Genomic DNA, 70,482 nt, shown 5'->3' on the forward strand with positions numbered 1-70,482 from the left:
TTGGTACCCTCGATGTTTGAGGTGTTTTATGATAATTCACTGGAGGAAACTTCAAAAAGTGCATTCTGGGTAGACTGTTGTGTGTGTCCAGAGACCCTACATTATCCAGACCTTCAAGTATTTTTAAAAATTTACTCTCTTTCCAGACTGAGAACCATGGCCTCTGACTGGGTGGTGATAATTATCACCCCTGCTGCTTCACCCTCAGCTGTAAATCACACCAGTGTGAGCTGGAGGTCATCACTAGAGAAAGCCAACAAAACTACATCATTAGCACAATGCAGAGACGAGATCATGAGACCAGTGGACCAGACCATCCTTCAGCTGTGGAGTGGAGTCAGGTACACCACCAGATGACTCAGCTGGTGCATCTGCAGCTGCAGATACCCCATACTCCCAAAAGAACCCCCAGTGGATACCCCGGGGGACATGACCAAATGCCTTCTCTCTGAGTTCTCAAAACACTGTCTGCTTAGTCAAACTCCAATGCAAAGTCAAATATCTGTGAGAGGAGGATAAAAACGTCATTGTACCTTTTAAATCTGAAGTTGGACTAATGCATGGACTCTGGTGTAGATGTTCCTGGGAAGGCAGAGGACAAACCCTCCAGTACCACTTCTTAAAAAGAGGAACCACCAGCCAAGTTTGCCAACCGAAGGGCGCCCAACGCTTCAGGCCACTTTGCAGAGGCTAAACCCAAGTGCAAAAATGACTGTTAGAAAATCATTTAGACACAAAATGAATGAGGGCAAGAAGATGATCCTGGTATCAAATGTAGTACAGAGGAGTCCTTTCAAATTAAAGATCTCTGAGTTTTAACTGGATGAAATATAATTTCTAAATGTGAAAACATATAATCTAACATGTCAGTACTGTTTTACTGATATCTCACATTAACAGTTGGACATGTCAAAATGGCGTTTCCCTGACTGAAAGCTAAATTGCTGCTTGTCAGCCACGCTGATTAAGACTTAAAGGGACATATTACCACTGCAGGTTTATGACTTAAAGTCTTATTATGAAAAACAGGGGCATCTCTCAAAGGATTTTTTTATTTATTTATTCGCAGCGAGGCACGGATTTAATAGTTCGAACCTCTGTGAGTAGGGATGGGTATCGAAAACCGGTTCTTGTTGAGAACCGGTTCCCACTGTTTCAATTCCTTGGAATTGTTTGCCATTTTTGCAAACGATTCCCTTATCGATTCCAGTCGCCCCGAATGACGTCACCACGTTGCGGAGCGTCATTTACCTGGCAGGAAACATGGCGCCTAAGCGGGTCAAACGCTCAAAAGTTTGGTCATACTTTACGAGAACGGATGACAACAGGGCAACTTGCAATACTTGCAAAGTACAGGGCTCGCAAAATCGCTAGCCTGACGTCCCGGAGCTAGCAGATCGCGCTAATATAATATGCACTGTTAGTTGATTAGTTACCTGCCGCATTAACGGGAGAGGACGTGCAAACGTTACCGCTGCTGCTGGGTTGAGATTCACGAGTCCGGAGCGGAGTTAAAAACAAGACATTCATTTAAGGTTATCGCGTTTTTTGTGAGCAAATGCTTTTGCATATTCGTAGTGTTTCCTTCATTTAAGGGAGGAAACACTACGAATATGCAAAAGCATATTATGTTAGCGTGATCTGCCTGCCATTACTGTGCGCTGCATTTAGGTGACCATGATGAGAGCGACAGAGTCTGGCTGGCTCAGATGCTGGCAGTTCTCGCTGCAGTCTACCGTTAGCGTCTCCTTTCAGGCCAGGATAGACGAATGTCACCGAGCAGTGACTAAGTTTGTGGTAAAAGGCTTGCACCCATTTGCCACAGCAGATGCCCCCGATTTTCGGTAAGTGAATGTGTTTAATTGTAGGCAGGGACATTACTGGATATTCTTGTGTAATTGCTACAGAATAATTTATGTTATACTTTGTTATTGCTACAGAAGAATATTTATTTTATTATTTTACATTCACAATTTTTTTTCCCGGGGACCCTGTGACACCCCATTGAAGAGCCGTAGGCTGTGGATCTCTTAAGATCTCACTGTTGGGTTTGTAAGGCCATGTTACTCCTAAATTTCTATCTTGTTCAAAGAGAAGATATAAAACAAAGTTCTAAGCTAATCGATCTTAGTGTTCTCCTTTTTTAAAAAGAATCGAATCGTTAAACAGAATCGAAAATGGAATCGGAATCGTGAAAATCTTATCAATACCCATCCCTATCTGTGAGTATTTTGTTTAGCAGAGAAGTCTTTGTTTCTGAGTCACTCTGAAAGGATGAAGAAGTGAAAAGGTGCAAGCACAAAAGAAGTAGGAAGAAATAAGGAAATGTGTCAGTAATAGTGCGACAGTCCATAGTTTTTCTTGGCATTTGTTATGTGGATTAAGTTGATTATGTAATCTTATTTTTCCCCACATGATTTGCTATTTAATTTCCCTCATGTGTTCCTTCTCTTTGTCTCACAGTTTACGTCCTGATTTGTTTTTAATTCCTCGTTATTTTCTATATTTTTCCCGCCTTGATTAGTGTTTGTTTGAGTTCACCTGATGTGAATGAATCCCTCTGCAGGCTGTCATGTGTTTTTGTTGTTTCATTGTGTGGTTCTTTCTGTTATCCAGATTATTTAAAGCTGTTTGTTTTAACAGAGGTAAAACAGAGCCTAGAAAGTCACAGCCAGAATATATTTTAAAAAGTTTATTTTATGTTTATAGATTTGCTTAAAATTTGGACATAACAGCCGAATTATAGTTCTGACTCAGCTTCCTATGAACAAAGAGATTTGGAGTCACTTCTAGTTCTATTGAATCTTTATTTTGAACATGTTAATAAAGTACAACAACAGAGAAATAAAAAGAGACAAACAAACAAAGCAAAACAAAATAAAAACAAAGCAACTACAACTACAAATAACTTACATGTTCAAAAAGGAGCAGGAAGAAGCATAAGCTTATTGAACCCCACCCCTTTTCCACTACCTAGTAATCAATAGTCTACAATTTTTCTTCCTGTTTATGCCGTCCATCAGAAATACCTCATTACAATTACATTACATGTTACCCTATATTTTACATACATACACATATATACTTATATTTGATAACTCCAGTAACACGTCAAGGATACACAACCTACAGATATATATACCCATATAAACATGCCCATGCACCTGCACGCACATATACACACACATCACCATTATGAAAATATTAGACGAGAACACCCAATCAGAGCCCTACCTCCTCCCTGTACCCTTGAACTGCTTTTTAAACTGACTCATTGCTTCATTTCTTTACTTAGTCTATTCGACAGCTTCACTCCACGCACAGAGATGCAAAAACGTTTTAGTGTTGTACAGATACAGGGATGTTTTAAATGTAATTCCCCCCTCAAATTGTATTCCTGTTCCCTTTTAGAGAACAATTTAAGAATATTGTCAGGAAGTAGGTTGTTTTTTGCTTTATACATAAGTATTTTTCTAAGATTGCGTCCAATATTTAATCATAAACCTCGTATTTGATTTGACATTGTAAATTCAGTTCTTAACCCACCCACTGTCGATCCCCATACCATAGCAAATATAACATGCGAAAATCTTCTGAAATTCTTTGTTAACAAAATTGTAGACATCAGGTCCCATCCTACCTACTACTGACCCATCTATTCACTTTCCAACTTTTGCCGTTTTTGATCATTTCAAGCCAGTGTCCTTTTCATTACTTAATGAAATAGTTAATAACTTGAAACCTTCAAAATGTTCCCTGGATATTATTCCACCTAGATTGCTGAAAGATGTTTTTGACACTGTTTGCTTTCCATTGTAAATAGCAGTCTTCAGTCTGGGTCTGTTCCCCCTAACTTTAAACATACTTTGGTGGAAGCTATCCTTAAAAAGCAGAACCTGGACCCAACAGTTCTATCAAATTATAGACCAATCTCCAAATTGCCTTTTCTGTCAAAAGTTCTGGAGAAAGTTGTCCTCCTCCAGCTCCAGAACTTTTTAGATAATCACAGCATCGGTGAAGTATTCCAGTCTGGGTTTAAAACACATCATAGCACTGAAACTGCTCTTTTAAAAGTTTCCAATGACCTTTAAATTTTACCGACTTGGGAGATTCCACCATTTTAATATTACTAGATCTCAGTGCTGGTTTTAATACAGTGGATCATAGGATTCTTATCTCTTGGCTGGAACAATATGCTGATATTAAAGGGATTGCACTGGAATGGTTTAAATCTTACCTATCTAATCGATCCTTCTCTGTTAGATTCAGAGACACATTATTCCCAAGGACCTCGCTCTTTTGTGGGGTCCCACAGGGATCTATTCTTGGCCCGGTTCTCTTCTCAATTTACATGCTTCCTATGGGCTCTATTTAAAAAAAAAAAAAAAAGGTATCTCCTTTCACTGTTATGCAGATGATTCACAGATCTACCTCCCACTGAAACGCAAATCTATGAACCCTCTGAAGAGACTGTTCGATTGTCTTGGCTTTAAGTTTTCTCAATCTAAATAAACAGAACACGGAGATCATTGTCTTTGGCCCTAGTGACCATTACGACCTTGGTGCCTTAGAAAATTATTAAAAAATCATTTGCGAGAAATTTAGGTGTGATTTTTGAAAAATAATGTGATCAAGACCAGCTTCTTTCACCTCCGCCTACTTGCAAAGATGAAGCCATTTCTCTGTTTCAAAGACTTTGAGAAAGCAGTCCATGCCTTTATTTCATCTCGCCTCGACTTCTGCAACAGCCTCTACTCTGGTGTTACTTCGTCATCAATTGGTCGACTACAGCTGGTTCAAAATGCTGCGGCAAGGCTTGTGGCTGGCATGCGCAAGCAAGAGCACATATCCCCTATACTTGCCTCGCTACGCTGGCTGCCAGTTGGTATTCCAATTGATTTTAAGATCTTGACACTTGTTTTTTAAAAATTGCATGGACTAGCTCCTATATATCTCTCTGATCTTCTAAATTGGTATACTCCAGGGAAATCTTTGAGGTCTGCGGACCAAATGCTTCTGGTTGTCCCTAAGTCTAGATTAAAACACAGAGGAGATCGGGCTTTTGCTGTGGCTGCTCTGAAACTGTGGAATAAACTGCCTTTACATATCAGGACCTCTCCAACACTGGATACTTTTAAAACTCGTCTAAAGACCCATTTTTACTCCTTGGCTTTTAAGTCAGTATGAGTCTGTCATTATTTTATTCTTACTATTTTCTTATCCTTGATTTTACTTTCCTTTTAAATTTTATCTGATTATTCTATTGTACAGTACTTTGGTCAGCAGTTGTTATCTTTAAAAGTGCTATCTAAATAAAATTGATTTGATTTGATTTGATCATTTGTGCAGTGAGAAAATGAACCAGCTCTGTGAATTGTAGTATTTTTGATTTAAAGAATAGTGGATTTGTATGATCTCTGTAACCAGTTTTATGGATTATCCTTATGGCCCTTTTTTGCAATATGTGTCATGATTCGGCTGCGTAATGGAGGCAGGTGAGGACCCAAATGCAAACTCACGGAGACACGAGGAATAAACTCAAAAGCACTGCTTTATTGCAGGAGTACAGGGAAAACAGAGAACGAAACTAAACTGGGAAATGATTAACTGAAACGCGAGGAAACACAGCCATGAGGGAGGACGCGACACGGAATGGAGGGAGACGCGGACATAAATACACAGAAGGATAACGAGGGACATGGGAACACACGGGGAACACAGCTGACACAGATAATCATAACGAGACAGGGCAGGAGCAAACACAACATGATGCATACTGATGGGAGACTGTCAAAGTTAAACAGGAAGTACGCAGAGGCGCAGACAGGAGGGGAGGAGAGAACACGGGGAGAGGGCTGGGGAAAACATGGAATAAAACACAAGGAGGAGAAACGAGGCATGGGGACTCACAGATACGTGGAGGGGGACACGGGGTAAAATCGCAAGGGGAAATCTAATAAACTAAACTGAACAACCTAGGAATCATGGAATAAATAAAGAACAAAATACAAAAACACGAGAAAACTAAGAATGCTGGGTCAAAATGACCCAGGACCATGAAAATATGAAGCCCCAAACTTCTGCACATTAATGCAAATACAGTGGAATCAGTGAACAATAGAGAATGTGGAGTGATTTGTGGTCCAGAATGTGTTTTACTTTACTCAAAATTGAAATACTTCTTGAAATTTTGGTATGTATATGATTTATATGAGACTCCCAGCATATTTTATCATCTATTATCACACCAAATAACTTGTGTTCAAGAACTCTTTCAATTTCCACAACATCTATATGAATATGCACTTGTGCGTTTCTTTGGGAATTCCCAAATAAGACTATTTTAGTTTTACTTAGATTTAGCGATAGTTTGTTCCTGTCAACCCATTTTTTAATTTTGCACATTTCTGATGTAATTGTATCAAGCAGCTCCTTTAGATTCCCCCCAGAACAAAAAATATTTGTGTCGTCTGCAAATACTAATTTTAACATATCAGCCCTACAAATATCATTTAAATAAACAATAAACAATTTTGGACCCAGTACAGAGCCTTGTGGAGCACCACATGCAATGTCCAAGTATGATGAGGAAAAGTCACCCAGCTTTACAAATTGTTTCCTGTCACTTAAATAATTTTTCCCCCAGTGCAATACAACCCTACAGAGCCCCGCAAGGGACATGGGAGAAAAAGAAAATAAGATGAACTTTTGCGAGGTCTCGCAAAAGTTTTGCGAGATCTTGCAAAAGTAACTCGGGATCTTGCAAAAGTTTTGCGAGCGCTCGCAAAAGATCCCGCTACTTTTTGATAGCGGTTCTGTTGAAGGGTGCGGTACGGTACGGAGCAGACATGGAGGAGGATTTAGAACATTTCCTGCGGTCAAGAGAGGTTCCACAAGAGGACATCATACACATGCAACAAGACAAAGTACGTATAAAATTCAGTAAATGAAAGAACAAGATAGCATAAAACACCGGGGTTGAGAAGGCAAGCAACTTGTTGAAAAACAGAAGTTGTATATGCAAGCCTTTAATGTTAACTCTTGTAAATATGTTCAGGTTTATTAAACATAACTCGTGAAGTGCACGTATGTTTTAAAATTTCATATTGTTATCTGGCTGTGCCGTTACCATGGTAATGTGGACGCCATGGCACAAAATACTTGGTGGAACTTATCTTACTTATACCTTACTTCACGAAATAGTTTTTAGTAACGTGGTATATAATTATTTACTACTACTACTACTATACTAATACTACTACAGCAACAGTAAATTAATAAGACAGAAATTGACAAAGTAGCTTTGGACAGTGATCATGAACAGTGATTAAGAACTCTCTTTCTAATACAGTTAGTATTCCATTTGCAAACTGTTTAATTACCCATTGTTGGTGAGGCTTAAATAATACTAAATCTATAACCAAAATAACTAAAGATGCTTTGAATCTACCAACATAACACTGACCGAACCCTATCTTTTGCTGAAGCATTAGCATGAATTCCTTCCTGCTGCAGAGTACATATAAATCATATATTTATAAATGTGCGCTAGTGTGGCTTCCTAGAATAAAACTACAAACTCGATTTCATTAATAGCATTTCTCTAATGTTGTATGTCTGCAGGTGGATAAGGCAGTGCTGTCCGTCATGACTAATGGACAAATGGCAGAATACATAACTACTTATGGTGACAGAGTAGCTGTCAAGTCAACAAAATAAGTACAGCACGGATAAAATAAAATAAAATAAAATTGCAGCACGGAAAGTAAGATCAAAAACCAAAGGAGAGCTGTGTGGTCCATCAGGTGTGTTCCACAAGCAAGGTGAAGGGATGGCAAAACAAAGAAATACTGCAGGAGAGAAGACCTGCAGAAAAATAGAAATCGGATGGCTTCATTTAAGCAGTAACGAATACCATCAAGTGAGAACCAGAAATGGGGGAGGAACAAGACATGCAACTGTGGAAAAAACTACAACTGTAGCTCAGATTTTGGAAATGGGAAAGGACCTGTTTTTTCCAGATGGGAACTCGCTAAAAGGGAGAGTTGAAGACTTTATCATTGATGTCTGTGATTTTAAAAGAAATCATTTTCCTTTAGATGAGACTGTTGGCAAACTTCATGAACAAACCAAATTGAAGCTCCTGAGATTTTACATTTGCACGAAAGATCAGAATCAGAATCGTGTTTATTGGCCAAGTATATGTGCAGACAAATACAAGGAATTTGGTTCCGGTAGATGGTGGCTCTCAAGCACAGCAATGTAAATCACACACACACACACACACACACGTCTATATATACATACACATACATACACACACAAAGCTGTGTAAACTAACTATAAATAACTAATCTAAACTTATATACATAAAATACAGAAATGAAATGAGGTGGAATGAATACTACAGAATGTATATAAGGTGCAGTTGCAGTCTGGCAGTGGGAGCAGTGTGACAGGTCAACTATTTAGAAGGGAGATGGCGAGGGGAAAGAAACTGTTCCTGTGTCGGGTGGTCCTGGTCTGCAGGCTTCTGTACCGTCTGCCAGAGGGCAGCAGATCAAAAAGTCTGTGTCCAGGGTGTGAGGGGTCTGTGATGATTTTCCCTGCCCGTTTCCTGGTTCTTGAGAGGTACAGATCCTGGATGGAGAGCAGGGGGGCGCCGATGATCCTTTCTGCTGCCTGTACAGTCCGCTGCAGTCTGCTCCTGTCCTGTTTAGTGGCTGCACCATACCAGACTGTGATGGAGGAGCACAGGACAGACTCAATGACTGCAGTGTAGAACTGGATCAGCAGCTCCTGTGGAAGACTGTACTTCCCCAGTTGTCTCAGGAAGTACATCCTCTGCTGGGTCTTTTTGAGGATGGAGTTGATGTTGGTCTCCCACTTCAGGTCCTGGGAGATGGTGGTACCCAGGAACTTGAAGATCTTCACAGTCGACACAGGACTGTCTGATATGGTGAGGGGGAGCAGTGTTGAGGGATGTCTCCTGAAGTCCACTGTCATCTCTACAGTCTGGACAGTCTCCACAGTCCAGATTGTGCTGACTGCACCAGAGTACCAGCCGCTCAACTTCCTGCCTGTATGCAGACTCATCACCATCCTGGATGAGGCCAATGACAGTGGTGTCATCTGCAAACTTTAGGAGTTTAACAGCCGAGTTCTTGGAGGTGCAGTCGTTAGTGTAGAGGGAGAACAGTAGTGGTGAGAGGACACATCCTTGAGGGGCACCAATACTGAGGGACTGAGTTTCAGAGGTGATCTCCCCCAGCCTCACTTGTTGCTTTCTGTCTGTCAGGAAGCTGGTGATCCACTGACAGGTAGCTGGAGACACGCTGAGCTGGGAGAGTTTGGAAGAGAGAAGTTCAGGCACGATGGTGTTAAAAGCCGAACTAAAGTCCACAAACAGGATCCTGGCATAAGTTCCCGGGCGGTCGAGGTGTTGCAGGATGTAGTGCAGCCCCATATTCACTGCATCATCCACTGACCTGTTTGCCCGGTAGGCAAACTGCAGAGGGTCCAGCTGGTGGCCTGTAATGTCCTTCAGATGGGCTAACACCAGTCGTTCAAAGGATTTCATGACCACAGACGTCAAGGCGACAGATCTGTAGTCATTCAGTCCTGTGATGGTGGGTTTCTTGGGAACAGGGATGATGGTGGAGCGTTTGAAGCAGGATGGAACTTCACACAGCTCCAGGGATCTGTTGAAGATGCGAGTAAAGATGGGAGCCAGCTGTTCAGCACAGGTCTTGAGGCAGGAGGGTGAGACACCATCTGGTCCGGGGGCTTTCCTGGGCTTCTGTTTCTGAAATAGTCGGCTCACATCCTCAGTGTGTATTCTGAGATTCAGGGAGGAGGAAAGGGGGGTGGGAGGTGTGATGGAGGTCGTTGAGTCTGGATTGGAGAGGGTGGTGGTGGTCGTTGAGTCTGGATTGGGGAGGGTGGGGGTGGGGGTGGTCGTTGAGACTGGATTGGGGAGGGTGAGGGTGAAGGGGGGAGAGGTGGAAGGTGTGTTGGGGGTCAGTGTCTGAAGCAGTGTCTCTGGGGAGGGGAGGGTGAGGCGTGGGAGTCTGTCCGTCTCAAACCTGCAGTAGAAAGTGTTTAACTCGTTGGCCAGGTCTTTGTTTGCTTCAACAGTGGGTGGGGGGCGTCTGTAGCTGGTGATTTCCTGCAGGCCCCTCCACACTGATGCAGGGTCGTTGGCTGAGAGCCGTTCTTCCAGCTTCTGGGAGTAGATCCTTTTAGCTGCTTTGATCTCATTTCTCAGTGTGTTCCTGGCTTGCTTGTATAGGCCCCTGTCACCACCACTGTAGGCGTCCTCCTTGGCCTTACGAAGATGTTGAAGTTTAGGAGTGAACCATGATTTGTTGTTGTTGTATGTGCAAAAGGTCTTTGTTGGCACACACACGTTTTCACAAAAACTGATGTATGATGTCACAGTATCCGTGAGCTCATCCAGGTTATCAGATGCAGCTTCAAAAACAGTCCAATCAGTGCAGTCAAAACAGTCCTGCAGTTTTGACTGCAGGACAGATGAAACACCCTCCACAGTCAGTCCTCATCTGAAGAGGATTTTTCTGTCAGCATAACTGAAGAAGGTTCACAGGTGACATTACTTGGATCTGACAGTGAGACAGATGATTTTGTCCCAGATCTAGTTGACCATGGGGATTCATCTGACAGTGACACTGGCAGAGGGCGGCAACCCTCTGCAGGTAACAGAGAGATAGAAACACAAAACACATGTAGCCTTGCGGGGCCGGCTGGGCAGACATGGGGACGATGACAAAAGAGGTGTATCTTTTTTCAATTTCTTAAAATCTATTGACATGTTTTGTAGACTTTTTAAGAACATTCATGATTTTGAATAGGCCAAGGTAGAAGATTGAAGAAGAGTCTCATAAACTTGAAGGGTTAAGGTGTCTGCTGTCAGCTGATGCAGTACTTCCCCTTCAGAATGCCAACCTAAATGGATTACCTATGGATGGTTTCCTGCTCCCACTGTCTTCAGCTAATGGCTTGTCCACACCACATATGCAGTCCATACACGAGGAAGCACCCCAGATTGCACAGGTAAGATGGATCAATTCAGGCAAACATGAACACCTATCTTTACATACTGTAGAGATGCCAAATTGGCATGCCATTTTCTGAGGATATGGCAGTTTGTGGGTCCATTAAAAGGATGTTTTCAGTTGAGAGACAATTCCGGTGTTTAAAATTAAGATAATATTAAACAGGAAATTTAGTCTTGAAATCAAATTATTTACATAACACAGTAGTGACACATTATTTTGGTGTCACTATGTGTTCTCTACCTGTTTTGCACAGAAGTGAGTCTTCTCATACTCAGCATGTAAAGAACACTTGTATAATTTTCTATGAGGCGTAGGAGGAGCTCCATCAGGCCAAAATGGTAATGTTATATATAAATTGTCAGTGCAACCATGGTTTGGGAACGGAGAGACAACTAAAATTAGACAAATAAATTTCAGACATATTCAGAACATTGATATTTTGGAATCTATATAATTCATTTACATTTCTTATGGAATGTGCATGTTTTGTCTTGTACCCAGGATCGTGGACTGTATTTCATTGCACAAGGTTTGCCTTTTGATTCAAGCAACCAACTTTCCCCATCAAATTCAGGAAATCCACAGAGACCCCGACATGTGTCAATTTGCAGGGTAAAGGTTGTTGATGATCTTTTGACTGTATTTATGGACAGTAGCATAATGAATGTGACTTTAAAGATGAACTTTGTAAATGAAAATGCTGTTGATGATGCTGGGGTGTGGGAGGTTTATACTGCATTTTGGGAGCAATTTTTGGAACAGTGTGAAGGTGAAACTGAACTGAGGCCAGACTTTAGTGAGGCTGAATGGCAAGCAGTTGGACAGATATGGGTGAAAGGCTTACTAGACCATGGTGTCTTTCCAGTGAGGCTGTCAAAGGCTTTCATTTTAGCTTGCATCCGTGGAATGGACTCAGTTGATGTAGACATCCTGATTACATAGTTTCTCAACTATCTCCCTCCTGTTGAGAGATCAGCTGTAGAGAAGGCTCTCCAGGGCACACTGGATGAAAATTATGAAGAAGACCTGCTTGACCTTACATGGATGGGTTCCCACTTCCTACCACCTAAGAACAACATGCAGCCTGCCATTGAAACAATGGCTCATAAGGCCATTCTCCAAGAGCCAAAGTATATAATGGATTGCTTCTCCACACCCATGGCCCGTCTGCAGCTGAAACTGTCAGGCAAGGAAAGTTTGTTGTCTCTGTATGAGACAAAGAAGGCCACAGGCAAAAGACTAGTGCAGCTATTTGAAACAGCAAAATTGATGCTGTCTCAGGCAGAACAGACAACCTTTAACCATCTTCAGCGTTATGTCAAAAACAAAAGCTGAAAAAATCCTGCGCTTCTGCACTGGATCTTCTGTCATCTGTGTTGACAAAATTGTGGTGTGCTTTAATGCTGAAACTGGGCTCAACTTCAGATGCCTGTTGCTCATACCTGTGGAGCCACCCTTGAAGCGCCATGCACTTACAGTTCGACAATGTCGTTTCCAGCAATTACTTTGAAATGGACATCATCTGAAGTTGACATCATCTGAAGTTGATAGATGTAGTAATGTTTACAGCTGAAATTGTTATGTGTTATTATACTTAATTCTGTCTTTTTTTACTTGTCATTGAAGCATTTGATGCATTCAGCCGTATAGTGAGCAGTCGTCAATTTAATTTCCTGACGGCTTAGTTGTATGTTACCTCAGATTTCAAAAGGAATGTTTATTGTTTAAAATGCTTTGAAAATGACTGCATGTTTCACTTCTGTTGAAACCAGGTTTGAGGTTACTGTTAAAGGGACAGCTCACATCACAATCAGCTGTACACATTGTCATTGTTTCGCCTTAGCTTTTATTTTTACTCCTGCCATCTGCCCGAATAAAGGCTCGCTTTTGTTTAAAGTTCAGTATCCTTTCTCTCATTGTCTGCTTTTGGGTATGTCCTCTCAACACACCAGCGTACCCCACCGTGACACACATTTTCCCTTGGCCTGCTGTTTATCCATCAAGATTGTGTTGGTGTGAGTTGCCCAGTTTTGGGAGATATTAGCTGTAGAGATGTCTTCCTTCTCATAAGTATAATGAAACTGGATGGTGATTGCCTTGTGGTATAACATCTAAGGAACCCATGAAAAACAAGTCAGCTGATGGGGACACCAGTAATTTTATATCCAGTCACACTGTCATGCCCCTCACATCACATTTCCTTCTTCACCAGAGATGGGCAGTAACGCGTTACTTGTAACACGTTACTGTAATCTGATTACTTTTTTCAAGTAACAAGTAATGTAAGGGATTACTATTGCAAAAACGGTAATTAGATTACCGTTACTTTCACGTAGGAACGCTGCGTTACTGCGTTACTAAAACCATGATTTTTTGCGAAAATGTCTCATGACAGTGACGTAAGCGAGTGCGACGTTCGTGACAACAGCTGTCTGCTGATCAACAATGGATAATATATCGAGTGCGGGAGAGAGTATGACCGTGCAGCGTTTAAAGTGTGGAAGTACTGACCTTACTTTGAGTTTGATTCCATAAAAAGTGACAAAAACATTAGTGTCCGTTGTGTGTGGGAAGAAAACTTCTTTTTACAGCGAAAAAACCCCCTAAACTTCCAAGCAAGCACCGAGTGCGCTACGACGTAATGGGAAATTCACAGAGAAACTCGCGGATTCTTCAACTGACCGCCGCGGCACACCTGCACCAGGGTAAACCTCCGCCTAACCCACTCCTGCTTTATAGGTGAAAATAGAGCAACAGGACCGCTAGTCTTTGATTTTATTTATTTTCTGCTGTGTTTTACTCTCATCTATTTGAAAGAGTGAGTGTAAACACAAAAAAAATATTTTATTTTATGTGCTGGAATGTGCAGAAAATAGGTTTAAATGTTAAACAAATTTCTTCCAGTCACAGAATGTTGCATATAATTAAGTTTTTGCTTGATGCATAAAGTTAAAAGATTTAAAGTTTAAAGTTTTAAAAAGAGACGTTTCTATTTGATTACATTTTGTATGATGGATTATGCAGAAAAAGTAGAATTGGGCTGAAAGATCTATCGCTTTATCACCTATTCAGGTTGTAAATCGTGTTTTTCAAAAGTAACTAAGTAACTAAGTAATTAATTACTTTTGAAAATAAGTAATCAGTAACTTAACGGGATTACTTTTTGGGGGAAGTAATCAGTAATTAGTAACTGATTACTTTTTTCAAGCAACTTGACCAACACTGTTCTTCACAGTCCAAAAATACATAAAGACATTGCTACTAAGCATTAAGTTCAATTGGAATCAAGAGAAAGGTAGGCTTCTACAGTCAATCTCTAAAATTAGGCAACTTAAAACAATCTGGTTTAATGAATAGTACAACTGGCAAGAAGAAAAATGTGTAAATTTGATTTTAGGGTGAAAGGTCCATTAATGTTTGTAAAGAATGTCACTTTATGGTTGAGAAAACAGCGATTGAAAGTTAATGATAAGATCCTGTTTACCAATTCTATAAGCTGATGTGGCCTGTGTGGAACGTGGCCTATAAACATCATCTTGTAACAATAAGTCCTAGTCTGCTTGATTAGCTTCCAAAACATTTACTAGTTGTTTTGTTAAAAAGAATATTGCCATCACAAGTCTTTTTTAAAAGGACTTTGCCATAATCTGACATATAGCTTATCTACATCTGATCTGTTTAAACTTGTTATCAGATTTAAAATTTTCTTGAATAATCAAGATTGTAGCCCAGGATTTCACACTGGATTAAATAATAAATGTAGTTAATTAGAAAATATTGCTACATTTTCTTTTACAGATTATGCATTTCTACTGTCTACCCTTCTCTGTAATTAAAGTGCTTGGGAACACAGGCAGTCCATACACAGATATTGTCACTATGCTTTTCTGTCATTTTCAGTTTTGTTGTCTGTACTACATAGTCAGAAAAAAGAGAAATTGATAACATTTCACAGTTTGTCTTGTACTTCAAAAACGCATATCATTCTTACAGAAGTGGCGAGTGTTGCCAAAACAGCATTTGAATGAACTTGCTCTTCATCAGCAGGACAGGTGGGTACAGAGAATTTAACATCCAGCTGATAAAATCAGCTTCAGATAGATTAATTATCTGAAATAATAATATTTTTAGACTGAGAAACTTGAGTTTACAAAAAAGTGGCCTGGGCCCACTTCAGGTTCTGATGCCCCTTAGTGCAATTTTGTGTAGCCTGCCAGTGTGACAGTTCACGTTATAGTATATATAAAGCAACAAAGCAAAACAGAATTTCTCTTCAATTTTAACCTATATTTTAGCCAACATAGATAACTAAATATTTCAGTCATTAACAGCTGGTGTCAATAAATGCTAACTCAGTTTAAAAATATTGATTATTACAAAATACTCAATATAAACCACCATTATCTGAGTAAATACTGTACATTAAAACTCCTAATACATTAAATAAAATAATAATAATAAAAATTTCAACATCAGTTTTTCCTCTTAAAAATATAAGGCAGAAACATAAAAGGTTATTTAACCTGTCCTTCAAAACTAGCCTGTTCACATTTTCAGAGCTCAAGGCAGCTCTCTTTTTTGTTACTATGTGACATGTGATGTCTGCAGGACAGACAACTGTGGGTGGGTCCCTGCTCGATTGGACCACCACTGCAGCGGACAGTCTTTCTCGCTGATGGTGGATTCTGTTCTGTACAAACTCAGGGCCCTGTTACAGAGGGCTTCCTCGTCTGAATCAGAGTATGAAGACAATCAAGAGAGGAGGAGTTGAATTTTACTTGAAATAGTCTTTTGGCACAGCAGCTGGAAAGTTGGATCACCTGACGCTAACTGTAGCACATTTTCTAACCCCCATCTTCTACCACTGATAGTTGTCTACAGTCCAGAGCAATCCATTTGGCCAGAGAATTTGTGAGTTTGCCCGATGTTGATTTACTAATTTTGGTCCTAAAGTCAGTCGTGCCATCAAGATTGGGATGCTGACACCTTTTTTTGATACTCGAACTGTGACTGCTAGCACTAACAGCTCCCACAGTTTCTGTGCTCGCTGCAACATGTTTTGCATTTAGATGGTACCGTAAGGTTGAAGTGCTTCGGTGGTATGCAAACTCCTTTTTGTACAGTTTGCACAAAACCACGCTTTTATCAAGGCTTCTGTCAGGTAGTCTTTTGTAATGAAATTTGCCTCCAATCAAACCTAGCATCGTGCTTTCTTCTGATTCTTCCATTTTTGTAGCACTGATCTGTGCATCAGTGTGATCGCTGTATTGACAAAAGTTCCCCTTTGCTTGGAATGCAAAGAGTGATTAAATATGTTATTATTATTATTTTTGCGTTATTTTTTCCAGATTAATTAATCGCAATTAATGCGTGGGAGTGTCATACATATGAACAGTATTAAAAGAGAAAAAATATATAAAATGTACAAATATACAAACCAGTGTAAAAAAGTAAATATGTAATAAATAGTGTTATGTATGTACAGTTGGGTTATTGAACATAGAATTTGGTATTGCACAGTGGTGGTCCATAGAGAAAATGGGAAAAATTGGGTGGGTGGGGTGGGGGGGCTGTGTTATCGGTGCATGTGTGAGTTCAGGGTGGTTATGGCCTTTGGGAAGAAACTGTTTTTGAATCTGTGGGTTTTTGTGATGATGCACCTGTAGCGCTTCCCTGAGGGAAGCAGGCTGAACATGTTGAAACCAGGGTGGGAACTATTATTGATGATGTTTGCTGCTCTGATGAGGCAGCGGGAGGAATAAATGTTCATCAGGGAGGGGAGAGGGCAGCCGATGATCTTTTGTGGTGTCTTGACTATACTCTGAAGCCTCGCTCTATCCACCTTAGTGCAGCTGCCATGCTATACCGTGATGCAGTATGTCAGCAGGCTCTCAATGGACGAGTGGTAGAAGGTCAGCAGCAGGTTGGAGTTCAGCTTGTACTTCTTGATGACTCTCAGGAAGTGCAGCCGCTGTTGGGCCTTCTTTACGACCGCTGAGATGTTGTCTGTCCAGGAGATGTCAGCAGAGATGAGGACACCAAGGAACCAGAAGGAGAGAAGTCATCTGTCCCACTTTAGATGGAACAGCTGTCATAGAAATCTGGCCAAATTCAGTAAAGCACCCAAAATGTGACTATCCAGAGTTGAGATCAGGAGGCAGAGTTGCTGCCTTAAACGCCTATCTGCATCTTCTCTCCTCTCTCCATCACCCCAAAACCTCACCCGCTTAGTGATGGTGTCTGCTCCCAGAGCATCAAAAACCAAGCTAAAATGAGGCTTCCACTTTGGTGGTTCCAGAATTTCATCTCAGCTTTTTGCAGATGATGTAATTCTGTTGGCTTCATCAGGTGGTGGCCTCCAGCTCACACTGGAGTAGTGAACAGCTGAATGTGAAGCAGCACCTATGAGAATTACCACTGAAGCTAAGCTTATATATATATATTTAAATGTGTTTTGTTTTTATTTGTTTTGGGAGGGGTTCATTTTTTTTTTTTCTCCATTTCTCTCTTCAGACCTTCAACAGCTTGTCTGGGGGAAAGAGGAGGCTCTGACAGACCAGCAGGCCTGTAAACAGGAGAGGAGCTCCAGTGTGGACCAGGAGGACCCAGAACCTCCACAGATGAAACAGGAACAAGAGGAACTCTGTAGCAGTCGGGATGGAGAGCAGCTGGAACTGAAGCCGGAGGCTGATGCCATCAGAATTGATGAAGAGCGGCTCAGACTGCTGGCGACCATCTGGAAACCCGAGATAAAGCTGCACAGAATAGGTCTGCAAAACTGTTTTGATTCATAGGAAGAAATAAAGGTCCAACTTCAATAAGCGGCATGAATGCATCTCTTTTCTGTTAAATTTAACACTGAGCCTACATTGTCTAAGTCAAAGAAGACACTGAAGTCTGAAAACTAATTAAGCTGTGAGCTCAGTGATTTTTTGTGTTAAACTGTTGTTGCTCGTTTTCCAACTGATATTAAGTTGATGTCTGTGAAGGTTCTCAAACATCCAGGTTATTGTGGTCTAAGGAGCTTGGAAAGAAAAGCAGAATTGGAATTCTTTAAGTTGCTTGAAGACGTTTCATTAGAGAAGCATCTTCAGTTCTAAGAGCAATTGGTGGAGAGTCACAGATTTAAGCCCTATGGGAGTGTCCCCCAAGAGGGTCATGGACCCCCTAATGATCCTTTACATAATCACACGAGCCAAGGTGTGAAAACAGGTGTAGGTCACAATCAGCCAAGGTTTTGAGCTCATTGTGAAACCTAGGCCTACCCTATCACCCCTCACCGTCATTTGTTCCTGAATTTCTTTTGAGGATCTTTTGGTCTACTCTGCTTTGTCAGGCAGGTCCTGTTCAAGAGATTTCTTGATTGAGAACAGGCGTGGCAGTAATCAGGCCTGGGTGTATCAGTGTGCCCGTGCCACTGATACATTGATACACAGGTTAAAAAATACAGGTTGTGCACACCAAACAAGCCAGACAGGAAGTGATGCTATAATTATTCCTAACTTGTGTTTCTGAATATGAACATTTCTGAACAAACAGTTATTTCATTGCACTGCTAATGTTCTTATATAAAATGCAAAATCAAAATGTAAATGCGCTCCAATTGTGCAACAATGTGCGTGTGCCAGGAATATGTGGCGCTTATTAATGGGGATTAATAAGGTCAGTGAAATTCTGCTGTAAGAGTGAACCAGGAAGCTCTGGTACTCTGCTTATAACTGCTGGCAATTCTCTAGCTTTATGCTCTCCAAATAAATTAACAGACATAGTGGTACCTTTATTTTAATCCTGGTTAAAAAATGTTGTGCTGGATTTGGACACAAATCCAAATCCAACAACTGGTACATGTCCAGCAAATAAGTGTCCAACCTGCAGCGTATTTATTTAGTTACATGTCAAAAAACTCCTTGTGCTTACAGGTAGGAGAGCACTAACAGTTAGTAATGTTACACATTTATACATTTTCTATATTGTTTCTGCAATCAAAGTTTCGTCATCATCCCACGACCCCTCAACCTGAATGTAGGGAATAGACCAGCAAAATTTAGTGTAACTTAAAAATATGCAGAATTAGGCTACATCCACACGTAAACGGGTATTTTTGAAAAAGATTTTTCTCTGTGTTTGGGCCTTTCTTCCAAACGTAAACAGCGTTTTCGATGACTGAAAACCTAGATGTTTAAAAACTCCTGCCAGGGTGGAGATTTTCAAAAACGTTGTTTTTGCTTTTACATGTGGACGAGGAAAACGGAGATTTAATCACGCAACGTCTAAGGTGAGCGCCATTTATGACGTCACGCCGTGCGCCACGTTATTGTTTACATGAGATAAATGTCTACAATGGCAGATATAGACAAAATACAGTTACTGTCCCTCCATTTAGAAAGACAGAGGCGTCAGAGTGAACTTCTACATTCAACACAGAGACTCTCACAAACAACTCCCGACGCCAACGTCATTGTCGGTTTTGAATAAATTAATTATTTACATTTGAAATGATGAAGGCACTTAAAAAGTAGCACAAAATTAGCTGCCTTCGCAGAAAAACAGAAAAGAAAAGAAAAAGGAAAACTTCTCAGAAGTACTTAAGGTTTGCATAAAACCCCGTTTACTCTTTCCCTCCCAGGCTTCTAGACTTCTGATTGGCCAACATCTCTACACGGTTAGGATTTGGCGTGTTCTTGACAGCGTTTGACTGTGTTTTTAGCGTTTACATGTGGATGGAGATATTTTTTTCAAAATGAAAAAGGAAAATCTCCATTTTCAAAAATACGTACGTGTGGATGTAGCCTAAAAAAGGAGCAGGAGGAACTCTGCAGCAGTCAGGATGGAGAGCAGCTGGGACTGAAGCTGGAGTCTGACGGTATCTGGGCTGATGGAGAGCGGCTCAAACTCCTGGTGACCATCCGGAAACCTGAGACAGACCTGCACAGAATAGGTCTGTAAAACTGTGATGATTCACAGGAAGAAATGAAGGTCCAACTGTTTCAGATGTGGTGGAAATTTCTTTACAGATGTATTGATCACATATTTAAATCATATCACTTTAGTAATTGTAGAATTACATTGTCACCAGTTGTATGCATGGAGGATGGTTTCACACATATACACACACACTGTGGGGCCATTGTAAGTTCATGGGAGATGTTAAGCATATAGTGAGACTCCTTCTGGTTATCAGGGATGTAAATCTCCAGGTGATGGCTAAGCAGAAAACAACGTCATAATTCTTTCTCTCTCACTCTGAAGAAAAGGTTTCCGGGATGAGCTGAGCTGAAGGTATAGACTCATGTGATGTGTTGAGGAATTTTCTTTGTCTGTGTGAGTTTGGTCAAAATATAAAAGGATCAGGGCAGTGGCCCTCCTCAGAGACCACTTGGGCGTTTGGCTAGAGTGTTTCTCTCCACATTGCAGTGTGTTGATTAAACACACTTAAAATGATGCCCACAAAGTGTTTGCAGGTTATTTTTAAAAACTTCCATGACAATATGGCACTGCGAACAGGGTCCCTCTCATGAAGCTTCGCTGTGTGACGGGTCCACGGGGGCTGATCACACCAGCCAAACTACGGCTGAGTCGCACTGTGTTTGAAAGAAAAGAAACTGGGAACCGCGGAAAGGCTTTGCAGCAACGCTCACCTCAGGGAACCCAAGAACCTTTAACTGCAAAGAATCTGCAAACGGTGAACTGTTTTTGATGTGGGGAGGGTTTTCAACCAGACTGACCGGAAAATCCTCACTTCCTTGCTGCTGCAATAATTGGGTGCAGGGTCCTAGACACTCAACGAGTTGGGCATTCTAGTGTATGGTCTTTAGCACTTTTGCACCAGTGAAAAAAGGCAGAAAGGCTGGACAGCGGACGCGCTTGTTCGTACAATGGAAGCTGGGCCCAGCATAACGGCTAGTGGAGCCGCAGGGGGCGTCCCTAGAGGTGGTCCGGTGGTGAAAACCCAATTTTTAATTCTATGGTCAAAAAGGTTTGGAATTGAATGCATGGAGTATGTTTTGTGAGAGAAAGAGAAATGTCAACAAAGAAAAGAGTTAGGCTGGCTGATGTGCGTGGGATGAATGATGGAAAGAGATGTGTTAAAATGTGGAAAAAGTAGTGTTTTTGCTGATTTAGAGAGGGTAAGTGTTAATGAGCAGTGATGAAAATGATATTAAATAAATGTCTTAGTGAGTCAGTCCCAGGCGGCCACAGATCTGGATCAACTTTCTCCACGAGCACAGCAGGCGGAGCAAAATGATAGATACATAATTGGAACCACACCGAGGCCGTGTTTCGGCTGAATATTTAACAGCTTCACCTCCGTGTACATCTTATCCTGAAAAACAAGCTTCGAGGACAATCAACCTCTCCCTGAAGACAAAATGCAGCTCCAGAGCAATGGCATCGACATCAAGAGTCAACAACGAGGTGAGCAGACAACAGTACTGCCCTAAACCTTGAAGGGTCCAGCAGCATGTACAAATACCATCATAGATGGAAGTATGATCTTCCAATCAGGACCTGGGAGGTTCACCCGCAACATCACTGTGTGAATGGACTTGGGAAGACTGTTTGAGTTTGACATTTGCCACACTCAGAGTTGAAAAAGGAAGAGACTGGAAAGAGTGAAAAATAAGGCAAAGCTAAAGAAGAACAGCCCACTGGACCTCCGACACGTCATAACAGATGTGGGAGACAGACAGCAGCGGTGAGAAGTGGGGAGAAGAGAGCGTGGAGGGGAAAAACCTGAAGGCTGTTGTTGTTAATGTGAGAGCATATGAAACCTGGGTGGAAAATTAGGGCCGACTGACTCATGGAGGTTGAGAAAGTGTCCGGAGCATCGTAACAAAGCTAAAAGAATGCACACACACACACACACACACACACACACACAAGCAGAGAGATGTAGAGAAAGGCAGCTTTTAAGGAAATGCCTTTTGGGGGAGAAAAAGGAGCTGGGGGGGGGGGGGGGGGGAGGAGACAGGACCTGTTGAATCTGCAGCTCCACTGCACACATGTGAGCCATAATTCACCGCCCTGTTTTTTGTGTCACTTTGCAAAAAAAAGCAATGAAAGCCACTCCGATCTGGAGTCCCGTCCTCTCCGACGTTTTTTCCTCCTAGAACGGCCAGAAGAAAAGAGGTTAGTGAGCGCGAGGATGAACACTAAGTGTGAAATTGTACCTCTAACACTGTAGCATGATGCCCCATAGTAAACTCTCTGAGTATGCAATGCTGTTGCTGTTGAATGGTACTGAATTAGAACCTTCCTTTTGGTGATTTTTGTATGATTAAACAACAATCAAAGGGTGGGATGTAATGGGTATAATTCTAGTTTATCCTCACATTTAGGTGGTTAGACCTTCACTGGAGGATTTTGTATAACCTTTGGTTTGCTTAGATGAAGTATGTGTACGTGTCAGCATGACCTGGTGAAAACTGCTTAGCTAGGCCTACTGATGTCTCACTATGTCATCTGCTAACTCTTAGGGTGTAGCAGGACGAAACTTCCAGGCGTCCAGCCCAGGTGCCTCCTGAAACATAGATAGTAAAGTCTTCCCTGCCTGGCCCGGGTCGGACAAAAGACCATTGTAACTGAAAAGATACAGAGAGTTTGGCCAATGTAGTAAAAGGGACGCTGCCACGCCCCAAGGTTAGAGCTCTCATGACTGTAGAACTGTGATGTTTGATGTGTGTTAACTCTCCTGCATGCAGTAATTAAAATAGCTTGAACGCAGCTGACCTTGTTGCAGACTTTATTAACAGAAATTCCACCACAATCTGTACTCAGTTTTGGCAGATGCCTGAATTCAAAGTGCAGGAACTGGAAAAGTTGGATTAGAGCATCCCAAATTTATATAAAAAGGCGGTTTTATGCCAAAAAAAATTACAAAATAGTATTTAAATCAAAGCTGGTGTCAACTCTAAATGTATCCTAACTAGTGCTGTCAGTGTTAATCTTGTTAAAATGACGTTAACGCCATAACCGCATTAATGGGGCAAATCTCCGTCAGCGAGTTAACGCAGATCGCCCCATGCGAGGGCTGCACGGCGTTAACGTCATTTTAACAAGATTAACGCTGACAGCACTAATCCTAACCTTATATCTGTAGAAAAGCAAAAATGACTTTTCTGGAAAAGGTAAATATTTTCAGGGTTACATTTATTTTTAGTAGTAATTACAGGAAAAACAACCAAAGAATGCTCAGCGTAAAGCTTAGTAAACTCTTCTTTCACCATCATTTACCATCATAAACGTATAAATGTAAGGCGCATGCGTGGCTTTAGACAGTTAACTCGAAACTATAAGTTTCTATTAATGTGTACAGACACATCAGTAGAAATAATCTGAAATTATCCATTCATCTAACTGAATAACAGATTGTGGACAGGTTGGTCCAAATCCAGAAAAAAGACCAGAGAAAAGAGTCTTTGTACAGATGAATTTCAAAATAAGAGCTTCCCTGTTACCCATCTCTGTTAAAATGCATCACTGTTAATATGTTAAAAGTTCACAGAGACTTTTCCAGCACAGACAAACTTCCACATTTTGTTTTTGCATATGTTGCGTATACATGAAGTCGCAGAGCTTTATCAACTTTTGAGAGAAAAGTTTTCTTCCTTAAGCCGTCTCTAATCTCAGATGACTAATTTAACAGTAAGCGAACAGGCAGAATGTGACTGCCAGCGTTGAAAAGAGGATAAAGAAAGTTGAATTCTGCCTCGGCCATCAGCGCCGCTCCTCCTGACCTGCACATGTTTGCGCTCGCAGGGCATTTGTTCTGCTTGTCAAAGTCGCCGTCCAATTGGGCGCCGCTCGTATTAGAGAGATCAGTGTATTTGCATGTCTCCACGATGGCTGCCTCGCTCTTTTCTCTTTGTGAATATAAAGCAGACAGAACTTAAAGCTGAGAGGTTTCATTACCGAGTCTATCGCAGCCGTGCAGTTCTGCCACACAAATTAAATTGTGCCACTTTGTTGAGCACCGACCTCGTCTTCATAACTGCAGCTTCATCTAAGCAGCCGTCAGCCTGCAGAGAAACTTTCCACCAAACGGACGTCGTGAGATTCACCTTTTTACATTTTCTGTTAACCTGCAGCTCAAACAAACCTAAAAGCGTCTGTTAGCTTTCATTAAAAGGTTTCAGGTCTCACTTGGGAAGCAAAACGTGACGAAATCTTAATAAGACACAGCTTAATGACAGAGATTTTCAGTTATTGTGAGAGATGTTGCTAATTGGGAAAAATGAAATAAAAGCATAACACAGCAAGGAGGTTTAAATGGGACGCAAAACCTGAAATATCCTCCTGCAGTGTTGTACATGCAGGATGGAAAGTGAAACGTGGGTGAGTCAGGAGTTAAACTGACAGCTTACAGGTGACGTGATGAGAGCGAAGGATATTATCGTACATATGAGGCAACCTCAGCTAACTGGAGTCCCGGGACCGTTTTTGTGCTGTTGGAGTCTTTTGGAGCATTTTTAATGACATCATCTGACCATCATCTGGTCATCTGACCAGACCAATTTTTATTAACAGTTATTCAACCAGGAAAAAATAAACTCTCAAGATAAAAAAATCTCGTTCACAAGAGTGTCCTGGTCAAGAAGGACAGAAGTACGATCATAAGTTTCATACATTAATAGCACATAAACATACAAATCCATAAACCGTAAGTACAGTGAAAGAGTAAAAAATAGACCAAGACATATAAATGTCAGTATTAATGAAGAATATATATCAAAAGTATTTGTCTAATGTCAGAAACAAAAGAAAGGCAAAACATTTTGGTGCCTGAATTGACTCCATTCAAGTGGTTTAAAATCGTCTTCAATTCATTGACATCAGTTCCTTCAGTTTTAGTTTATTCTGCAGCTGATTCCAGGAGGATGGAGCAGCAGATTCGAATGATCTTTTTCCAAATTCAGTGTGAACCTTTGAGACAGATTTAAGGAATAACTCTTGGGACCAATGACAATGACTCCCCAGACTTTTTTGATTAATGTATGTCTGTAAATAAGATGGGAGCAAACCTAAAATAGCCTTACAGATAAGAAAATACCAGTGGTGGAGTCTACGACATGACAGAGCAGACAACGTACAGTGGTGAGTAAGAGCTTTAGAATGTATAAGAAGATAAGAAGTTGCAATGCGCGTTTGCGTACATAAGATTTTCTGGAGGAGGACAGACATTTGTTTAGAACTCTTAAAGATGTCAAAGAAGCAAGCTCCTTTAAGCTCCTTGGTGTTCCTCCACCTCCAAAGAAATGTCAGAAGGAGTTCGATCCGCAAAAGAAGCGCGTATTCTCAGAAAAATGGTTGCAGGAGGTGAGCTGGCTTCAAACAAATGATGAACGCACAGATATGTGGTGCAGAATATACCGTGAAAATCCCACTCTAGCGGACAAAAACAGTGCCTTTTATATGTACGCAAATGCGCGTTGCAACTTCTTATCTGGTGCGCGTCTTTTATTTTGACAGCGAATGCACACCTGCGGACCACTTATGTGAACCCCTGCATATAAATCACATTGCCATAATCAAGTATGGGCATAAACGTCCAAACAACTCTCTTTCTTTCCTTTAAGGACAAGCTGGACTTTATTATAAAATAAAAACCACCATGGGTGATGTCATGAGGGCTACTCCCATCTTTTATATACAGTCTATAATGTGAGTCTTTTTAAATAATATGTTTGGCTCTTTCTTTAAGTTTGTTCTTCACTGAAATAACCATAAAGTTTAAAAAAAATAATAATAAAACAAATTATGTAATTCGTTAAAAAAGATACTGTTTATCGCGTTATGGCTGAAAAAACTACAACACCCAGAATGCTCCAGCTCTGCACAGCCTCAGTAGTATCTTTGAAGAAGGCAGCAGGCAGGATGCTCCGGTGTGTGTTGGCCCTTTCTTGCACGCTGTCCTGGTAGAGAGAGGGTGGAGGTGTTTCATAGAGGAGAGCCCTGCCGCCCTCTGAAGGCTTTATTACTGCACCGCATTACACAGAGAAAAAAATATTAATAAATTGTATAAAATTCATTAAAAATGATAAACAGAAAGAATTTTATAGGAAAAAATGAATAAAGACAAAAATAATGTCAGAAAGGGACATAAATGTCAATTTAAAAAAGAGATACCTCTAAAATATTAATAATAAATGCTAATGGTAATATAAGTTAGAATTAAAAAAATGTCACATATTAATAATGTGTAAAAAGAATTAAAATAAATAAAATGTCTGTAAAATTTGGAAAAAAAAATAATCAAAGGTCTGTAAAATACTGTTAAATAATCCCAAAACATTTTTTAATTAATACAATTTACCAAAATAAATAAATAAATATCTGAAAAATTTAAAAAACATAATTTCATAGTTTTGAGGCAAAAACAAAAAAAAACAAACCGATTAACTGATGATTAATGCTGTATGAAAAGTTATTTTTAATAATTATGTGCGGAGTGTATGTGCATAAAAAAATGTATGCAAATACACAAAATGTTTAAAAAACATTAACAAAAATCCTGCAATTTAGAAATGAAGTAGAGGTCATTTATTTTCCAGCTGCTTTGAATTCCCGCCTTTGGAGCCGTTTTTCTTTCTTTGAACTCATCACGATAACAAGCGCTGATATGTCACAGTGCAGCTAATCTCAGGCTTTAATCCCAGTAACACATCACCTCCATGCTGCATCACCTCCTCCTCCTCGGTCTGATCTGAGAATTCGATCGATCTGTGACGGCTCTTCCTTAGTTGATCACTTCATTCACTGACACCTCGACTTCTGTGAGGTAGCTGATGCGTGGCTGACCTCAGCAGACCTGTGCGAGAGTTCAGTTCATCTGTTTTCAACTTTTTGAATTCTTCTTTGCTCATTTTAATATTTTTACTGCATTTAAACTTCTTAGATTTGGGTTAGAGGTGCGTTTTAATTCATAGACAAACAATATCTTAACAACTTGAACAGACTGATAAGATGTCTTTGTTTTTCCCCACATTTTATTATTGCACTGCTCTAAAGAGCACACCAGGACTTTTAACCTGTAAATGGAGCTTATATAGGTGAGAGCAGTGTGTCATGTATCATTCTGGTGTTTATCATTTTAATGACCACAAATTCACTGTGGTTCCTCCACAATAATTAGTTAACACAACAAAAAACACCTGTCAGCTTTTCTTGTCCTCTGAAACTGGAATGAAACATTCCCGTCTTTAAGGCATTATTGGTCAGCTTCTGTTTTAACTGTGTAAAATAAATCAAAAAGACTTGAAGAGTATAAAATGGTAAATTAGCTTTAAAGGTCGCCCAGATGGCGTGTGTTACTTAACACATTCATGAGCATCTCAGTAAGAAGCTGAGCAATGCTTGGACTTCCTGTTGCAGACAGTTCACGCAGACATCCACGCGGCCACTGGGAGCTGCGGAGGTGGTGAGACAGAGCTGCAGCTGACGGAGGAGGTGCGGGAGATCCAGAGGGAGCACAAGGACCAGAGGATCTGACTGTCGGTGGAGCGTGATGAAGATACCAGCTGGCTAACTAAAGTAAAGGCTAATAGTTTATAGACTGTATATAAAAGATATAAGGAGCCGACCTTCAGTTTAAACTTCTTTCTGATTGAATTTTTTTTTTAAAAGGAAACACTGGAGATGAATTAATTGTGACGTAGAAATCAGAAAGTTTATTTACAGAAACAGTTTCGTGAAGGTAAAAATCTTTATCAAACATGGCAGATATTTACAGCGTGTACAGAAACCTCTGCTGACTCGTCCTGTGGCGTTTGCTCCTCAGTACACTTTGGCCCTGTGGAAGAGGACTTAAAGTATGAACTCTAGTATTTAAAGAAACGACTAAGATTTGTACCGACCCAAAAAGCACACACGAGGACGCCGTTACCTGGAGAAGGCGGATATGGAGATGAGCCCGAGCAGGAACTCGAGACCGTAGAAGCAGAGCAGCACGGCGTTGAGCAGGAACTCGAGGCGCAGGACGAAGGTCTGCAGCAGAAGGTAGTACACGGCGAGCGCGGTGCAGGGAAGCAGGACAAAGAGCGACACGCAGGAAGCCAGAGAGCGCTCACACAGGTTTCCCTTCCAGCCTGGATGGAGACGCAGTTTGACACTCAGTTTGTGACGTGCGTGTTGTGTGTGTGTACGACATGTTCTTGTGAAGCACTTTCTTGTCAGACACATAAATGTTATTGTGTGATCACCTGTGTGTCTGCAGTGTGGCTAAAGTGAGGTGGAGTTACTCAAACACACACCGACCTCATTATTTCAAATGCTGGTCATGTTTTATATGAACATCCAACACTGGAGCACAAAATACACATTAGCTACACTTAGAATGTAGCCATTTTTAAATATATTAAATATAATTTTCACTGTGTGCTGTCAGCATTTTAAAGGTCCAGACTGCTAAACAGGAAGTGGGCGACTCCAACGCTGTTTATGGAGGGGCGAACATTGTGTTGGAGCCTCAAGTGGACGTCAGAGAAACTGCAGCTTTCTACACATTGGGCCAGTAGTTGTAAATGACATCATTAGCACCAGATGAGTCTATTTCTGCCAAATTTTGGCTTGATGTCAGCCATCCCTATTTACAGTCTGTAGGTTTACTCTGAATCCACAGACTGTAACAACAGTCGCCTTGAGGCGACTGTTGTTGTGATTTGGCATTATATAAATAAAACTGAATTGAATTGAATTAAATAGGAGATGGCAGGAGCAGCAGAGCATGAACTCAAGACAGATAAAAATCATCTTATCTGACTTCTTAAAGGACATTAAAGACCGTTCCTGTTATAAAAAAAGATTTATTCAAAATGAGACGTGACTTTGCTCACCGTAAAAGATCCGCAGAATCTCGAGAGCGAGGAAAAGCAGCAGCAGCACGACGTCCAGAACCAGGTTATCTGACGGGTATGGCAACAAAACTCCTGCAGAGAGCAGACATCAGAACGCCATCAACATCTATACCCCCCCCCCCCCCCCCCCCCAATCATCATCAGCCTCTCCATCTTAACAAACACCATCATCTTCATCACCATCATAATCATAATCCTCTCCTCCAGGTTGGACTGTGGAGGCTGTTAATTGGATTTAGCCTGCTTAAATAAAGTGCTACAGCTACGATGGACCCACGTATGATTTCTTAACAGATTGAGTTTCAGGCTGCAGCTGAACAAAAACAGGAATATTAAGCTTTTTTAATGTAAAAATAAAATGTTAAGTTAAATGTGACTCGATCTTAAAAAATAAAAGCACGTTGGACTGAGTTCAGACTTTTGTGGCTTAGGCGTACATCAGCAGACCTCCTGAAGGACTCTGATTTCGTGGTTTATTACACCATTTCTCAAACTCTGTCTCTGAGTTCTACGCTGCAGGAGAAAGAGGAGGTAGAGGAGGATGGCTCTCACACACCTTTATAGATGAACATGAGGACCTCGGCCAGGTAGAAGGCAGCAAAGTACCAGCTGTTCAGGTAGAACAGCACCTGCAGAGGAGCGGACGAGAGCTGAGGAAGAGGAGGTCAAGGAGAAACAACGGCAGACACAAAGTCAGTGACCTGCAGCTCTGCGTTAGAGTCAGGTGAAGGATACGATTGGTTGGCTCCCTGCAAGAAAAAAAAGTGGAAACAGGAAGCAGAAGAGCGAGTTACAGACTACAAACAGGACAGATCAGATTATTGATTAACCTGCTGATTGTATTGGTGATCTTGATAATATTATTAATGATATAAAATATTTATTTAAGTGATTTCATTGTACACAGATTTGCAGGTATGATTTCTTCTGTCTCTTTTGGCATATCTTTGACGTTTCTAATGTCTGTGATTGTTTTTACTGCATTTAACAATTTATTTATATTCTTTTATTATTCTATTCTTTATAAAGCAGCTTTGAGCTCCAGGATGTCTGAACTGGGGATTGTCGTTCATGCATCTATGTCATCACTTCTGAATTATTGCAATTTTCAAATTTCTTTGTTCTCTTGTCTTAACGAAGCTTCGCTAGAACGTCTGCAGGTCCTTCAGAGTGCCGCTGTGAGGGTCCAGAGTGAGTCACTGCTGATTCAGCTGCTTCAGAGTGCACTTTAAGAGTCTGGTTTTGACTCTTCTGAGCTTCCGTGGTCATGTTGTCAGGCTCTGAGTGTCTGAGATCTGTGGACTCTTTCAAAAGTCAGACTAAAACTGATATTTTTAAACTTCCTGTTTAATGTGTTGTTTTGTGTTGTTTTTAGGCTTTAGCATCTTTGTTTTCAGGCTTTTCAACGTGACTAACTGAACTGAAGAGACTAAATAAGGAACCACAGCTGCTGTTTCTGTGTAAAAACATGTGCTGCGGTTCTTTATCAGTAATGTTAGCGTCTCTCTGACTCTGCTGTGGTTTGATGAGCTGACAGAAACCTGACGTGTTCGCTGCGCTGACCTCAGCCTGCTCAAAAATAAATAACCATATACAGTTTTATTCGACCAGTAAACTCTCCACTGACTGTAACTGATGACATATTTCAAACTTTAACACTGCAGCTTCACCGCTTTATCTACAACAAAAACCTCACACTCACCGTGCGCCATGTCCGCTTCAGCCCTGTTGCCGTGGATACCGTTTGATTTGGTCTACGCATGTGTGAAAAAGGCTTTTTCCCGCTTTGGTCTTTCACAGTAAAAGCCCACGAGATTATTTTCGTGGTCTTATAGTAATACAAAATAATAATAACAGGCATACGTCAAGGCATTTTAATAACAACCCAGTTTCACTTATGAAATGAAAGATTTATCTTCCTTTTTGCTAAATGAAATCAATAAATATTCTTGTTTTTGTTAACAATGTCTCATATGTTTTAAGTACATAAACTAAAAATAAATTATTAATCGTGATAAAATTATTTATCATTCACTTTTAAAGCCCAGAGTTCAGAACTACAACACTCAGTATCCTCCTACAGTTAGCCGATTGGCCGGAGTCCCGCGAGGGTTTACGTGGCACTGCTGTGACAGGCGCATGCTCAGTTTGAGTTCCGTGTGTCCCGGCAGGAAGATGGCGTCGCTCCCGATCAGGATGCAGCCGTGTCTGTTTTCAGTTTTACTCCTGAACGTTTTGTGCAGCTTCGTCTCCGCGCTGTACTTTCACATCGGAGAGACCGAGAAGAAATGCTTCATCGAGGAGATTCCGGACGAGACCATGATTATAGGTGAGAGGGGGGTGGGGATCTGTAGGATAATAACAGCTAAAGTTTAGTGTGTCCTGTCTTCAAACGTGTGTACTTTTTCAAAAAAAAAAAAATATATATATATATATATATATATATATATATATATATATAATTAATTAAAATAAATATTATAAAAATAGTTCACGATAGCATGACTTAATTTTATAGGAAGGCAAATCTCCGCAAGAATCTAAACTCTAAAGTTTGATTAAAGTTTTCATGAAGGTATTTTTCCATTAAAGAAAGCTGTTGAAATAATAATTCATCAACTCTCAGTTTAAAGTGGATCCTTTGGTTGAATCCTCCTCTATAATTTAATCCAGGTTACATTAAAGGTAAGTTTATTTCAAAGTTAACCAGCCCTCCTCTGTTTGAATGAGAGAAACTACCACATGGTACACACCATCAGCCTGGCAGAAAATCTGTCCGTTCAAAGAAGCTTTTCCTTCAGCATCTTAATCTGCACAATTTTCATCAGATTAAAGGTTAATTCGGGATCATTTCAGGTGCATCTCTCACTAATGCATCTGCAGATAAAGTAAAGCAGTGAACTGAGAGTTAACTTCAGGTTGTGATAGTGAAGGTGTTTTCTAAAGAAAACAAAGCAAATTCTGTTCTGTTGCATTTACTGTTTTTGTTTTTCATTTACTGAAACATAAAGTTTAAAACATAAATTAAAAAGTCGACATATTCAACCGGAAGTTGATAAACTGATGTTGGTTTCAGTTCCAAACCATATTCATTCGAACTGCTCACTAATCAAGCCGTGTGTGTCTGAACAGGTAACTATCGGACTCAGCTGTATGATAAGCAGAGGGAGGAGTACCTGCCGGCCACTCAGGGTCTCGGCATGTTCGTGGAAGTCAAAGATCCTGATGACAAGGTGAGCATAAAGTTCATGTACTTAAAGAGTCTATGTGGCGTCGTGGTTAACGCTCAACTGTACAGCCACATATGCCTCATATATGAAAGGTCCTCAGATCAAGACCAGGAGGAGACAAAAACCCAGATTCAGGAAGTCACAAGCTCAGAGTGTCAGTCCCAAGCCTGGATAAATGTGGAGGATTACGTCAGGAAGGGTACCTGGAACAAAATAAATCAAATGTGTGGATCCATCTCCTGTGGGGATCAGCTCAGAGTAGCTTATATATTTTGATATGTGCAGTATTTTTACGCCTGGACTGTGCTCGAGGAGCTCGGCAGGATTCACAGTAGTTCAATTTAAAATGTTCCTCCTTCAGCTCATACTCTGAATCAAGATGTATTAGCTCCTCCACCTTTAAGCCAACTTGTTCTGATTGGCTGCCAAAGCTTTGAGCAACAGGTGGGTGGGGCTTCCTTGCTTTGTGAGATTACAGCGATGCAGAAGAAGAAAAAAGTGTAATAAACCGAGTGTTCAGAGCAGTCTGCAGCTTTCAGCTCTCAGGAGTTACAGTACAAATGCTGAAACTCTGACTTCTGCTTGATGTGGAAGATGTTTTGTTTGTTCCCTGCAGGTGATTCTGTCTCAGCAGTATGGCTCAGAAGGACGCTTCACCTTCACGTCGCACACACCTGGAGAACATCAGATCTGCCTTCACTCCAACTCCTCCAAGTTCTCGCTGTTTGCCGGCGGCATGCTGGTGAGGAGACGCTCAGACACACAAACGAGAGCTTCAGCAGTTTATTCCTTTCTGTTCTGATCCGTGATGTTCATAAACGCGGTTTGTGATTTTTGTGATGTGTTGAAGCACGTTCACCTGGACATCCAGGTTGGTGAACACACCAACGACTACGCTGAGATCGCTGCCAAGGACAAACTGACGGAGCTGCAGCTGAGAGTCCGACAGCTGGCGGAGCAGGTGGACCAGATCCAGAAGGAGCAGAACTACCAGCGGGTCAGTCAGAAACGCCTTGGCGCTTTTTTGTTTTTGTCAGAAACACATGAAGACTCTGAACGTGAATCAGAGCCGCTGATTGCTCAGGCTCTTTGATATTATGTACACGCCCAAAATACTCTCCTCCTGATGTTCTTCTATTCCTGCCTCAGCTGGTCATTTAGATTTATTGTGACTTAAAGCACAAAAAGTCACCAAAGTAGAAAAGCAAGAACCCATTTTGCGTTTCTGTCAGTGGAGTCTACATTTATTTAATACAGATATGAGGTTTATGTTTAAAATGTTTATTTATTATTATTATTATTATTTTGCTACAAACTCAATTCTGAAAATGTTCAGACACTGTGTATTGTCATAGCTGTCAAAAATGCCAGCGTTCAGGTTTAACCGGCGCCCCCTGCCGTCTGTTTTTCCCTCAGTACCGTGCGGAGCATTTCCATCAGACCAGCAAGAGCACCAACCAGCTGGTCCTCTGGTGGTCCATCATCCAGACCCTGATCCTGGTGGCCATCGGTACCTGGCATTTACAGAAACAGTTTCGTGAAGGTAAAAAGCTTGATCAAACATGGCAGATATTTACAGCGTGTACAGAAACCTCTGCTGACTCGTCCTGTGGCGTTTGCTCCTCAGTACACTTTGGCCCTGTGGAAGAGGACTTAAAGTATGAACTCTAGTATTTAAAGAAACGACTAAGATTTGTACCGATCCAAAAAGCCCACACGAGGACGCCGTCACCTGGAGAAGGCGGATATGGAGATGAGCCCCAGCAGGAACTCGAGACCGTAGAAGCAGAGCAGCACAGCATTGAGCAGGAACTCGAGGCGCAGGACGAAGGTCTGCAGCAGAAGGTAGTACACGGCGAGCGCGGTGCAGGGAAGCAGGACAAAGAGCAACACGCAGGAAGCCAGAGAGCGCTCACACAGGTTTCCCTTCCAGCCTGGATGGAGACGCAGTTTGACACTCAGTTTGTGACGTGCGTGTTGTGTGTGTGTACGACATGTTCTTGTGAAGCACTTTCTTGTCAGACACATAAATGTTATTGTGTGATCACCTGTGTGTCTGCAGTGTGGCTAAAGTGAGGTGGAGTTACTCAAACACACACCGACCTCATTATTTCAAATGCTGGTCATGTTTTATATGAACATCCAACACTGGAGCACAAAATACACATTAGCTACACTTAGAATGTAGCCATTTTTAAATATATTAAATATAATTTTCACTGTGTGCTGTCAGCATTTTAAAGGTCCAGACTGCTAAACAGGAAGTGGGCGACTCCAACGCTGTTTATGAAGGGGCGAACATTTTCACCTGGGAGAGTGAGGGAGTGTTGGAGCCTCAAGTGGACGTCAGAGAAACTACAGCTTTTTACACATTGGGCCAGTAGTTGTAAATGACATCATTAGCACCAGATGAGTCTATTTCTGCTAAATTTTGGCTTGATGTCAGCCATCCCTATTTACAGTCTGTAGGTTTACTCTGAATCCACAGACTGTAAATAGGAGATGGCAGGAGCAGCAGCGCATGAACTTGAGACAGATAAAATCATCTTATCTGACTTCTTAAAGGACATGAAAAACCATTCCTGTTATAAATAAAGATTTATTCAAAATGAGACGTGACTTTGCTCACCGTTAAAGATCCGCAGAATCTCGAGAGCGAGGAAAAGCAGCAGCAGCACGACGTCCAGAACCAGGTTATCTGACGGGTATGGCAACAAAACTCCTGCAGAGAGCAGACATCAGAACACCATCAACATCAACACAACCCCCACTATCATCAGCCTCTCTATCTTAATAAACACCACCATCATAATCATAATCCTCTCCTCTGGTTTAAACTGTGGAGGATGTTAATTTGAGTTTTTAAATTGAATGTTTTCTTTTGTAATCATTTTATTATCTGTATAATTCTAATATTCTTTCTTCCTGTATATTTCTCACGTGTATTATTTTAAAACCGGTGGGGAATATGGTCTTCCCCCCTGTCTTTATTGTTAATGGTCTAGTCCACTATTTACTTGGACTTAACCAATTAACCTATTAACCAGTACCAACCTGTTATATCTCAGCTGGTTCATCTATGAAGATGTGATTGGTTAATTTGAATTTTTTTCTGTTTCCTGTCTTTTATTTAAGCACAAATTCTATGTGTTACTATAACCCTGATGAAGGCCACAAGCCGAAACGCGTTGGTCAGTCAATAAAGTTGCTCCTCTTTCATTTTAAGTGTTGCTGGAGTTTCTACGTTGTGAGTTTTTCATCCTCTCCACGCACCTTGGCAGTAGGTGAAGCTGTGCCAGAAATTTTTGCTGTTAATTGGATGTAACCTGTTTAATTAAAGTTCTTCAGCTACAATGGACCCACGTATGACTTCTTATCAAAGTGAGTTTCAGGCTGCAGCTGAACAAAAACAGGAATATTAAGCTTTTTTAATGTAAAAATAAAATGTTAAGTTAAATGTGACTCGATCTTAAAAAAATAAAAGCACGTTGGACTGAGTTCAGACTTTTGTGAGTTAGGCGTACATCAGCAGACCTCCTGAAGGACTCAGATTTCGTGGTTTATTACACGCTAGGGTATAACTGTGCACTTTCTGAGCTTGGAAGCTTCGACGGTAGATCAAGTGCACCTCAAACTCAGTCCCAGTTCAGCTCGAGCTCACAGCGCTCGGTCAAAAAACCGAATTCTCTGTCTTGTGCAATCGTCTGCGTGAACGGCACCATTTCTCAAACTCTGAGTTCTGCGCTGCAGGAGAAAGAGGAGGTAGAGGAGGATGGCTCTCACACACCTTTATAGATGAACATGAGGACCTCGGCCAGGTAGAAGGCAGCAAAGTACCAGCTGTTCAGGTAGAACAGCACCTGCAGAGGAGCGGACGAGAGCTGAGGAAGGGGAGGTCAAGGAGAAACAACGGCAGACACAAAGTCACATGACCTGCAGCTCTGCGTTAGAGTCAGGTGAAGGATACGATTGGTTGGCTCCCTGCAGGAAAAAAAGTGGAAACAGGAAGCAGAGGAGTGAGTTACAGACTACAAACAGGACAGATCAGATTATTGATTAACCTGCTGATTGTATTGGTGATCTTGATAATATTATTAATGATATAAAATATTTAGATATTTATTTAAGTGATTTCGTTGTACACAGATTTGCAGGTATGCTTTCTTTCTTCTGTCTCTTTTGGCATATCTTTGACATTTCTAATGTCTGTGATTGTTTTTACAGCATTTAATAATTTATTTATATTCTTTTATTATACTATTCTTTATAAAGCAGCTTTGAGCTCCAGGATGTCTGAACTGGGGATTGTCGTTCACGCATCTATGTCATCACTTCTGAATTATTGCAATTTTTAAATTTCTTTGTTCTCTTGTCTTAACGAAGCTTTGCTGGAACGTCTGCAGGGTCATTCAAGTGCCGCTGTGAGGGTCCAGAGTGAGTCACTGCTGATTCAGCTGCTCCCCGTCAACTTCAGAGTGCACTTTAACTCTAGAACACTATCGCTGGGTGATTTTCACCCGAGCACATACATTTACATGATTTCTCTCTCCTGCAGCTGTTAGTGTGTCGAGGAGATTGTGCCTTCACCAGGGAAGTCTCAAATGTCCCAGGAATGGGTGTATCAAAGACCAGCTTTCCAGCGTCATTCTTTTTTTTTTTTAGGAATTTTTTGTTCTTGAATTCCAGATTTTTCTGTAATTTTGGAGCATTACTTTAGCATCCCCCCACGACACTTTTTTTCATTTTGTTAGACATGGCACAGTTGAAAGTAAAAGCTGACCACTCTGATTTGTCATGTGTTTGATATATTTTGATGACAAGTACTTTTAGTTGGTCATATTATATCGGGTAAAAATCACCCGGCGTTAGTGATTGTGTTACTATTTATAGCGATAGTGTTCTAGGGTTAAGAGTCTGGTTTTGACTTTTAGAGCTTTGCAGGGACAGGAACCTACGTACATCTGTGAATTTTAACATCCATGCACTGCCAGCAGCTTCCGTGGTCATGTTGTCAGGCTCTGAGTGTCTGAGATCTGTGGACTCTTTCAAAAGTCAGACTAAAACTGATATTTTTAAACTTCCTGTTTAATGTGTTGTTTTGTGTTGTTTTTAGGCTTTAGCATCTTTGTTTTCAGTCTTTTCAACGTGACTAACTGAACTGAAGAGACTAAATAAGGAACCACAGCTGCTGTTTCTGTGTAAAAACATGTGCTGCGGTTCTTTATCAGTAATGTTAGCGTCTCTCTGACTCTGCTGTGGTTTGATGAGCTGACAGAAACCTGACGTGTTCGCTGCGCTGACCTCAGCCTGCTCAAAAATAAATAACCATATACAGTTTTATTCGCCCAGTAAACTCTCCCGTAAACTCTCCACTGACTGTAACTGATGACATATTTCAAACTTTAACACTGCAGCTTCACCGCTTTATCAACAACAAAAACCTCACACTCACCGGGTGCTATGTCCGCTTCAGCCCTGTTGCCGTGGATACCGTTTGATTTGGTCTACGCATGTGTGAAAAAGGCTTTTTCCCGCTTTGGTCTTTCACAGTAAAAGCCCACGAGATTATTTTTGTGGTCTTATAGTAATACAAAATAATAATAACAGGCATACGTCAAGGCATTTTAATAACAACCCAGTTTCACTTATGAAATGAAAGATTTGTTTTCCTTTGCTAAATAAAATCAATAAATATTCTTGTTTTTGTTAACAATGTCTCATAAACGCACATTTTGAGTATTTTTTAAGTACATAAACTAAAAATAAATGAATAATCATGATAAAAATTTATTTATCATTCGTTTTAGAAGCCCAGAGCGTTCAGAACTACAACACCCAGTATCCTCCTGCGGTTAGCCGATTGGCCAGAGTGCCGCGAGGGTTTACGTGGCACTGCTGTGACAGGCGCATGTTCAGTTTGAGTTCCGTGTGTCCCGGCAGGAAGATGGCGTCGCTCCGGATCAGGATGCAGCCGTGTCTGTTTTCAGTTTTACTCCTGAACGTTTTGTGCAGCTTCGTCTCCGCGCTGTACTTTCACATCGGAGAGACCGAGAAGAAATGCTTCATCGAGGAGATTCCGGACGAGACCATGATTATCGGTGAGAGGGGGGTGGGGGATCTGTGGGATAATGCTAGCAGCTAGTTAGCCGAGCAGCTAACAGCTAAAGTTTAGTGTGTCGTGTCTTCAAATATGTGTGTACTTTTTCAAAAAAAAAATCTAAACTTAATTAAAATAAATTTTATAAAAAATATCTCACGATAGCGTGATATAATTTTATAGGAAGGAGAATCCCCGCAAAAATTTAAACTTTGAAGTGTGATTAAAGTTTTCATTCAGGTTTTTTTCCATTAAAGAAAGCTGTTGAAATAATAATTCATCAACTCTCAGTTTAAAGTGGATCCTTTGGTTGAATCCTCCTCTATAATTTAATCCAGGTTACATTAAAGGTAAGTTTATTTCAAAGTTAACCTGCCCTCCTCTGTTTGAATGAGAGAAACTACCACATGGTACACACCATCAGCCTGGCAGAAAATCTGTCCGTTCAAAGAAGCTTTTCCTTCAGCATCTTAATCTGCACAATTTTCATCAGATTAAAGGTTAATTCGGGATCATTTCAGGTGCATTGCTCACTAATGCATCTGCAGATAAAGTAAAGCAGTGAACTGAGAGTTAACTTCAGGTTGTGATAGTGAAGGTGTTTTCTAAAGAAAACAAAGCAAATTCTGTTCTGTTGCATTTACTGTTTTTGTTTTTCATTTACTGAAACATAAAGTTTAAAACATAAATTAAAAAGTCGACATATTCAACCGGAAGTTGATAAACTGATGTTGGTTTCAGTTCCAAACCATATTCATTCGAACTGCTCACTAATCAAGCCGTGTGTGTCTGAACAGGTAACTATCGGACTCAGCTGTATGATAAGCAGAGGGAGGAGTACCTGCCGGCCACTCAGGGTCTCGGCATGTTCGTGGAAGTCAAAGATCCTGATGACAAGGTGAGCATAAAGTTCATGTACTTAAAGAGTCTATGTGGCGTCGTGGTTAACGCTCAACTGTACAGCCACATATGCCTCATATGTGAAAGATCCTCAGATCAAGACCAGGAGGAGACAAAAACCCAGATTCAGGAAGTCACAAGCTCAGAGTGTCAGTCCCAAGCCTGGATAAATGTGGAGGATTACGTCAGGAAGGGTACCTGGAACAAAATAAATCAAATGTGTGGATCCATCTCCTGTGGGGATCAGCTCAGAGTAGCTTATATATTTTGATATGTGCAGTATTTTTACGCCTGGACTGTGCTCGAGGAGCTCGGCAGGATTCACAGTAGTTCAATTTAAAATGTTCCTCCTTCAGCTCATACTCTGAATCAAGATGTATTAGCTCCTCCACCTTTAAGCCAACTTGTTCTGATTGGCTGCCAAAGCTTTGAGCAACAAGTGGGTGGGGCTTCCTTGCTTTGTGAGATTACAGCGATGCAGAAGAAGAAAAAAGTGTAATAAACCGAGTGTTCAGAGCAGTCTGCAGCTTTCAGCTCTCAGGAGTTACAGTACAAATGCTGAAACTCTGACTTCTGCTTGATGTGGAAGATGTTTTGTTTGTTCCCTGCAGGTGATTCTGTCTCGGCAGTATGGCTCAGAAGGACGCTTCACCTTCACGTCGCACACACCTGGAGAACATCAGATCTGCCTTCACTCCAACTCCTCCAAGTTCTCGCTGTTTGCCGGCGGCATGCTGGTGAGGAGACGCTCAGACACACAAACGAGAGCTTCAGCAGTTTATTCCTTTCTGTTCTGATCCGTGATGTTCATAAACGCGGTTTGTGATTTTTGTGATGTGTTGCAGCGCGTTCACCTGGACATCCAGGTTGGCGAACACGCCAACAACTATGCTGAGATCGCTGCCAAGGACAAACTGACGGAGCTGCAGCTGAGAGTCCGACAGCTGGTGGAGCAGGTGGACCAGATCCAGAAGGAGCAGAACTACCAGCGGGTCAGTCAGAAACGCCTTGGCGCTTTTTTGTTTTTGTCAGAAACACATGAAGACCCTGAATGTGAATCAGAGCTGCTCGTCTCTCAGGCTCTTTGATATTATGTACACGCCCCCAAAAAATCAGTTTAACAGAACATTTTCACCACTTTACCTGCTGTCAGCACCAGTTTCCTGACAACATGAAGCTTGTACTCTCCACCGGACTCCATTCATTAAAACAGATGTTTTACCTCCTGATGTTCTTCTATTCCTGCCTCAGCTGGTCATTTAGATTTATTGTGACTTAAAGCACAAAAAGTCACCAAAGTAGAAAAGCAGGAACCCATTTTCTGTTTCTGTCAGTGGAGTCTACATTTATTTAATTCAAATTAGGGCTGCCACGATTAGTCGATTAGTCACGATTATGTCGACTATCAAAATCGTCGACGACTAATTTAATAGTCGACACATCGTTTGAAGCTTCGTAAGATCCCAAAAGACGCAGGAATAAATAGTAGGATTTAAGGGTGTAATAACGGACTGAAACAGAAGATGGCAGCACTGCATGTACAAGGATGCCAGCTGCCGTTAAACCCCGAAGAAGAAGAAGCAGTGTCCAGTATCGTAGCTGTGTCCAAATTCAGGAACCGCATCCTCCTGTGGCCGCATTTGTAGGCTGATTACGTTACAGCGACACGATGAAAGCTGAATTCGAAGACTCCGACAAATGCGGCCGACATTTCCACAGATTTGAAGGATGGGTCGGGTGTATACTTCGTGGCCCAACCTATCCCAGAATTCATAGCGTGGCCCTGCTCAGTTTCCAACAATGGCGGCAGCTAGTTAGTTTTAATATTACTCTTATTATTCTTTCTGGGTCACAAAATAAACGTTTAACATATTTTCAGGCGAGAATGTAGCTGTGTAAACTTCAAATATCTGCTCAGTTTATCAAGACACCACATATTTTCAAAAGCGCTCTGACGTTTTGGGAGACGTCTGTTACCCACTAGCTCGATAGCGAGCTGAGGTTCAAGGCTCACTAGAGCCGGTGAGAACACCGGACTCCCGGCAAATCGTTTTCAAACCCACCGCCGTCTTTCGCTACTCAGGTTAAACATGATATATAAGTCACTTAGATAACTTAAAAATGTTATTGTTTGGCTTTTTTCAGTATTTTATTTGTTCCTGAGTAAATCGGTTTGGCTGAGATTGAAGTTATAGTTTTTACACAGCTGAATAAACGTCAAGCAGACAACTGATTATCAGAAGTGTGAGATGCTCGAGAATATACTCCGGTGACCTGTTATATTTTAGATAGCAAGGAGCAGACGGCTGAGTTTATTAAACTCCACGGAAACAATCTGCAAATTTCATTAAAATTTAATAAACTATCATCTTGTCTTTATTTTTAGTTAGCACATACCTTAAACACTTAAAGCTGTAAGCTAATGATAGTTATATAAGAGCAGATGCATGCTGGTGCAATAAGCTGTACGTTTTACGTCCAATGGATGCATGATCTGATTAGTCGACTAATCGCAAAAATAATCGGTGACTAGTCGACTATCAAAATAATCGTTTGTGGCAGCCCTAATTCAAATATAAGGTTTATGTTTAAAACGTTTAGTTATTATTATTTTTGCTACAAACTCAATTCTGTAAATGTTCAGACACTGTGTATTGTCATAACTGTCAAAAATGCCAACGTTCAGGTTTAACGGGCGCCCCCTGCCGTCTGTTTTTCCCTCAGTACCGTGAGGAGCGTTTCCGTCAGACCAGCGAGAGCACCAACCAGCGGGTCCTCTGGTGGTCCATCGTCCAGACCCTGATCCTGGTGGCCATCGGTATCTGGCAGATGAGACACCTGAAGAGCTTCTTCGAGGCCAAGAAGCTGGTGTAATCTGGAGTCTGAGTGTGTGTGTGTGTGTGTGTGTGTGTGTGTGTGTGTGTGTGTGCGTGTGTGTGTGTGTGTGTGTGTGGTGTCTACTGATGGATGCAGTACTGAGTGGCGGCGGCGTTGCTGGCGGGCGGCAGAAAAGACCCAGCTGCAGGATTTGGCTTGAAAAACATGTTTAAGATTTTTGTTGTTACTGTTTTCGTCACCGGCCGTGATCGTGACGAGCGTTTAACCTGATCGTTCAGGGAATGTGTGACCCACCCTCTCCATATTTATTACAGCGCCCGGCGGCGGAGCGGTTTTAGATTTTCTCCCCCTCGCTCGCAGCATGTGTTACTGGCCCATAGAGATGCAGGTCTGCGGGACTCGATAGTCACGTATACGTTTGATCTGAGCTCAGAAATGATCATCCAGATTCATTCATTAATCCACAGATCTGATGGTTACTGAGACGACGTGTGAGCTCAGTGTTTGCGTACTCGTTACCAGGGACGGGAAACGTTTTCTTTGTTTTTGCAACGCTGACTAAAAGTGGGGCGTGATTTTTAACGCTGCCGCTCACGTTATTGAAGATCTGAAACTGTCTTATTTTATTTTACTGAAACACAGAGTTGTTTCGATGTTTCACTTCATCACATTACTTTCAAGTTCTGGATGTTTGTACGCGTTTTTTGTGTCGGTCGGCGTTGCTGCAGCTGTCCTCTGTGTTTCGAGTCTGTTGCTTTTGAGAACATCTCAAGCAGGCTTTGCTCACTGTAATCAGTCCCGGAACTGATTTACTGAAAGACTCCTGGAGCTGCTTCAGTTCAGGGGCTCGTTCGAGGCTTCAGGCAATTTTCAAGGAAATGTGATATCTTTGGTCGACCGTTCGGGGTGATGGTCGCTGATCTCAGTTCAAATTTTTTCTGTTTTCAGATGAGATTTAGTTTCCTTTTAACAATAAAGGACGGGTGATCGTGTTTTCAGTTTTTAGAAATGTTCCTGTAGGCGGGCTTTAAATCAGATGGTGAAATATTTTGGGGTCGGGAGAGGGGCTTTTTATTATTTAGCGTCCACGTGAAACTCTGTGATTGCACTCAGAATAAAGTTCAGTTGGTTTGAAGGATGGTGTGGTTAAATGACATTCTTGTAATATTCCCGCCAAAACACAGCTCATAAAGTCACAAAAGAGTTTTTATACACAGTAATTGTTTTCTTTTAAGGGGAAAGATATTTTAAAAGAAACCTGAGTATTGTGACTGCAAAATATAATAAAATTAAGACAATAAATCAAAGTGTTTGTGTGGTTGATGAAGTCAAATTTAAACTGCTGTTATAAACCTTCAAGAATCACTGTCTAAGGCAGGGGTGGGCGATCTCAGTCCACGAGGGCCGGTGTCCTGCAGGTTTTAGATCTCACCTTGGGTCAACACACCTGAATCACATGATTAGTTCGTTACCAGGCCTCTGGAGAACTTCAGGACATGTTGAGGGGCTAATTTAGCCATTTAAATCAGCTGTGTTGGTTCGAGGACACATCTAAAACCTGCAGGGACGCCGGCCCTCGTGGACTGAGATTGCCCACCCCTGGTCTAAGGTGTAAAACTCAGAAGTGTTATTGTATATTTGGGATGTTTAATCCAAACATTTTCAAGTATTTAATATAAAATATACTGCTTTAATTAAAGTGATCAGGGATTTCTTTGTTGGTGGAGAATTAAAAACTTTTGTGTTAAGGCAAATTTTCTGCTTAAATTTTGATTTGATGTGTTTGTACTTTAAAATAAATTTGAGATTCTGATTGGAATTAAAAACGATGGTGTTAATATAATAAGATCAAAGCTGCTGCTATTAACAAAACACGGCATTAAACATCTCAAACAGCTTAAATGAAAACAGAAAAAGGATCAATGTGTTTCAGTACTGTGCACAAGTTTTGAGCCGCCCCACATTTCTTTGTTTTCCATCCAAAGAGCCAAGCTTTGTTTTTCAGCACATCTCCGGGCTTCCTGAAGGTCTTTATAAGTTTTTCTTTCTTCATTATGTGACTGAAAAGTTGTTGAAATGAAAACAACAACATGAATAATGTCTGTTTTTAGACATCTGATGCTTTACTCAGCTTTACACTGAGTTTCTTTTTCTTCCTTTTTTTAAACACCTAACCCAACAGTAGAATTAAACCGTACACAGGATCTTGCTGACATTATACAGTCCGGTCCAGAGATTAGACTTATGCAGGGGGAAACTGTTAAAGACATTTTAAGCTATAACCAGAATATGTGTGATTTTTGTGAATTTTAATCTATATTTATTTGCATTCTTTGCTGTATTACTGTTAAAATTGATTTAATAAATCAAGAAGTTGAAGATGAGCCTCTTCATCAGAGGTTCGGGCTGATGAGGTTTTGGTTGTCTGCAAACAGCTGGCAGCCTGAGGCAGCACATCCAGAACAGACCTGACAAATTGGGGTTTCTGAGGATGGCTTCATTCTTGACTTGCTGCTGTACCAGAGTGACACTCAGCTGGAGGCCTGCAGTGCCCCCCATCAGCACATATAAGAGCTACAGGTACACGGACACAGACAGGCGAGTAAACAAGGCTCCTCTGAAGTCCACCGAGGAGATGGAGAAGAAAGCGGCTCCTCACTGTACGTGGCACTTCGTCACCAGTGATGATGCATCTTATTCTCAAGAGGAACATAAACAAGTTAGCCGCTGTTTTGTCAACAAGGGTGAAGGTGGAGGCGTGTCCAGGTGCTACAGTGACACCAAGAGGAAGGAGCAGGTGAGCTGCTCTGATGTCATCAATGTCAGATCGACATGCTGGTCCACCTCCAACATTGCCCCACACGAAGAGGTGGTGCATCCAGATGTTTGCATATGCAGCGGATGTCGGCCTCATCCACGGATCATCTCCCGGTGGGACTGCAGGTGACCTGTTACTTACTTTTTCAGGATCCAGGTGTTCTTAAAACTAACAGAGCACTAAGTCGGGTAAAGGTTCATTTATGTTATAGATGTGCGGTTAAACTGAAATCTTTGGTACTGAATGAGAACTGCTCTCATAAAAATAACAGGTTAACATCTGTGCAGGTTTATCCAACAGGACTGAAACATCTGAAGAACATCTGTTGTCACTTTACAGCAAAACAGCGTGTCATATTCTGTGTTAACAACAGCAATATTAATAATCTGTAGCACAGGTGGCAGTAAAACAGGGATATGTTTTTGTTCAGTCTCTAAACTCACAGCAGGTCTCCCTGCGGGTGTGCTGCTCCTTTAATGAGACAAAAACCATAGGAACCTTTGCTTATACTCGCCGCTGTTCCCCATCGGACTCGTATAGAGGTTGGACCACAGTACAGTCAGCTTGCTGTTCTTTCAGCGGGTAAAAACGCTGAAATATTCTTCCAATCGGAGCCTGTCGTGTTAAATTTTTGTTTTGACAGAAATAAAAATTTAGCAGACACTCGCATAGGCTCGGTGAGCGTCGGTAAAGCCCAGGTTATAGCCGGGAGGAGCTGAGTTTGGACCCGGAGCGGCGATGTGAGCGAACCGCTGATGCTACGTGTACAGTTAGCTGCGGAAGCTAACGGACCGGAGGAGGATTTAAATCTGAGCAGATGTTAAGCAGCTGTACGGCGGCAGCAGAGCGGGGCACAGAGCCGAGGGCCGGCATGGAGCACAGTCTGGTCTCCGTCAACACTTACAAATGAGGAAAGATGGAGGAGAAAAGCCTTAAATAACCAAGCTATAATTTATAACAACAAGAAGGAGAGGAGAGAAGCTGGTCCGACTTTACAGCGAGTCCGGCAACATGATGTATTCATCCAGGAGGAAACCCGTGCTCTACTTCAAAGAGGACAGGAGGTGAGAGGAGAGCATGAAGTTTGTTTTTCCTTTCTCTTTCTTATTTTCATGCTTTGATTTAGTTTCAGTAAGTTTGCCACAGCCGAATGTCAGACTCACTGAAGGTTCAAATATATCACGGAGAGGTTAAAATCACTGAAATAATCTAGATTAAAGCCGTAAATTTACGATTAAAAAGAACAATTAAAAAGTAACTATACAGAAGAACAGATTTCAGAGGGGAGACGAGAGAAACTGTCAAATTTACAAGGAAACCTTGCCCATACGGAAACAAATTGCATATATTCAAGAAAAGATTAATAATTTTTTCAACAAATGTCAGATTTACCCGTAAAAAAATATACAGCAGAAAATACAGCACATTTACGGGGAAAAACTGGTAAATTGACAAGAGAAAAGACCGCCAACTTTCCCGTAAAAGTGGGGAAATATGCAGGGGAAAATGCCTCAATAAAAGTCATGCTGTTTAAAAAAATATGTTGTTGGTTTTGTTTTTTATAAAATAAACAAAAACAAAACAAACAAACGTGGCTCTTTCAGTTTAACAGCCTGTTTTATGGGTTTTATTTCTGGGTGTTATTGTTACACTGAAGGGGGGAACTCATGTGAATTCATTGATTTTAAATTTCTTCTTCTTTGAAAAATGTCTTTAGCTTGTTTGTGTGGTATTAAAATTAAATGTAAAAGAAGTGATGGGAAATCACCAGAAACCTCATTGATATTCTTTCTTGGCTTTGAAGAAGTGATCCATCTAAAGCTCCCGGGCAGCAGGAGAAGTGAGTAAAACTTCAGCCTTGTTGTTTCCACCAGCGGTTCCCAAACTGTGGTTCAGGGACATCCAGAGGTGCTTAAAGTGATTCTGTCAGGGAGTCTTTCTTCCTTTATCTTTCCCCAGTTCGTCATCCTCACATCTTAAACTTAATTTGTAGCCCAGAGTTACTCTAGTTTTTAAATTTTCGGATTAGTTTTCATTATTATTGTATGGAGAGCATAGGACAGAGGTGGTGGACTTTTTGACTCTTTGTCTTTTAGAGGGTAAACACATCCATCAGAGATTCGTCAGAATTAAAACTAAGACTAAAGAATAAGGAGATTTCCTCTGTGTTCATTTTATTATTCACAAAATCATTTAAGAGGCTGCCCCTCAGGACTCGACCCGAATCATCATCATCTCCTTTATGGTGACAGATTTGTCACAGCAGCTTTAAGTCTTTGCACTTTTCTTCTCCATTAATGACTTTTGCATCACACCAGGTTATCTTTAAGGAAATTCCCCATGCATTGTTGAAGCATTTTAACTGTTTTTGTCCGATTCACTGTAAAAATGTCCAAAGTTGCCACCCCAGAGTGTCTACATGCACAGCAGCATGGTGAGTTTTCTGTTTGAGACACAGTTTGGGAACTCGTGCTGTTGCCTCCTTGTTGTTAAGTTTCTTCGTTTTACTGATTTCTCTGCATGCTTTGAATATTTGAGTCACAGCTTTTATGTTCAGCAGCTTGTTGACTAATCGTGATTTAAAGAAATGTTCTTCGAAACAAAAAGTGCAGCATGTGTGCATTCAGGTCTGAAACAGAAAATCAGGTGCTTTTGTGCAGTGTTAACACATTTTCAGTACCTTAAATAAAGCCAATTTCTTTCAGATTAACAGATTCAGAGATATTTGGGTGTGGCATGGTAGTCTTTACTGAGCCCAGAGAGCTGTGAAAAGTGGTGACAGTAGTAACAGTAACTTTATTTTTATATTTAAGAAAGAAGCACAAAGACAGGAACGTTTTCACCAACAGAAGATATAAACTTTAGATGAAAGAGGAAGTATAAAGTGTTTTGTTGGAGCGCTGATATCGATGTGAGCACACAGACATGATGTAACAGCAAGAAAATGCTGATATCACCACAGACAGGAAGTAATAGGAGAGGGTAGGATTCAAACCATCAGGGCCAAAAACAGAACAGGATCAAATAAACCGAAAGAAAACATTTTAAATTTACTTTCACTTCAGTTTCTTCTTTTTCTTTTCTTCTTGTTTTTTTTGCCTCAGTGATTTAACTTCTTAGCTTCCTCCTCGAGGTCCCTGAAGGTAAACCGGTTTACTTAAACGAGTCCCGCAGGAATGTAGCGTGTGCTCTGGGGGCAAAAAACATTTCTACACACAGATTAGTGAACAAGGCCGAATTCTAGCATTACTTCATGACTCCACCCACTCCTCCAAATATGGTCACTTCAAGAAAACAAGATGGTGGCGATGAAAAACGCCAACGCTGAGGCGTCAGAAATTGTCTGCGAGGAAATGTGAAGAGTGCATGACAAAATAAACAATAATAGATTAGCTCAATGTACATCACCTGGTGATGGTTTGTTGCTAGTGGACTTTTCTGACTACAGTTGCCTAGGTAACCCTCTGATACTGCACAGTCATCTCAGTCAGCGCTGCCCTTCGCTCTGCCTGGTTGTCACTTTGCCTCCTACTTTGTGCCACCAGTGGTCACTTTATTTCATCACCTAAAACCATCGACTTTCTACAGTCGCTGGTAGCCACGCCCCTGCTGGGATGCTGCTGGTCATTTCCCGTGTTCGCCCTCTAATATCAGTGTACTGGTTTGTTGTGTTCACTGACCACAGGCAGTAGGATTCTCAGGTTTTAAAACCTTTTCATACGTGTTTAACAGCTCATGTCGAGGCCTGAGTCAGTGGTTTCCAGAGTTGCAATTTTATGTTGTTAAATAAAGTGAAATCATTTCTTTGCACCTGTAAATGAGCCTTAATCTGAACCCAGCCAATCTCTGACCACTCCACTTCTTCTTCTGTGCATCAGGTACCTGTCTGGTAAATGCACCGTCTACAAGCTGTTCGGGCTGTGTATGGTGCTGGTCCTCGTCTCTCTGCTCTGGCTGCAGCTCAGCTGTTCAGGCGACATGTCTGCGACGCACGGAGAACGATGCATGCCCCAACAGCCGGCGCCGCCCTGCCCGGCCAGCGGTCAGGCGTCCGTGGTAGACGACCCGTCTTGGGGGCCTCACAAACTGGCCATCGTGGTTCCCTTCAGAGAACGCTTTGAGGAGCTGCTGGTGTTCGTTCCCTTCATTCACACGTTCCTCAACAAGAATAAGATCCGCCACAAGATCCTCATCATCAACCAGGTGGATCACTACAGGTGAGGCATCCTCTCCAACCACAGAAGAAAATATGTCAAACAGGTGGCCCAGGGATCAGAACCGGTTTGCTGTTGCTCACTTTGATGGCCACTTTTCAATAAAATGCTGCATTTACTGAGGTGGGAAAATGTGGGAAATGAGAAATATTTCTGGATCTGTGTGATTGTTTAAGTCAGAAAGATGAAACATACGTTCAGTTAGAGAAAGTCAACACCCGAAGGTTTTAGCCACGCTGCTATAATCTGTACTTTGTAATGTAGTGAATGTAGTGACAGGAAACTGCAATGCAAATGGCTGTTTATCATCTTTTTGATAAATATCACCTCCTGTGATCAGTTAAATCTCAGAGGAGACGATGGTTTCAGCTTTGTTAACATGTTAGTTCTCAACATGTTATAGAGCAGTGACGTCATTGGCTCAGCTAACTTGGCACAGTGGCTAAAAGCAGTTTGACATCCCACTTTAATCTGTTCATGTACAGATGAATTATTAAATAATAAGAAGTGAGGAGACAGTTACTTAAAACTAGTTTTACATTTGTAATAATTTCTAAAACATTCAAACTTTAACGTTCAGAAGTAACTATGATGACAACAAACAGCCAAGTAATTAATAGGAAATGGTTTGTGTGTGTGTACACAGTATATACTCTGCTGTAGGGATGGGTACCGGTATCCGGTGCCATGATGGCACCGGTTCTGACATAAACGGTAGTAACCAGACCGAAAAGCAGCGCACATTTCGGTGCTTTATTTTCGGTGCTTTTTTTCCTGAGCTGTGATGACTTTAGATTTTAGCCAATCATTTTACGTTTCCGAGGATAGTAGACGGGGCCAGGTACGTACGTTCTTTTAGAGCAGAGCTACAGATTAAAAATGCCCAAGGCAAAGCAGTCAAAACTCTGGCTGTACTTCACAGCAAAATATGCAAACTCAGCAGCCTGCAACAAGTGCTTTAAGCTGATACTGTGCAAAGGAGGTAACACCTCAAATCTGATGAAACACCTGGCAACGCATAGCGTTTTTTTAAAAAGCCGAGAAATGCGCCGTATTTGATAGCTTGCTGCGAGACCTCACACCGAGCACATCTACTGGGGGTGTGTGGTGCCTGTTATCGGACCCGGAGTTAACAACATCCCCCAAAAACCCGAAGAGTACAGTCCTGGCCCCTAGCCCTGCCAGTGTAGCAGAAATGATGGATGATGATGGCAGCAGCAGCCGTTCTTCTCTGCGTGAGTAGCTTAATGTTGTTCGTGTGTAATTTACGTTGAGTAGGCTAACCACGTCATTAAATTAATGCATGTAAGGTGAACTAGCAAACATCATCATAGCTACATGCGGCTGTCTTCTTGTTTGATGGCAGATACTCCCTTCACCCAGGCTAAAATGACCAAAGAAAAAGTGGAAAACAGTTAAACATGAGAGGTTTTTGGACAAAGTTTGTGTTTTTTCCATTGTTTAAGCACTGCTTCCAGCCAAGAGTGATACCATATATGCCCCATAGCTGCAGAAAAGGCTAACATTGTTATCTTTTTTACAAAAAACAGCTGAACATGAGAGGTTTTTGGACCAATTTTGTGTTCTCCATTCTTTAAGCACCGGTTTGAGCACCGTTTAAGCACCGGCACCGGTATCGGATAAAACCTAAACGATACCTATCCCTACTCTGCTGTCATTTACTGATAATTTACACACACATCCTGAAGACAACCTTCAGTAGTAGGTAGCAGATCTTTAGGACGAGAGTTTGGTGGGTCACATGATCATCCGCTTCAATCCAGCATGTTGTTAAAGCAAATGGTCGCCTTCTTGTTGAAGATCGGGTCGAATATTGTCAGCGTTTCACTGAGCACATTTTTTCACACCTGTGTCCTGAAACAAGAGTGGGTTGTCTCGCCTTCCTTTAGCTTACCTGTACGTATTTACCTGTGCTCTGTCGCTCTGCATTACCTCTGTGGCCTGCAGTGCAGCTGGATGTTCATGTATGATGTCACCAGGTGGGTGTTTGTGGTTAAAGGATGTAAAGAAGTCCACCTCGACAGCTGTGCTGGTTTAAACACTGATTAACTCCAGTTTTGTTGTCATTTTGTTGAAAAAAAGGTTTTGTCATCAAGGGTCAGAGTTCATTAGACCGATATCAGAGGTTTGCAGGTCTAGCAGCTGGTAGATAAAATGGAGTATCGTCTGCATAAAAAGTTATAATTAAAGTTGTTTTTGTGAAAGACTTGGAGCCGAGGGTTAACGATGGTGAAAATAAAAGGACCTAAAATGGATCCATGAGGGACGCCACATTTAGGAAAAACAAAAAACAAAGAGAATTTTCCTGCTCAGGCAGAGATTTTAAATAGAAGGATAATTTAAAACTTGTCATTGCAACAAACACAGAAATTAGGATAATGTGGATTTCTTACCTGTTCTTTCAGATTTAATCGGGCATCTCTGATCAACGTGGGCTACATGGAGAGCGGTAATGACACCGACTACCTGGCCATGCACGATGTGGACCTGCTGCCCCTGAACGACGCTCTAGATTACGGCTTCCCAGAGAAAGGGCCGTTCCACGTGGCCTCGCCGGAGCTTCACCCCCTCTACCATTACAAAACCTACGTGGGAGGAATCCTGCTGCTTACCAAGAAGCATTACCACATGGTACTGAGCCTCGCCACGCCGGCTTTCACACATTTTCAAAGGCTCTCCCAGGGCTGCGAGGGTCGCTGTGGCACATTAAGAAGAGTGTCTGGAGAGACACTCACCTGCATTTTAGTATCGTTTAGGACAATAAAGCCAATATAAGTGTCAGAGCATTGAGCTATATCAAATACCTCTGCTGAACGTCTCTCTTTACTGCTCTTTGCATTGGGGGAAATCTGACGAGGGAATACATTTTGTCCCTGTGAGGTTAAAAGATTTGTGCATATATAGACCAGAGTGGGGGGTGCAGTTACCCAAATTGTCCACCAGGTGGAGCCATTTAACTGTCTGTGATCTTGGCTATGGTTCTATCAGCAGATTTATGTTCTATAGTTTAAAATAACGTCATCGATGGTGTTTTTATTGTTGCTCTGCAGCTTTCAAATTTTAAATGAAGCTAATTCTTCGGCTCTGATGCAGAACATGAACTTTTACCCCCCATTGTTTCCCTGCAGTGTAACGGGATGTCAAACCGGTTCTGGGGTTGGGGCAGAGAGGACGACGAGTTCTACAGGCGGTTGAGAAAAGCAGAGTTACAGGTAACAAAACCAAAAAGAAAACCGCCTGAACAAAAAGACAACAAACAGCCTGGTCCTCATATCCGCCACACGGCGTTCATCATTGTTTTTAAAAAAGAAGTTCACAGATGTTGCAAAAAGACTTCCTGTTGGATCCATACCCCATAAAATTCTGTAAAGGCCTTAGGGATTTGTTAGTCCATGAATATGTGTTGTTCTTCCCAGTGCAGGGTTTAGCATCACCAGTTTTATTCAGTTTAAACTCCTAAAATTTAACATATTTCATTTGGGTCTTACACATGTGAGTCAGAGTATTTCAAAGGAGGAGCCCCACTGCTGCCTTTCATGTACATGTATGAAATTTGGTACTGTGTAACATACCAAGATGTACCAAAAACCCTCTTGGAGCCACTTCCTAAGCCCAACAGGAAGTCCTACCAATTTGAATTTAAGAGGTGCTTTTTGTAAGAGGTGCTTTTTGTTGTGAATTTAAGAGGTGCTTTTTGTTTGCCATTTCCAGGGGTTTTTACTTTAGTCTGACGATGATGATGTGTGAGGAAGCGAGTTCTTGTTAAAGGGCATGGCCGTGGCCCTCGGGAATACAACTTGTAATACATCAAAGTGAATCTTTGTGATGAAAGTGCAGAGGGTGTTCTCTGATGGGCTCCTGCTGTGTTTTTTCTCTGCAGCTGTTCAGACCGAGCGGCATCACCACAGGATATAAAACCTTCCTGCACGTCCACGACCCAGCCTGGAGGAAGAGGGACCAGAAACGAGTCGCAGCTCAGAAGCAGGTACGAGAATCCACCTGCTGCAGAAAAGCACGACCGGGTGATTTTAAAAAATCCAGCTTGTTTCCATCAAGGCAGCAGAAACTAAAATTCAACAAATAATTTCACATGTCAGCTTATAAAGTGATAAAGTCGCATCTCTTTACCTTCACTCGTCTACATGACTTGTCAGCCGCGGGTCATTGATTCCCTGAGATAAATTCCAGAAAACAAAAATACTCTGCTGTCTTTATTTTACTCAATAACTTAACTGGACCTGTTGTACTTTTTCTTAGTACCTGTCACACATCGCCTGCTCCAGTGGTGGAGGTTCATAATAAACATGAAGTTTGTAATAATGAGCTCAGTGTGTGAACGGTAACTCCCGAGAGCCAAAAGCTCAGACTGCAGATGCTCCTTACACTCAGTTTACTTGGTTTTTTTTTTTCCAACTGTTGGGTCTGTGTGATGTTACAGAGAGGGGATATCCCTATTATGGTCATCTCAGGAGCCTAAACTCCTCCCACCTACTTTTCAGACTTTAAGAAGAAGCTGCTCAGAAGCTTGAAAGAAATATCAGATAAAGAAGGATTAGGATTATTCTGAACTATGAATCATGCAAAGCTCCTTTAAAAGAGTCTTAGACTAAAAATAAGGAGCTGAAAGAGAGAAGGGTGACAGAAAACATTGTCGTAAAAATGTTTCAGCAGTGTAATTTTAATCTAAAACCATAAAATGTTAGCATTACACTAATGCATGCTGATTGGCTAGTTAAGGATTTAGGTGGCTCCAGCAGATGTTAGGAGCGTAGTCAACGTGCCGGAGAAGCTTCCATGTGTGTAGAAGAAGCAGCTGGAAGGTGCTGAAGGTGATGCAGGAGGCTGCTGCTTGCTTCACGCCCCCTTTTGCCTTCCTTTTTACATCCCGCCACCTCTTCGGTTCTCTTCGTGCTCCCTTGTCGAACGCCAACATGTTCACAGATCGTTTCATGTCACTGCTGCGCCCCTCAACTGCTGTCTCGTGTACCTGAGCGATTATGTGATTTGTGACAAAGTTAATTTTTTAGATTTTGTTGTAAACCTGAGCTGAACTCAAAACAATCTCTCCCCCCCACCTCCCCCTCCTCTTGTTCCTTCTCCCTGTAGGAGCAGTTTAAGGTGGATCCGGAGGGGGGTCTGACTAACCTCCGTTATGAGGTGGAGTCCCGACAGGAGCTGACCATCAGCGGCGCCCCCTGCACTATCATCAACACCAAACTGGAATGCGACCAGAACCAGACGCCCTGGTGTCTTCTGGGATAGCGGGCAGCCAGTTTGAGGACGGCGGTTCCTGTTTCTGACTTTTTTACGGATAAATCTGCAGCTGGAGCGTCCAAACAAATGTTTAATTTACTCTTTGAGGTACATCTCCACATGAAAACTGCTGTTTTAGTAACAATAATTAATAATGAACAATGCGAAGACGGTTTGTCTGCGTCTGACCTCTGACCTCAGCAGCCTGGACGGAGACGGATCCAGTTCAGGACTCGTGTTTTTCTGCTCTTCCTGGTACCTGCTGGCACGGCGTGAACGCAGACCTGCAGCCTGTTTTTTAGCTTTTAGACTCAGCTCGGGGCCGTGCAAATACATGCAGAGAGCGCCGCACGCTTCTCTGGGCGTCACAAGTGTCCGTTACTCCTGCATCATGTGAGGACTGATTTTTAGCTTTTTACCCACGATGGAGGGAAAGATGGAATAAAAACTCATCAGTCAGTGAAGTGAAAGTGTTTTTATTGTCCTGCTGAAATCGAGTCATTCCTTCATGTATTTTGTTTTTTGGTTTTCTTTTTAGGGAAGACTTTGGTCAAAATGGACGCTTGTAGCAGTGTTAGGGTCACTGTACGCTGATTTTACATTTCAGAAATAAACTCTCTGTTTCAACCCATCTATTTGTCTTCTGGCTGGTATTAAACAACCGCTCAGTCATATTCACAGTTTAAACTTTTGTTGTTTTTCTTTTTTTTCTTTTTCTTGTGTCACTTGTGTCCAATGGACAAAACAAAAACAAAAAATCTTAATGGGATGTGTGTGTTATTCTTTTTGACTGTTTTATTTTGAAAAATGAATGAACTAATGATACATTGATTCATTAACTTTGGTGCCTTTTTGGTGGTGTGAGAAACCAAAACTCCCGGAAAAGTCCTGTACAAGCACGGAGGTGTGTGCCCGCAATGTTAAATTAAGGAAATTTACTTAAGTACTATTCTGTAATTTTGATCATTTCCAGTTTGGCTCACTAGATTTAAAACTGCTCTTGCTGCAGTTCTCTGATTTGAAAATAAGAGCCAACCCGCTGGAGTGGAAAGGTCTACGAGGGATTTTTGACCTGCAGCTAACAAACAGTTCCTACAAAATCCAGTACTTACATTCTGGTTTAAATATATTGTTATCTGATGGATCGGATACCTGAGGGAAGTGATCGGTGATGTTGCAGAGCTCTGTGTGCAATGCAAAGTAAATCTCTGTGGACATGTGAGTTAAATCCTACAAAAAATTGCAATCGTCTTGTGTGTTTGTGCAACACTTCTACAGCTTGTTGTGCAAATGTTCTCCTGCCTTCTCCCTCTAAAGATCAAAGTTAAGTTAAACACCAGTAATACTGAGGACCTGAAATATGCGGAGCTCAGCTCTAAACTAAAAGGTAGATTCACCAAGATATTTACCTTTAAGGTTAGATTCAGGAAATAAACGTCTTTTTTGGAAATGAAATGCAGTCAGAGGAATGTCCAGGTGAAAACTCACCTGTTCCTCCATGATTACACGTCTACAATACAGCAATACTCCAGCAGACGCTCCTGGCAGCTGTCACTTCCTCTTCTCTCCTTGTTTACGGGTTGAGTTGTGACTTTTAGCACGACGGTGGGAGTCTTCAGCAGGCGGGCCGAAGGTGAGCACAGGTTAACGGAAGTGTGCGGTAACCTGAGTGACAGAGCGGAGGTTAGCACGACCGTTAAAACGACAGATTTGTCTGCCATCGAGTTTCTCCTAATGAGCCTCTGAGGATCAGCCCTCAGCCTTCATCCTCCACAGTCGCTGCACCGACACGGGCGACAACTTCGTGTTCACGACTTTAAACAGATCAACAAACCACGCCGCAGACTCCTGTTCGTGTCTGATGATTTCATAAACTGGATCATAATTTGTTAATGTAATTTTAGGAGGTTAAATGTATGTAAAATCTGGGATTTAAATCCACTCAGTAGTTAAATTAGTGAAAGCGTGGTTAACTGAACTGCTGACTCCTTACAGTGTGTTTCATATTGCCGTCACTCAAAGCTGTAACGCATCTCCTACAAACAAACTTTAAATTCTGCTCATGTTGTTATTCCTGGACTGTGTTAGAGCAGCTCTGCATGAGTCACAGTTCAAAATAATCCTTCTTTAGTTCACAAGTTCTCTGTCTGAAACGAGCTGTTTTAGCTCCTCCCCTTTAAACCAGCAGCAGCTTTTGGCCTGAAACAACAAAATTAAAGATCTCTCTGTATGACATCATAAAGAGCCAGCAGCAGAAAAAAGGCACATGACACTGAGTGTATATCGGAGTCTGAATAACTTACACTGATTATTTATTATTTATCATGTTTCATATTGACCTCCAGCACTGGAACAGTAGCTACACAACAGGAAATGGACACAAACACTTCCTAAAGGAGCCTTTAGACTCACAGTTTGTCTTCGCCTTTCTTGTCTAACAGCAGCGTTAACACATGTTGATTAGCTCGGCTTCGTTTCACTGCTGGATATCAGCCACTCGTGGCTCCCTGGAGGCCTCTGAGGGCCCCTGAAACCCCCCCCATCATTTCTAGCAAACAGAAACCAGCTCAGATGGTACAGCTGTGGATTGTAGGGGATGAGCCAAATCCGGCAGTGGAGACAAAGAGAAGAGGATGGGGTGAATCTACACCTTCACCCCCCTCTGAGCTGTTCCCCCCTCTGGGTGCAATTTTCACCTTTTGTTGGAGGTGACTGCGATGGGGAAAAAAACACCTCCACGCTGCTACAAATAGACCCGAGCAGCACTCCTGCTCTGCAGCTCTGTGCTAATTTTTTTAATTCCCCACTCAGTGATTATAGTGCTTTATCGGAGCAGTAATATCAGATAATGGAAATTGTATAGTAATAACTGAGAGAGCCGGGCGCCGCGGTTCACACGTATTTATAGACACCGAGGGCTCGGGAGCAGATGTGACGCCGACACTTAATTTTCAGCCTTAGTTAATGAATGTAGGGGATTATGCTTCTATTATGAAGCAATTAGCAAAAAATAAAATATAAACTTGAGGGATGAGAGGCTGTAATCATGTTCACTCCACGGCTAATAAAACACAGAGGGACCAGACAGAGGCAAAACAACCAAACGGCTCATCTGGAGGTTTTTCTCCTGGAACAAACGCAGCTTTTACACGCATGTGCAGAGCTGCTCAGCACTGCTTTCTCTGTTTGAACCGTGTTTGTTTGGTGTTCAGTTTTTATCCTCAAAAACACCTGTGAGACGCTCAAAAATGCCTTGTTTCCATTCAGCCTTCGCCGTGTCCACCTCTATAGTAAATCTGCTGCAGATCTCTGAGGAGCCGATCCACGAATTTAAAGTTTAATCAGACATTAAAACACACCACAAAGTTTTACAGTGCTCATGAAGGAAAAATAACCTCATTTTATTCCCCGTCTATTTTCTTTCTCCTGTATACTCTTTTTATAAATCTGTCTAAACTCCACATTTCCAGCTCAAAATAATCTCAGTTCGTTCTTTCTATGAAACAACGACTTTTAGCTCCTCCTTCAAGACAGCTTTGTTCCGATTGGCTGCCTCAAAGTCTGACCATAAGGTGGGTGGAGTTTCTGCCTCTGAGCTGACTATATTAGGTGTATCCTCTTTTTATGACATCATACGGATCCAACAGTAGAAAAAACTGTAATAAACTGAGTGTTTAGAGTATCTGCAGCCTGAGCTTTGTCTCACATGGATTAGTGTTCATACGCTGAATTCATTATATATGAATGTCCACTGTAGCAGGAGACCAATGAGAGGAAATAAGGGTCCACTTTAATTTATTTTTTGCATCTGAAAGCAAACTCCAAAAACAAACTTCATCCATTATCCCTGTCAGGGCATCGTCTTCTTCACAGTCAGTGTTACAGACTCACAGAGCTGAAAGTGAGGTCGTAGACTCACATAATGTCACGCCATTTTCACCCACAGCACTCCTGTTATTGTGGGGAAGAAACAGTCACCAAAAAAGGGGAGAGTACATTGTAAAAGTGCTGCTTTTCTGCATTGTCTGTGCATGTTGATGCTTGGAAACAGGACAGAGGTGCAGAGTGATCTTCAGTCCAGCTACACTGGTGTGGAGATTATTTTTAGCAACAGGAACTTGGCTTTTTAAGAACTCCGGTCCAGCAATTAAACTTCCTGCCCACTGTTTTTAACAGGATCGAAACCTCGACAAGTTTTAGTTAATTTACAGTGTCGCCGTCTGGTAGCTGTCCCAATCCTAAAACCCAGCTACGAGTTTTAATGTTTGGATGTGGAGGGATGTGGCTCTCCTGGAAGACACTTTCAAGAGAAATGCAGTCCTTCCTGAAAAATCTGTGTGCTGCATTTCCATAATACATCGGGATCCTTCTTAAGCTTTGAACGGGCAAAGTTGGGCTCTTTTGTTGGCTAAATGTTTATAACGGTGATTCACACCATAACATCTGATGTCAGTGCCAGCAAACCGCAGAAACCCAAGCTTTTGCTGAATAGGTAGCTCCTGTACTTCCTCAACCTTTTTGGTTGTTCCATTCAAACAGCATCAGTGGAGCGACCTTTATGAGCCATCTTCACCCATCAAGGGTTGTTGGCAGCAGTGATGGGAATAACGGCGTTACAAGTAACGGCGTTACAAGTAACGGCGTTACTAACGGCGTTACTTTTTTCAGTAACGAGTAATCTAACTAATTACTATTCCTATCGTTACAACGCCGTTACAGTTACTAACAAGAAAACGCGGTCCGTTACTATTTTTCAACAAACAGACGGTTGAAGCTGTGTTCAGCTTACCGCATCTTATATCAGTTGCGCGAAAGTAGCTGACTACGTAAGTAATCTGGACGCTACAGCTTTAAGCAGCTGCGCGCGCTCCCGCGGACAGTAATCACGATCACTGTCTAGCACAACACCTGGAGCTAAGGGGGCAAAACAATCGCATGAGTGCTGCTGTTTGACTGAGGAAGAAAAAAGTAGTCGTGGTAAGCCAATCACATGACCACTTAAAGACAAAGCAACAAGGTGATATATACCAGTTTATAAATTGTGTTGATAGGCCACGTAAAACCAGAGTCATGATAAACAATATATACGCGGCGTTTTTTCCTCAATAGTTTCGTCACGTGTACTGTCTAAGGACAGCGCAGCAAGCACTCTCTGCTTATGACCAAAAAAAACAAAACAAAACAGGGGAAGTTTTAGGAGTGAGAGAGAGAGAGAGAGAAAGACAGCAGAAAAAGAGAGAGAGCGAGTTTTGAGATGTGAGAGATTTGTGACGTTTAGCGTGTTTGGAGTGTGTAGTTAATGTGTTGTCTTGTGTAGTTAGTGTGTAGTGTTGTGGATAATTTTGTGTTGTGTGTCAGAACAATGAGGCGACTGCTGTCTCCAGGTAGAAAAAGGAGTGATACACCTGCTGCTGTCAGACCTGCAGGTATCAGGCTGTGATGTTCTCCTTTATAGTGGACAGAAATTATTTTTTTGGAGTGGCACAAATAATTTGTGGCATCTTATTGATGCAGAACAGCTGATTGTTCTGTAAATAGTTTGAAATGGTTATTTAAAAAAATCAAGGTAAAAGGTAAATGGATGCAAATAACTTTGTTGTTTGCAAAACTTGTGCATAGGATTTTAAAATTGACAATTTATATTTGCATTTAAAGTTATGAAATATGATTCATTAAACATGTTTGTGGTTGTTACAGTAAAAAATATAACTTTTTCTACTCTGATTTTATGTTTTTTGTCTGATTTTAGATCAATTGTGTTAATACAGTATGTCAAAATGAAAACATGACTGTAAATTCAGACATGTGAGGTTGTGCTGAAAAGAATGATACCAAAGAAGACAAAGTAAATAGTTTTTTAAAGGTAAAATGTGGAGGGAAAATCAAAAGTAGTTAAAAATGGCCAATTATACCCTGGACCCCAGAGGGTTAAACGTTTTTTTTTACTTTTAGAATATTGTAACTCAGTTACTAACTCAGTTACTTTTTTAAAGAAGTAACTAGTAACTATAATTAATTACTTTTTCAAAGTAACTTGCCCAACACTGGTTGGCAGTATGAGTCGATGGGATGCAACAATCTGCAGACCTTACTTTGAGAGTCAGTTGTGAAAGGATCCCGGCATGTTCATCAGCCGTTGTGGGATGTGTCGGAAAGCCATGGGAACTTGTTCCGTTACATTTAGACGGAACCGGACAAAGTAGGACATGTCTGTTTTTAATATTTTAACCCATGCTGAAATCAGATGGAAAATAAGCAAACCGTGATTTACAAAGTTTCAGTCGGTGCATATTTATATGAATCATTATTTTCAGCATATTTTTATTGATTGATTTAATTTATAGTTTTCCGACTTTAACTCTAGTTGAGTAGTTTGGGAATGCTGTACGTGTTTTTATCCTGGAGTCAGAAACATCCCCAGTTCTGACCAGTAAACACGAGTACGTGACTTTGCTGACTGATCTGGGATCTGTCAGCGTTCCAGCTGCTTTGCTTCTCACGTTGCTGGGAATCATTTCATGCGTGTTTCTGTTTGTAGTTTACACTCTGACGAAGTTACAACAACACGTGACTCATCTCATTTTTTAGTCCACAGTTTAAAGACATGACACGGTCTGTGTTTTCTGTGTGTGTGTTTCGGCATCAGTCCACGTACAGATGGTCACGCTCACACTCGTCTGTCACACTCTGATTGGCTGCTTTGCTGCTGCTGCTGGAAGCTTCTGCAGGAAACCTGACAGAAATTTCACAGGACCACACACACACACACACACACACACACACACACACGTTTGTATTCCTGCAATAATACTACGAGGAGATCCAAATAAAGTCAGTTATTACTTCTTACTTCTGCTGTGGTTGAAAACCGCTCCACAATGAAAGCTTTGCTAATAACAGAGACGTAACCTGACTGAAAGTCTGTGCTTAAAAATCATTTTACTTCCACCTTTTTAATGGTTAAGACACAATAATTATTCTTAATTATTCTTCTCTCATCTGTGACAAGAATGAGAAACTCAAACGACAACTTGAACCCGTGTGTCTCCCACTCAGGTTTGTTTCTGCTGGTTTTGACGGCTCGAGGACATTAAACGTTACACAGTGAGACAAAATTTACATAGAAATAGACATTTTGTTTAAATTTTTAATAACCCGACATCTGATAATATTAGCATTTGTGGAGGTGGCGTTGTTAGTTGACTGAGTTATAAAAGGTCTTATTAAAAAATAAATGTGCCTAATGTCAAACTTCTTGCTTTGTAAGCAGCGCTTCTGTTTCATCCATGTTTTCAGTACTTTTATTTTTTATTTTAGTTTTCAGTTTAATTTCCGGTACTTTTCTGAGTTTCCTTATTAAAGATTGGGGTTTTTGTTTGTTTTTTTGTTTTTACAAAGTTTTTGTTTCATTTTTATAAATTTCATTGTCAGTTCTACTTATTATTATTGTTAAGGAGGTATTTCTTTGTAGCTGTAGACTCCTCCCCCGTGCTTTCAGAGCCAAGATGTATTCTGTCATAGGTCAGAGGTCACCGTGACACTATACTAGCTACCTGTGACGGAAAAATACCAGCTAACCCTAAACAGCAAGCTAGCAAGCCACCTCCATAATAACTGCTATTAAGTAGGATGCTAATTTAGCTTTAACCTGTGCATACCTGTAAACGCCCTGTGACGGACTGTTCTCTTCTTTCTCCTTCCTCATTCAGTGTTGGGTTTGATGTGGTGTGGTACGAGTCTCGTCCGATCCTTGGTGTCCTGATATTATTTGATAACTGAATGACTTTTTGTGTTTTATACTCGGCTTGTAGCCATTTTCCTACCATCACAGTGAATTAAAATGATTTCTACCAGCTGATTTATTTTCACGTGAAATCTGCTTCAGTGGAAGGATAACAGGTCAGGTGTGAAGCCACATTTCTGACAGGTGGACTTGTTAAACGAGTTTCTGCTGAGTCAGTGAAATCTGTTTCAGAGGAAGGTCACTGATGATGACCTGAAACATTTCTTCTTTGTTTAATCTGAGAGTATCTGTGGTTTCTTAAATAGACCTCACTGTGTCTGTGTATGTAAATTATAATAATTTAACACTTAACAGCCATTCAGATGTATTTGAAATATATTAAATATATAGTTAAAATAATCTGTTGAAAGTCTCTTTTATAAATTAACACTTAATTTGAATAAAATGTTGAGCCTTAAATCGCATCCTTATTAATGAATCAATAGCAGGGCCCATTTTTCAAATTGTGCTTTTATTGATCTTCATGTTTTACGTACATCTTGCTCAGTTGTTGCTCAAACAGGACGGTTTTATTAAGCACTGATCTGTTGTGCCGGTGCAGATACAGGCCACTGGGAGGCGCTGTGCTGTTTGTTATGAAGTCCACTGCCTGTGAGTGCCACAGATCCAATTTCCTCTCACAGGTCTTTACTCAAACAGAAGAAGAGACTGTTCAGCGTCTCTGATTTCTTCATAACCCTCCAGGGAATAATAAATCAGGCAATAACAAGCTGATTTATTTCACTCTATACTAACAATTAGGATCAGCTGAATCCAAAGTAAATATGTATCGGTGAGTTCACAAACAGACGATAGACTTTTAGACTTTTTGTTTGCTCAGTGAAAACTCAAAGTTACAGAAACTTTGGAATTAATTTTTCAAACTGTTGCTCTGTTTTTACATTTTTCTGTCAGTTTAGAGAAGCTCTTCATGTCATAAAAAAAATAAAATGTTATTTGTTAAAATGACGTTTAATCATCACTAAGAATCTGTCATTATGGTTTCATCTGTATTCATTTCTGCGTTTTTTTTTTTACTTTACAACATTGAGTTTGAAATCATGGACATCACTTTTGGGTCTGAAACGTGAAGCCAATGACGAAGCACCTTAAACCTGCATTCTTTCCCATGGCCAGCAGGGGGCGACGGCTGTTTATGGTCTCAGTTGCTCTTTTCGGGTCACACTGAGTAAAACGTAAAGTCGTTCATGTACGTTTGGGTCGTCAGCTGACGCCACGGAGAAAGAAATAACTTCATAAGGCGTCCACAAAGGAAGAGATGGCGAGTAACGGGCAAAATAACCGCAGGGCGCGTCCCGAGTTCAGTTTCTCTCAACTTTGAAGCAATTGAAGCGACGACCAATGAGTGACCAATGATACTGCTGACATATGAGAGGGCGTTAAATACATCACAGGGTGACTTGTGCAGTCGGAGCCTCAATGTCTGCTAGCGTCCCGTGCGGACGCCCCTGTTGGCATGGTTTTTTCTGACGCTCGTGTCGAGGCCAAAGCTCGCTGCCTTCATCCACAAAAACGTAATAAACGTGTTTCAGCATAACTGACCCAGAGTACGCCGTGCATCGTGTTTGGGTTTCTTCTTCTCTTGCTTCTGATTAATCAGAGTTTCGTTTAATTGTTTTCTGCAGGTTTTTCCCTCTGCGCCCGTTACGAATAAGTACTGAAAGGTACTTCCTGCGTGAAAACCTAAATACAAAGCTGTTTATCAGTGTGAGAGCTCGCGCAACGTATAATCCACGCTCGCCTCCCTCCAATAACGCCCGTGTCTGTGGCTGGCGGCGGCCCGGCGCTGAGTTATGACATTTTTGGCATAGCTGCGCTGCAGGTGAAAACACGTCGTGTGAATGCAGTTTAGCTAATGGTGCAGCTCCTGCAGCAATTTGTCCTCCACAACAGCGCGTAAATTACCGTTTAGGAGACGACCGCAGGAGCTTCCAGGCAATGAGTGACGGCCTGGGCGAGGATAGCACCGGTTCTCTATCTGAGGCTGGTGACCCCCTCCGGGGTCCCTCGAGGGGGTTCCAGGGAGTCCCCGTTTACATCTCAGCTTTGATTTACAGGAATTTTCACAATTACAGACTGAAAAGGGTCTTTATGTTTAAATCATAAAGCTTTCAGACGGCTGTCTCATCACGTCTGCGGTAACGCTGGTGTGCTTTATGACGACCAGTCTGTCGTCTAGAATATCTCTGAAAATCTGCACAACTTCCACAAACGGTGTCGATTAAACATCTCACGATCTCTCATATTCATCCAGCGACACTTCAGAGGACCCAAGCCTCCACGAACTGGCACAAAGGAACCACCGAGTCCTGTTTTTGTTCTCCTGACCCCTCACACAAACCTCTGATTGGCCCGGCTCCTCTTTAGTTTACAGAGAACATTAGAAAGCTGTTTTAATCCTCGGATAAAGGTACAGGTCATAACTTTTCACACTGAGGAGATGTTTTTTTTAACTATACAGCAGTTTTAATGAAGCACTTTTGCTCTGTCATGCTCTCATCTGTTTAACTGTGAAGAATCACAAACTGCTCATTAGTGTCAGAAGATGTGGCGCTCCCCGTCGCTCGTCACCTGTGAGGAAGCGCAGAGCGACAGGAACCGGCGTGCGCTTTGTTTTAAGCTGCTGACAGACGACTTGACCCATCCGAGATGAAAGTGCCTGACAGGCGAAGACTCGAGGCCCAACGTAATGTCTTAATGTACGCTCTCTTCAGCGGGAATGTCGTCCAACCACATAAGCAGGAGTCACAGGTAACAGGCCCAAACACTTATTCCACCTGGTCGCTCTGCCCCCGTTTTAGGGCCTTCGTCATTTTTAACCGATTTTATTCATCCGCTGTTGTCACTGAAGTTCTTCTTCTCTCCTGCAAAAACCGTCTGGTTTCAAATCATAGATGTGACTCGATTATAAAGTAGCACCTCATATATTCATGTGAAACATGCAGCGGGCGGATCAGAGGGCTCAGCGGGGTGTTTACGGGGACGCTGCCGGACGATGTGTCTCAGCACGACCTCGGCCCTCACCCGGCCCGCCGTGAAAATGGCCTGCACGCCTCGGTGTTAAAAAAGGACGCTTCGATATGTAGCTGGCATCAGAGCGGACATGTCAGCAGACGTCTGAGTGTTCGGTGGAATCAAAGATCTGAGAGATTTTCCTTTGTTGTCTCCTGCAGGCCGAATCCGGATCATCTCTTTCTCCGTGTCGCCATCCGCCGCTCACGGCCGTCAATGAAATATTAATAAACCTTTAATCTCTTCATCTATGCTGCTGGATTACAGATGTTTATTCATGCACTTGCAGCGGTGCTGCTGGTGCTAATGATTGAAGCTACACTTCAGAAGGTTGGTGTGTTCTTGTAGATTTTTGAAATTTCACATACTTGTTTTATTGAGCGAGCAGACCAGAAAAACCGCACCAACGTTTTGTTTCAGGAACCGGGAAACTGCTTCCAAGCTGACAGACAAAAAAATAAATCTGCCCCAGCTGGGAGGGTTTCCAACATACCTACCTCATATTAGTCTGTTTCATTAACAGCCTGTCAATCAAACATGAAGCAAATGACTTTAACAGCAAGATAACTTAATTCAAAATAGCCAATCAGAGGCAGAGGAGAAAGGTGAGCTGAATGTGAGTTAACAGGATTAGTTTATCCTGATAATCTGCAGTTAATCTGGATGATTCGAGCCTCGGTTGTGTGCTGGAGATGATCTGAGAGCTGTCACAGTTTCTCTTTGATGTGCTGACATTACCTGCTGGATGAGCCCAGGATGTTTATTCCATCCACACCTCAGGTGATGACAGGTTGTGATGAGGGGGCCTGCTCAGGTGTGTGTGTGTGTGTGTAGGTGAGAAACACTCCCTTTGTCTCCAGGTGTGTGTGTGTGTGTTTCTAAGGGACATTCATCTGTTTCTTCTCATTTCTACATTTGTGTGTGTGTGTGTGTGTGTGTGTTCTCGCTCAGGTGTGTGCATCCAGGTGAGTCCTCCTCATTGCCCCTGGGCTCTTCCTGTAACAGCGTATGTTTCCAGCCCCTCAGGGCCGTGGGAGTTTACAGCTTTAAACTGAGGTCATAACAGCTCCCCAGTGAACGCAATTAGCTGCTAAACGCCTCCCTCCTCGCCGTGGTTTGTTTACCCGCCAGCCCGCCGTGTTTCTTTTTGTCCATGGACGTGTTTACCTGCCGAGCCGACAGGTACGTCTCGACAAAAACAGTAAGAAAAACACATCTGTTGATGAGCCTGATACCATAAACACCCGGCAGGTTTTTAGCTAACACTGCCTGCTCTCACTACTTATTTTTTTCCCTTTTATTTCAATTTATGACCTTTGACCCACAGCTCACATTGACCAGCCCTTTAACTGAGCCGTAAACACCAAAAGGATCCCAGATTCAGCCCAAATGTGAGAAAATCAGTTCAGTTCATCACACTAGTGAGAAAATATGCAGCGTATAAATAAGTTTATTTTGTTTTTTATATCTCTGCGGTTTTCACATTCAGACACTTTTTAAAGATGTTAAAATATTTGTTATGTTTTTTGTGTGTTAGTTACTGTCTGGACCAACTGGATTCAATATAAAATGACGTGAACAACACGATAAATCCCGTCACAGCGTCACAGAGTCAGGCTGAGGTCCGAACTTTGACACCCGGTAACTCCTGTGGGCGGTTTCTGCCCGTCTCTTTGGTTTTTGTTCAATAAATAACAGCCAAATTATTTGTAATGTATCCTGATACATAAAACCTTAGTATTTTTAAAATAATTAATAAAAATTCAAAGTTTGTTGTATAACATTTAAAAACATCCAGACAGAACAGGGCGATCAAAGACGCTTACACATGTATACGAGGTGTACGAGACAATGAGCTTGTGGGTCATATTCATTTGCACACTCTCCCCTCACATCAAGCTGTGAAACATCACATCAGAAACTGGCCCAGCGCTCCTCGGCCATCTGATCCGGACGTCTTCTGAACCTGAGCGTTTAAAGAAGGGGTACTTTCTTTTCACTGTGACGCTCACTTTAATTCCCATAACAGGTTTCTTTATCCTCTGAAACAACACCTCACGTTTGTGTCTAAATTACAGACTAAATCAGTCTCATAAACACTGAGTGACTCTTATGTTATTGCACTTGTTTGAATTGTAACACTTCTCTAATGTGAATGTCTTTGAAGTACTCTTGATTTTGTTGCTTTCATTTAACTGTCTGTCCCGTATTGTGAATAAACGATGGATGGATTCAGCCGTGAGACCAAGCGAGCTGATGGACGAGATTAGTTCCAAAGAGCTGTCTTAATTAAATTTGAGCGGTTGTTTTTACTTCCTGTCATCCCATCATTCCTCGCTTTGAACCGGATCACCTTCGCCGTCTGGCACTCCTCCTCGTTAAACTCAGCGCTCCATAAATAAAAGACGTTCCCGCCCGTCGTCTTCACTTCCTGCCTGCAGCTGTCTGACGACTCTGCCCACCTCCAGCACTGAACCTGAGGGGGAGGGTGGGGAGGTTGCAGCTACTTAGGTGGTAATATATCGTCCAGGATGCCACAGGTGTCTTCCTAAAGTGGTCTGGATCAGATAAGGACTGACCCCTCCTCCCCTTTCCCACCTCCCACACTTTAAACTTCTCTCCATCATCAGCCACTCTGAAAATCAGAGCACACCACAACCTTCAGGTGAGCGCTTTGTGCTGACTGACCTCACTAAACCAAACAGAAATGATAACAAAGGCCACGATTACAGTTTAGATAAATTAAAGATGACTCATTGAAGGTGTTCACACTAGTCTGAACCGAGCCAAATACCTCTTCGGTTTTGTCCCGTACTCCGTTTAAGTGAAAGAAAAACATTCATGGTCCAACTCAGACTTACTGCTGTCACTCTCAGACACATTACGAGATAAAGTGAAGATTTGTAAGTTAATCCTTGAGCTTTTAAAGTTACAATCTGTAAAATCTCACCACTAGATGTCAGTAGATTGCAGAATGCAGTCAAATGAGTTTTGTGTGTTTTTGTTCCTCCCAATTCAAGTGCATAATCCTAGCTACGATTTCAGTTATAGGACAGATAAGTTTTAGTCAGCCAAGAGACATCAAAGCACTAAATTTATGCTGTACCCCATAATGGCCACATCCAGTCAGCATCTGCTGTTTACCTCAGCTGTCTATGCCGGGTGAAAGCATAAACCTTAATTTACTCTGCAGGAGGCTGGAAAACCTTGTGAAAGGAGTTGATGACTCTGAGAAGCTCAAATCTGACCAGCGACAGTGAGGTGAGTTGTAGAGCAGCAGTCCCCAACCCCCGGGTCACGGGCCGATAATGGTCCGTGAGTCGTTTGGTACCGGTCCGTGAGAGTTGAGGCTCGGCTGTGAAATTTATGGTTTTCAGGGTTTTTATCGTTAACTCGGTTTCCCTGGGTCTTTTCCCGTGTTACAGTTGTGTGTCTTATTTTGAAATAAATATTTACACGTTACCATAGCGACCAGAGAGCATTAAGGGGCAGAGAGGAGGATGTTACTCTCAATGTTGTTGTCGCACTTCAGGAGGACGCAAGTTACACAGTTACACAGTGAATTCGCGTTTATTATTATATTTGCAAAATACCAGTTTTTGTCTTGGTCGTATCATTTTATTTTGTTGTATTTATCCGCGACACCTTAAAGGCCGGTCCGTGAAAATATTGTCTGCCATTAAACCGGTCCGTGGCGCAAAAAAGGTTGGGGACCGCTGTTGTAGAGGACATGTTGAACTGTTGCTTATGCTGCTGTTAGCCTCTGTTAGCTGCTGTTCACAAGCGTTCTTTGAAGTGGATTTTGGATAAAGTTGAATAAACTCTTATATGATGTGAGAATGTAATCAAACCGTTTATCAAAGCCCAACATTAGCAAACAGGCTTCCATGTAATTTTAATACATCAATTATAAGTTTATGAGAACACATTAGTTTGTTACTAATCTATGTCCCCTTTAAACCGCTCCAAAAAACACAGCTGCAGCACAGCGAAAGAATGAACTGGTTTTAAATATTTTCTTTGCTGTGGATAAATGTTTTATGCTGTACATTTTGTCTTTATAACATCATATTCTTTTCACTTACTGGCTTCTGAAACTAAAAACAAAGAGGAACGAATTCCAGCTCTGGAAACCATCCAAAACACATGAAGGCAGGGTTATTATCTGATGTCATTATTTGTCATTGTTATTATGGGAAGTAAGTACAGTCTGTGTTTTATTTGTGTTTGTTTTTTTGTTTTTTTTAATTGTTGCTGCATGCATGAAGCGTATGATAAGCATGTGGATCCTCCTGGCTGCACCGCTTTCTTCAGAGCGGAGCGGCTCAGACCCCCGCAGGAAGGAAATGTGAAAATAATGATATATTTAAAGCAGACAGAAGACTGGTAGTAAATTTTGAGACGGCAGTCTTCGAGCTAGCACAGCACGGTGGTATGTTTGCTTTTTTCTCTTGTGAGAGATGGACGTGTGGAAATTACCTGACGTGTGTGAGCGGAGGGTTGTAGGCCTTCATACCTGTCGGGGATAATAACAGGTATTTTAGCAGCGAGATGAATCAGTGATTACAGCAAAAGGCATTTTCTTTCTCACAAGGAGGGAGGGAGCTTTGGCATTTGTAAACTGGTCGTGACAAGTAGCCATAAATTACTCTTTAAGACATCCATTAAAACTCATCTGACACAAATGCCATCTATAAACATACCTGAGTGACAGCGGCGTTCAGCAGCTGCTGCCACGAATGCGGTTTCTTGGATGCGACACAATGTGGCAAAACATATCTGAGTCAGTGATTCAGTAAATGGTGTAAATGACACAAGGATTACTAAACTACTCAACACACCTGCACAGGTAAACCTGTCAGGGTGGATGGGTGACGCATAAGATAGATTGACATGTGCTACTGGAAGCTCGAGGTAAGCTGTGAAAAAGTGTTGCATCAAACATGTTAAACAGCAGAAAGGGCAATAAAACAATGAGTTTCACCAAAAAAATTCTTAAATTTAATTAAAAAACTGCAAAGTTTGTGATTTTTACATCGTGTTTGTTGTATTTGGTGTAACGGTGTTACAGTGAGGGAGCTTGTCTGCGTTTAAACACCCTGGATAATCCTCTTTTCTGACTCTAATAATGACCATAAATCACAAAATTTACTTCATGCTATATTCGGGAAAACCTGAAAACTGCTTCCAGAAACTCATCGGAAAACTGCAAACTTCCCTACCAGCATTTCCAAAACAAAGCTCTCGGGGAGCACAAACCTCCTCGAGGGCAGCTCATCATCTGTCTCGTCAGCCAGTTGTCTGTTTGTTAGCAGTCTAGCATCCACAGTTTTCTAGATATCATGTTAAAATGTTTGTCTGATAG

The 70,482-nt window shown here is 41.6% G+C and overlaps 5 protein-coding genes across 6 annotated transcripts; 3 read left to right on the forward strand and 2 right to left on the reverse strand.

The window, feature by feature from the left end:
* Positions 1–27,722: 27,722 nt before the first annotated feature.
* LOC134640874 (transmembrane protein 216-like) lies at positions 27,723–30,698 on the reverse strand. Its single transcript, XM_063492933.1, has 6 exons — positions 30,633–30,698; positions 29,666–29,679; positions 29,487–29,580; positions 28,910–29,002; positions 27,961–28,162; positions 27,723–27,867 (listed from the first exon to the last, which is right to left on the reverse strand). Exons 1-6 carry the CDS (start codon positions 30,640–30,642, stop codon positions 27,852–27,854), a joined length of 429 nt encoding a protein of 142 aa, XP_063349003.1. The 5' UTR covers positions 30,643–30,698; the 3' UTR covers positions 27,723–27,851.
* Positions 30,699–30,984: 286 nt separating this feature from the next.
* Positions 30,985–33,949, forward strand: LOC134640864 (transmembrane emp24 domain-containing protein 9-like). Of its 2 annotated transcripts, XM_063492920.1 has the most exons (6): positions 30,987–31,259; positions 32,063–32,163; positions 32,777–32,902; positions 33,011–33,157; positions 33,577–33,703; positions 33,788–33,949. In XM_063492920.1, the coding sequence occupies exons 1-6, from the start codon at positions 31,070–31,072 to the stop codon at positions 33,829–33,831; spliced, it is 735 nt and encodes a 244-aa protein (XP_063348990.1). In that variant the 5' UTR covers positions 30,987–31,069; the 3' UTR covers positions 33,832–33,949. The 2 variants fall into 2 exon arrangements, with proteins under 2 accessions (XP_063348982.1, XP_063348990.1); XM_063492912.1 differs by having other exon boundaries at positions 30,985–31,259; positions 33,577–33,949.
* On the reverse strand, positions 33,564–38,070 carry LOC134638312 (transmembrane protein 216-like). The gene is made up of 7 exons (XM_063488823.1): positions 37,996–38,070; positions 37,613–37,664; positions 36,128–36,141; positions 35,948–36,041; positions 34,790–34,882; positions 33,860–34,094; positions 33,564–33,674 (listed from the first exon to the last, which is right to left on the reverse strand). The coding sequence occupies exons 1-6, from the start codon at positions 38,068–38,070 to the stop codon at positions 33,889–33,891; spliced, it is 534 nt and encodes a 177-aa protein (XP_063344893.1). The 3' UTR covers positions 33,564–33,674; positions 33,860–33,888.
* LOC134640881 (transmembrane emp24 domain-containing protein 9) lies at positions 38,071–43,289 on the forward strand. The gene is made up of 5 exons (XM_063492946.1): positions 38,071–38,258; positions 39,055–39,155; positions 39,769–39,894; positions 40,003–40,149; positions 41,882–43,289. The coding sequence occupies exons 1-5, from the start codon at positions 38,105–38,107 to the stop codon at positions 42,029–42,031; spliced, it is 678 nt and encodes a 225-aa protein (XP_063349016.1). The 5' UTR covers positions 38,071–38,104; the 3' UTR covers positions 42,032–43,289.
* Positions 43,290–45,357: 2,068 nt separating this feature from the next.
* b4galt7 (xylosylprotein beta 1,4-galactosyltransferase, polypeptide 7 (galactosyltransferase I)) lies at positions 45,358–54,932 on the forward strand. The gene is made up of 6 exons (XM_063484962.1): positions 45,358–45,877; positions 48,692–49,030; positions 51,454–51,679; positions 52,177–52,260; positions 52,929–53,033; positions 54,155–54,932. The coding sequence occupies exons 1-6, from the start codon at positions 45,825–45,827 to the stop codon at positions 54,308–54,310; spliced, it is 963 nt and encodes a 320-aa protein (XP_063341032.1). The 5' UTR covers positions 45,358–45,824; the 3' UTR covers positions 54,311–54,932.
* Positions 54,933–70,482: the final 15,550 nt, after the last annotated feature.

The sequence above is a fragment of the Pelmatolapia mariae genome, linkage group LG2 (genome assembly GCF_036321145.2).
Source record: "Pelmatolapia mariae isolate MD_Pm_ZW linkage group LG2, Pm_UMD_F_2, whole genome shotgun sequence".
Taxonomy (NCBI): Eukaryota; Metazoa; Chordata; class Actinopteri; order Cichliformes; family Cichlidae; genus Pelmatolapia; species Pelmatolapia mariae.

Bases quoted from the DNA above. Each gene is read 5' to 3' on its own strand.
- LOC134640864 (XM_063492912.1), top strand. From the start codon at position 31,070: ATGCTCAGTTTGAGTTCCGTGTGTCCCGGCAGGAAGATGGCGTCGCTC. The intron at 32,903-33,010 runs GTGAGGAGACGC...GATGTGTTGAAG, and splicing joins TGTTTGCCGGCGGCATGCTG to CACGTTCACCTGGACATCCA. The intron at 33,158-33,576 runs GTCAGTCAGAAA...TTTTTCCCTCAG, and splicing joins AGGAGCAGAACTACCAGCGG to TACCGTGCGGAGCATTTCCA.
- LOC134638312 (XM_063488823.1), bottom strand. From the start codon at position 38,070: ATGCGCCTGTCACAGCAGTGCCACGTAAACCCTCGCGGCACTCTGGCC. The intron at 37,665-37,995 runs GTGTTGTAGTTC...ACACATGCGTAG, and splicing joins TAACCGCAGGAGGATACTGG to ACCAAATCAAACGGTATCCA. The intron at 34,883-35,947 runs GTGTGTGAGAGC...TGCTCTCTGCAG, and splicing joins CCTCATGTTCATCTATAAAG to GAGTTTTGTTGCCATACCCG.
- LOC134640874 (XM_063492933.1), bottom strand. The intron at 29,003-29,486 runs GTGTGTGAGAGC...TGCTCTCTGCAG, and splicing joins CCTCATGTTCATCTATAAAG to GAGTTTTGTTGCCATACCCG. The intron at 28,163-28,909 runs GTGAGCAAAGTC...GTCTCCATCCAG, and splicing joins GATTCTGCGGATCTTTTACG to GCTGGAAGGGAAACCTGTGT.
- LOC134640881 (XM_063492946.1), top strand. From the start codon at position 38,105: ATGGCGTCGCTCCGGATCAGGATGCAGCCGTGTCTGTTTTCAGTTTTA. The intron at 38,259-39,054 runs GTGAGAGGGGGG...GTGTCTGAACAG, and splicing joins GGACGAGACCATGATTATCG to GTAACTATCGGACTCAGCTG. The intron at 40,150-41,881 runs GTCAGTCAGAAA...TTTTTCCCTCAG, and splicing joins AGGAGCAGAACTACCAGCGG to TACCGTGAGGAGCGTTTCCG.
- b4galt7 (XM_063484962.1), top strand. From the start codon at position 45,825: ATGATGTATTCATCCAGGAGGAAACCCGTGCTCTACTTCAAAGAGGAC. The intron at 45,878-48,691 runs GTGAGAGGAGAG...TCTGTGCATCAG, and splicing joins TACTTCAAAGAGGACAGGAG to GTACCTGTCTGGTAAATGCA. The intron at 49,031-51,453 runs GTGAGGCATCCT...CTGTTCTTTCAG, and splicing joins AACCAGGTGGATCACTACAG to ATTTAATCGGGCATCTCTGA.